This window comes from Phytophthora infestans, genomic scaffold (genome assembly GCF_000142945.1).
Source record: "Phytophthora infestans T30-4 supercont1.6 genomic scaffold, whole genome shotgun sequence".
In the NCBI taxonomy this organism is placed as follows: domain Eukaryota; phylum Oomycota; class Peronosporomycetes; order Peronosporales; family Peronosporaceae; genus Phytophthora; species Phytophthora infestans.
The window spans coordinates 2,532,154-2,601,743 of record NW_003303753.1 but is presented as its reverse complement, the minus strand read 5'-3'; the positions used below and the strand labels follow the sequence as shown (position 1 = coordinate 2,601,743).

Genomic DNA, 69,590 nt, shown 5'->3' with positions numbered 1-69,590 from the left:
GAGAAGAAGTGCAGCACCAGAATCTCCAGCGTACGTTGGGCACGAATACATGATGTGTCTTCTGTAAGCACTGATGGAGATGCCGGCTACCGGAGCAAATCCCAGTTGATTCTTAAACACGTCTTGGTATTCGTCAATACCGAATCGATACGATGTCAACACAAGATCATAGCGTCCTCTTAGTTCATCTGGTCTTCCATTCCATGGAGGAATGAAGAATGATCCCCTGGTTTTGGACGACTGCAGAATCGCAAAGTCCAGCTGAGAACTGCGAGCAACAACTTCAACAACTTCAATACCTTCCTTCAACGCCACAGACACCATGCTTCCCACAGTGTGTTGCTCCGTTAGGTTATGGTCGCATGTGACCGCTAGAGTCGAGCTGAAAAACACACCCATTCCAACATCGTTGCGTTCTCCGTCTTCTTCCACGATCACAAATACTGCCTTTTCGACTTGTTCTTGAGCGTTTGGCTGGATAAAATAACGTGAATCGCTTTCTGCGTGCTTCGGCACTTGCACAATGAGCGCATTCTCTCCATTATTCCCATACGCCGTCACTGGGGACCACGAATGGGGCAGCACCACGCTTCGCTTCGCATCGTACTCCGCCCGGTTCGCAAAGACTGTGAGATCGGACGCAGCAATCCCTGCGAGGTGACTGTCTCTGAGCTGCTCCTTCACCGCATGCCGCAACATATCCACATCTTCGATATCCACGACAACAGCATCAGTCGACGTTACCGCGTTCCCATCTTCGCCTACGAGCTGGAACCATTTCCGCGCCATCCTTCAATCTTACAGGCAACTTCCAGAATGAACTGTCATGAAATAGCCTCAACTGAGGTTTTAGAGGGCTCTTCATACCCCTTAAAAGTAATCGAGAGTACCCTCAGAGACAGCGATGATGTACCATGTAGTTGTACCATGTAGTACAGCCTGTACCATGTAGTACTTCCAAGGGTGTCTAGGGGTACTCCCGTTGCTCTTACATGAGATGGTTGGGCGGATGTTGAGCGGACGACATGCGGACAAGACGAACATTCTCGATGCCCATTCTGGGACAAGACGAACATCATTCTTGCTTTCTTCGGGACTTCCAATCGTCGCTCCAAGCACGGTGATCCAGTTGGACGGACGTCGAATCCTTGGTATTCCGCCACGGATGGCGCTCCCGGTAGGGTTTCCTGCAACTCTGTCGGTGGATTTGTACTCACCATTGGTCTGGGCAATGCGTTAATCAGACGTCCAGCAATCTCTTGCGGACTGCACCCTCCGACTTTGGCCACCGAGGATGTAACATTCGTTGTGACACCGTTTTTTCGTGACTGAGATGTGCCATTAATTTATGAACTCGTCAATTCGCACTACTCGCTCACTACGTCGTTGAACTCATGAGCCAAAAGACCAAAAGAGCAGCCTTGCGCTAGTCCGCTTCTCGCAATGTTGTCCAGAGACTCCCCCACATCATTCAAGCGATCCTTGATGGTTTTCTTGCGGTCCATCTCTTCGCGGAGTGCATTGACCGTATCCAGATGGATACCGACAAGAAATCCATCCTTGAGAAGAAGTGCAGCACCAGAATCTCCAGCGTACGTTGGGCACGAATACATGATGTGTCTTCTGTAAGCACTGATGGAGATGCCGGCTACCGGAGCAAATCCCAGTTGATTCTTAAACACGTCTTGGTATTCGTCAATACCGAATCGATACGATGCCAACACAAGATCATAGCGTCCTCTTAGTTCATCTGGTCTTCCATTCCATGGAGGAATGAAGAATGATCCCCTGGTTTTGGACGACTGCAGAATCGCAAAGTCCAGCTGAGAACTGCGAGCACCAACTTCAACAACTTCAATACCTTCCTTCAACGCCACAGACACCATGCTTCCCACAGTGTGTTGCTCCGTTAGGTTATGGTCGCATGTGACCGCTAGAGTCGAGCTGAAAAACACACCCATTCCAACATCGTTGCGTTCTCCGTCTTCTTCCACGATCACAAATACTGCCTTTTCGACTTGTTCTTGAGCGTTTGGCTGGATAAAATAACGTGAATCGCTTTCTGCGTGCTTCGGCACTTGCACAATGAGCGCATTCTCTCCATTATTCCCATACGCCGTCACTGGGGACCACGAATGGGGCAGCACCACGCTTCGCTTCGCATCGTACTCCGCCCGGTTCGCAAAGACTGTGAGATCGGACGCAGCAATCCCTGCGAGGTGACTGTCTCTGAGCTGCTCCTTCACCGCATGCCGCAACATATCCACATCTTCGATATCCACGACAACAGCATCAGTCGACGTTACCGCGTTCCCATCTTCGCCTACGAGCTGGAACCATTTCCGCGCCATCCTTCAATCTTACAGGCAACTTCCAGAATGAACTGTCATGAAATAGCCTCAACTGAGGTTTTAGAGGACGGTGCGTATCGTCTATGTTTCATCGTCCGCTCTTCATACCCCTTAAAAGTAATCGAGAGTACCCTCAGAGACAGCGATGATGTACCATGTAGTTGTACCATGTAGTACAGCCTGTACCATGTAGTACTTCCAAGGGTGTCTAGGGGTACTCCCGTTGCTCTTACATGAGATGGTTGGGCGGATGTTGAGCGGACGACATGCGGACAAGACGAACATTCTCGATGCCCATTCTGGGACAAGACGAACATCATTCTTGCTTTCTTCGGGACTTCCAATCGTCGCTCCAAGCACGGTGATCCAGTTGGACGGACGTCGAATCCTTGGTATTCCGCCACGGATGGCGCTCCCGGTAGGGTTTCCTGCAACTCTGTCGGTGGATTTGTACTCACCATTGGTCTGGGCAATGCGTTAATCAGACGTCCAGCAATCTCTTGCGGACTGCACCCTCCGACTTTGGCCACCGAGGATGTAACATTCGTTGTGACACCGTTTTTTCGTGACTGAGATGTGCCATTAATTTATGAACTCGTCAATTCGCACTACTCGCTCACTACGTCGTTGAACTCATGAGCCAAAAGACCAAAAGAGCAGCCTTGCGCTAGTCCGCTTCTCGCAATGTTGTCCAGAGACTCCCCCACATCATTCAAGCGATCCTTGATGGTTTTCTTGCGGTCCATCTCTTCGCGGAGTGCATTGATCGTTTCCAGATGGATACCGACAAGAAATCCATCCTTGAGAAGAAGTGCAGCACCAGAATCTCCAGCGTACGTTGGGCACGAATACATGATGTGTCTTCTGTAAGCACTGATGGAGATGCCGGCTACCGGAGCAAATCCCAGTTGATTCTTAAACACGTCTTGGTATTCGTCAATACCGAATCGATACGATGCCAACACAAGATCATAGCGTCCTCTTAGTTCATCTGGTCTTCCATTCCATGGAGGAATGAAGAATGATCCCCTGGTTTTGGACGACTGCAGAATCGCAAAGTCCAGCTGAGAACTGCGAGCACCAACTTCAACAACTTCAATACCTTCCTTCAACGCCACAGACACCATGCTTCCCACAGTGTGTTGCTCCGTTAGGTTATGGTCGCATGTGACCGCTAGAGTCGAGCTGAAAAACACACCCATTCCAACATCGTTGCGTTCTCCGTCTTCTTCCACGATCACAAATACTGCCTTTTCGACTTGTTCTTGAGCGTTTGGCTGGATAAAATAACGTGAATCGCTTTCTGCGTGCTTCGGCACTTGCACAATGAGCGCATTCTCTCCATTATTCCCATACGCCGTCACTGGGGACCACGAATGGGGCAGCACCACGCTTCGCTTCGCATCGTACTCCGCCCGGTTCGCAAAGACTGTGAGATCGGACGCAGCAATCCTTGCGAGGTGACTGTCTCTGAGCTGCTCCTTCACCGCATGCCGCAACATATCCACATCTTCGATATCCACGACAACAGCATCAGTCGACGTTACCGCGTTCCCATCTTCGCCTACGAGCTGGAACCATTTCCGCGCCATCCTTCAATCTTACAGGCAACTTCCAGAATGAACTGTCATGAAATAGCCTCAACTGAGGTTTTAGAGGACGGTGCGTATCGTCTATGTTTCATCGTCCGCTCTTCATACCCCTTAAAAGTAATCGAGAGTACCCTCAGAGACAGCGATGATGTACCATGTAGTTGTACCATGTAGTACAGCCTGTACCATGTAGTACTTCCAAGGGTGTCTAGGGGTACTCCCGTTGCTCTTACATGAGATGATGTTGAGCGGACGACATGCGGACAAGACGAACATTCTCGATGCCCATTCTGGGACAAGACGAACATCATTCTTGCTTTCTTCGGGACTTCCAATCGTCGCTCCAAGCACGGTGATCCAGTTGGACGGACGTCGAATCCTTGGTATTCCGCCACGGATGGCGCTCCCGGTAGGGTTTCCTGCAACTCTGTCGGTGGATTTGTACTCACCATTGGTCTGGGCAATGCGTTAATCAGACGTCCAGCAATCTCTTGCGGACTGCACCCTCCGACTTTGGCCACCGAGGATGTAACATTCGTTGTGACACCGTTTTTTCGTGACTGAGATGTGCCATTAATTTATGAACTCGTCAATTCGCACTACTCGCTCACTACGTCGTTGAACTCATGAGCCAAAAGACCAAAAGAGCAGCCTTGCGCTAGTCCGCTTCTCGCAATGTTGTCCAGAGACTCCCCCACATCATTCAAGCGATCCTTGATGGTTTTCTTGCGGTCCATCTCTTCGCGGAGTGCATTGATCGTATCCAGATGGATACCGACAAGAAATCCATCCTTGAGAAGAAGTGCAGCACCAGAATCTCCAGCGTACGTTGGGCACGAATACATGATGTGTCTTCTGTAAGCACTGATGGAGATGCCGGCTACCGGAGCAAATCCCAGTTGATTCTTAAACACGTCTTGGTATTCGTCAATACCAAATCGATACGATGCCAACACAAGATCATAGCGTCCTCTTAGTTCATCTGTTCTTCCATTCCATGGAGGAATGAAGAATGATCCCCTGGTTTTGGACGACTGCAGAATCGCAAAGTCCAGCTGAGAACTGCGAGCAACAACTTCAACAACTTCAATACCTTCCTTCAACGCCACAGACACCATGCTTCCCACAGTGTGTTGCTCCGTTAGGTTATGGTCGCATGTCACCGCTAGAGTCGAGCTGAAAAACACACCCATTCCAACACCGTTGCGTTCTCCGTCTTCTTCCACGATCACAAATACTGCCTTTTCGACTTGTTCTTGAACGTTTGGCTGGATAAAATAGCGTGAATCGCTTTCTGCGCGCTTCGGCACTTGCACAATGAGCGCATTCTCTCCATTATTCCCATACGCCGTCACCGGGGACCCCGACTGGGGCAGCACCACGCTTCGCTTCGCATCGTACTCCGCCCGGTTCGCAAAGACTGTGAGATCGGACGCAGCAATCCCTGCGAGGTGACTGTCTCTGAGCTGCTCCTTCACCGCATGCCGCAACATATCCACATCTTCGATATCCACGACAACAGCATCAGTCGACGTTACCGCGTTCCCATCTTCGCCTACGAGCTGGAACCATTTCCGCGCCATCCTTCAATCTCAAACGGCAACTTCGAGAATGAACTTCTCATGAAATAACCAATTGAGGCGGAGCGTATCGTCTATGTTTCATCGTCCGCTCTTCATACCCCTAAAAAGGAATCGAGAGTACCCCTACTCACCCTCAGAGACAGCGATGATATACCATGTATTACAGTCCTGTATTAATACCATGTAGTTCGATGATGTACCATGTAGTACTTCTAAGGGTGTCTAGGGGTACTCTCGTTGCTCTTATATAGGATGGTTGGGCGGATGTTGAGCGGACGACGAGCGGACAAGACGAACATCATTCTTGGGGACGGGACTCATACTCGTCACCTGCAGTAGCTACGCGGAACAACCGTGCGCCCAATCAAGCTGTCGCTGCGACAGACGCAGTCACACCGGCGTCAATGACTCCTCTGCTCTCCAGCATCGATCGCATCAGCGCTGCTCTGGAAGCTGCAGTGGCACATCCTCCACCGCCGACCGGTACAGTGCGTGTGTGCCACGCAACGGAAGACGAGTGGAACGCGTTTGCAGACAGCGAGGATCCAATCGTTCGACTCAATTATCTTGAATGGTTTCCTGACACGGAAGAGATTCACATCATCGAGTTTGCCGACGCTCCACACGAAAATAACATTGCAGAGCTAAACGATCAATTTCGTGAGCGGCATGTCAAGCGATGGCTCAAAGGCCACTTGGCCGCCAAGAATTCTCAAGGGCAACAAAGGTGCTCAGATCTCAGTTATGGACCACGCGAAGAAACACCCGGCTCGGTGCTTCCTCCAAACGTTCCAATATTTGCAGACTTTCGGACGATTAAGGTTGAGATTGGAGTTTCTCAGCTATGGGGCATGGCACCTGGAGAGCTCGACCACAAGGCGATTGCGATATGGGCCACGATGCCAGAAGTCGAATATGTGCTATGTGTGTCGTTCGAACCCGACTTTGCGAATGCCGAATGCAAGTTGTATGATGCTCGCGTCCATCCACTCGTGCAGCTGGCTCCACTTCCAATCGCCGCTTCAAGCACGGTGATCCAGTTGGACGGAGGTCGAATCCTTGGTATTCCGCCACGGATGGCGCTCCCGGTAGGGTTTCCTGCAACTCTGTCGGTGGATTTGTACTCTCCATTGGTCCGGGCAATGCGTTAATCAGACGTCCAACAATCTCTTGCGGACTGCACCCTCCGATTTTGGCCACCGAGGATGTAACATTCGTTGAGACACCGTTTTATGTGACTGAGATGTGCCATCAATTTATGAACTCGTCAATTCGCACTACTCGCTCACTACGTCCTTGAACTCATGAGCCAAAAGACCAAAAGAGCAGCCTTGCGCTAGTCGGCTTCTCGCAATGTTGTCCAGAGACTCCCCCACATCATTTAAGCGATCCTTGATGGTTTTCTTGCGGTCCATCTCTTCGCGGAGTGCATTGATCGTATCCAGATGGATACCGACAAGAAATCCATCCTTGAGAAGAAGTGCAGCACCAGAATCTCCAGCGTACGTTGGGCACGAATACATGATGTGTCTTCTGTGAGCACTGATGGAGATGCCGGCTACCGGAGCAAATCCCAGTTGATTCTTGAACATCTTGGTATTCGTCAATACCAAATCGATACGATGCCAACACAAGATCATAGCGTCCTCTTGGTTCATCTGTTCTTCCATTCCATGGAGGAATGAAGAATGATCTGGGTTTGGACGACTGCAGAATCGCAAAGTCCAGCTGAGAACTGCGAGCAACAACTTCAACAACTTCAATACCTTCCTTCAACGCCACAGACACCATGCTTCCCACAGTTTGTTGCTCCGTTAGGTTATGGTCGCATGTCACCGCTAGAGTCAAGTGAAAACACACCCATTCCAACACCGTTGCGTTCTCCGTCTTCTTCCACGATCACAAATACTGCCTTTTCGACTTGTTCTTGAACGTTTGGCTGGATAAAATAACGTGAATCGCTTTCTGCGTGCTTCGTCACTTGCACACTGAGCGCATTCTCTTCATTATTCCCATACGCCGTCACTGGGGACCACGACTGGGGCAGCAGCACGTTTCGCTTCGCATCGTACTCCGCACGGTTCGCAAAGACTGTGAGGTCGACAGCATCGACGTTCGCGAGAGCGCTCGGACACTCTTTCTTCACTGCCTTTCGGAACGTATCCACATCTTCAACATCCACATCAACAGAAGTCGTCGATGTGAGATCCTTGCCGTTCTCGTCCACGAGCAGGAACCATTTCCGCGCCGCCATCCCTTCTACGCCAGGCGCACTCACGAAATATCCTGAACGAGGTGAGGTTGAGTCCGACAACTGGTACATCAAACTGACACAAATTTTACATAGAACTACACAACGCTAAACGAATCCCGTGTGAGAACTGCAGGCGGTATCGTTGTTCAAATCAATCGAGACGGATATACATCATGGCCCATCATGATTCATGGGGCACGGGTTGGCGATGGATGCAATCGACGCGATATTGAGCGGCAATTGACGTATGCGCTTGCTGACAAGCGGATGCCAACGAAGACCAAAGGATTTAAGAAAGAAAGGTGCTCTTGCGGTAATGATCAAGGGAAGTGCTTTCTGTATCAGCCTGCAGACGGGTCTCCATCCGGAGATGCATTTCTGTGTCTGGAAGATGCGACGAAGGGCTTCTTTCACGAGGTTCATCAGTGTAAATGCGTCGAAGGGAATCTATCACTGGACGTTTTCGAGCAAGAGCGGTTGAAGGCTGCTGGTCCCGACGACCTATTCATCTTATATTGCACGAGCCTAGTGACGGTTGACCTATGTTTGCTGCCGAACTCCGCGTTTGTTGATGCCACCTGCTGGGAAGCGTACTACGGCCCATTTGCTACTCGTGCACACTTCATCAAGTGTGTTCCGTTTTACCGTGCATCAACACGAGCTCCGAGGTTCAGCTGGAGTTCGTGGAGGGTGTAGGCCCGGCCTACCGTGCCCGAATCGCGAAGAAGCGTCCATTTACGAGCTTGGAAGATGCTTTTGTGAAGACCAATATTCCTGTCAAGGTTCTTAGACGATTCGATTTCAACACGGATTCGCGTGTGCCCCATCTCGGCCATGGGGTGATACTTCCTTTCGATCAAGAGTACCTGTAATTCTGAATTATGAGTCTGTCAAAAATCTGTTGGAGATATTATTTTGGCATTAATGAAGTATCGCTTGGTGCTTCTGGAATTGCATGCGTAGTCCTATCAGCAATCCTTCGTATGTAGTGTGTGCAGATTTTCATCTCGACATATTTGATTTTACTATGATGTTCCTTAGGTATTTATCCAATCCGAACTTCTTTCGCATCCAAACAAGCAAGTGTCTCCGCATTTCAGATCTCGATATTTCCGCCACTTCTTCATATGCTACGTTTCCCATAGCGAATCCGTAGCTGTTATTATTATAGCAGTCTCGTGAAATTCATTGCTTCTATCAATAAATGACTGTGGGACAAATGCCGTCACCTTCTTGCTTGCGTATTTTTCTTTGAGCTCGATATACTTTGAGCGGCATCGATGCAAGAACGTAGCGAACTCTTGATCTTATACTTTCTGCTCAAGTTCCACATCGACTTCGTCATCGGGAACTTGCTTGCCAAATTTAACAATCATCAGACGACGAGCGATTTCGCCAGCTTCGTCTGTGTAGTTCGGCATATGATTCGAGTTGAGGCGAGTTGGAATATTCCAATCTAGCACTTCAATGGAGCCTTTCCCTTTGACGGGGCACGAAATTGAACCGCGAGTCAGCATTGATAAGAAATATGATCGAAGAAGCGACTTAGCGATGTTATGAGGCATCTCATCGCAGCAAAATGGTCTGCTTCGTGACACAATCACGCAGGCCAAATTTTTCTTGCATTGAGTTACTAAGAAGTCCAATACGATTATGCTGACGGCAAAGACGTGCTAAGCGAAAAATGGTTCAATGGCGGTGTAGGCGGTGAATCAACCACCACCTTTGTGCGATCGATTCATGCGTAGAACGGAGAACGAGATATGTTTTCTCTTGAAAGGAAGTATCACCCCATGGCCAAGATGAGGCTAACGCGAATCCGTGTTGAATTTGAATCGTCTAAGAACCTTGACTGGAATCTTGGTCTTCACAAAAGCATCTTCCAAGCTCGTAAATGGACGCTTCTTCGCGATTCGGGCACGGTAGGGCCGGGCCTACACCCTCCACGAACTCCAGTTGGACCTCGGAGCTCGTGTTGATGCACGGTAACGGAACAGACTTGATGAAGAATGCACGAGCAGCAAATGGACCGTAGTACGCTTCCCAGCAGGTGGCATCAACAAACGCGGAGTTCGGCAGCAAACATAGGTCAGCCGTCACTAGGCTCGTGCAATATAAGATGAATAGGTCGTCGGGACCAGCAGCCTTCAACCGCTCTTGCTCGAAAACGTCCAGTGATAGATTCCCTTCGACGCATTTACACTGATGAACCTCGTGAAAGAAGCCCTTCGTCGCATCTTCCAGACACAGAAATGCATCTTCGGACGCAGACCCGTCTGCAGGCTGATACAGAAAGCACTTCCCTTGATCATTACCGCAAGAACACCTTTCTTCCTTAAATCCTTTGGTCTTCGTTGGCATCCGCTTGTCAGCTAGCGCATACGTCAATTGCCGCTCAATAACGCGTCGATTGCATCCATCGCCAAACCGTGCCCCATGATGTATATCCGTCCACAGCACAGGCTCCTCCTGGGCGAAAGCTTGCGATTTCAACACTCGGAACTTGCAGTTAAAATGCTCCCAAAGTTGCCAAGGTTTTAAGTCTTCCAACCGTTCTGCCGGTGCGTAAGTAGCATGTTTGCTCCATGGAATATCATGCGTTTCCAGCAGCATATAGAGAATGAACGGGCATTGGAGTTGGGTTCCATCGAGTCGGATCAACCCGCACGAGATAACTTGATCAAGCGTTAGATTTCCGAAAAGCGAATTTCCATCGACCCTCCGACGAGAAATCACCGCAAGAAATGCTTGCTTCATACTCTGCATCTGGGCAACAATCGCAGGGTACGCTTGTCGAATTGCAGCCAGCACTTTGTGCATCACCGGAATGAATTCAAAAGCTTGCCCCTGGCTTTGCAGCATCACCTTAAACAATTCTTCCAATGCTCTGCCATGCCCGCCCATGTCATCCACCAATAGCTGCGTCAAAGCTTCATTGCCATTGTTGAATGCATCAAATACGTCTCTTCCATCGATCTTCGGGCGCTCCAATGATGTCGTCTGCAGCATCTCTCTCCATTGTGGCGAAGCGGCCAGAAATTCATCCACTGGCTGGGAAATAGTCGCCGCGCAGATCACAATCAGCCAGCACTTGGAGGCATTGACGAGGTCACACAGCGACGCAAACGCCGTATAAAACTCGGAACGCTTGCTTCCTGGTTCATGCGGAAGCTTTTGCAAGCTATCGACACAGAGAATCACGCACATTTGGCTCGGATCCGTTCCAGTGATTGCTGACAATTTTGACAATACTTGTGCAGGGACAACATGATTCGCATGATCCAACATAAATTCGTCCCAGACGAACGAATCCTGCAGTTGGTACAGCATTCGAGTTCCAATTGCCTGGCCCGGATCAATGAAATTACCTGGCTTGGTTGTTCCATTTTCAAAGGTAATCTTGAAATTGTAGGCATTCCGCAAAAGCTGCTTCATCGCTGGATCTCCTTGCGTCTCATCGTGAAAGATTTGCTGCTGCAAGATTTTCGGAAATTCGTCAAGCAATCTCGACTTTCCAGTTCCGGGGCCATCTAAGCACACGAATAGCGGATGAGTTCGCTTGTCCGTCTTCCCATCTCTCCACGCTTCATAATGACAGCCTATGGCGGATGCTAGGTTGCCGAGATCCAATGAATTCTGGAAATCCCAATTCGCACCAGTCGTTGCGACCAACGACTTTGGCTCCTTCCACAAGAACGACTGCTGCGATAACGCTGGCACCACCGCCGCTTCAGTCGGAACCACAACCAGCACGTGGATTTGCCCTTCGTTCGGCTGAAACTTCTCTCCAAAGTATCGGTCGTTCTTGATCCATAACGATGGATCCATCTTATCGAAGCCTTGAGGGTTTCCATGTTCATCGAGCGTCACAGCCGCAGCGCCATCACTATTCAGCCACGCGCCGCCTTTCTTGGCCAAGAACAGCTGAAGCTTGCTGTTGGGGTGGCCAAACTGTGGGTGGTCTCGGATCATGTTCCGTAAGTCATCAACCGTGTCGCTCTCATCAACCCGCACAGAGAACGCGCTTCCTGCCGCTCCAGCCAACGCACAGAAAAGCTTCACCATCTTTCCTTTTGTTTTGTGACTGAAGAAATCATCTGTCACCTCACTTTCAGGGTTTTATTTGGAATGATGGCAAAAATAACCTCAACTGAGGTTGAAATCTCGGTTCGAAAACCGGTTTCAAGTAGGCTCCAAAAAAGTATCGGTATCGATCGATAGTACTGTAACAATTCGGACTTAAGGGACTGAAGTGTGTCTTCGTCTTTCGGGACGACTATCGATACTTCAGCATGGCTCCAAAATGATACCGGTATCGATCAAGAGTACCCGTCTTACTCAATGATGAGTCTTGACAATATTTTAGCATTAATGAAGTATCGCTTGGTGCTTCTGGCATTGCATTCGTAGTCCTTACAGCAATCCTTCGTATGTTTATTTCCACAATGCGTGCAGATTTTCATTTCGACATATCTGATTTTACTATGAGCGCGCTCGATCTCTTGCGGCTTTAACTGTTCCTTAGGTAGTTTATCCAATCCGAACTTCTCTTCCATCCATACGAGCAAGTGTCTCCGCATTTCAGATCTTGATATTTCTGCCCCTTCTTCATATGCTACGTTTCCCATAGCAAATCCGTAGCTGTTGTTAGCAGTCTCACGAAACTCATTGCTTCTATCAATGAATGACTGTGGAGCAAATGCTGTCACCTTCTTGCTTGCGTATTTGTCTTTGAATTCGATATACTTTGAGCGGCATCGATGCAAGAACGTTGCGAACTCTTGATCTTTGATTTTCTGCTCAAGTTCCACATCTACTTCGTCATCAGGGACTTGCTTGCCAAATTTAACAATCATCAGACGACGAACGATTTCGCCAGCTTCGTCTTTGTAGTTCGGCATATGATTCGAGTTGATTAGAGTTGGAATATTCCAATCTAGCACTTCAATTGAGCCTTTCCCTTTGACGGGGCACGAAATCGAACCGCGAGTCATCATTGATAAGAAATCTGATCGTGGAAGCGTCTTAGTGATGTTATGAGGCATGTCGTCGCAGCAAACGATTTGCTTCGTGGCGAAATCACTCAGGCCAAATTTTTCTTGCATTGAGTTACTTAGAAGTCCAATCTGATCTTGACCAAATGCAAATTTTATGAGATTGGCCAAAAGACTTTTACCTGATCCTCCCTGTCCATGAATCATTAGCATGAAGTCAAACTTGTCATCCAAAACTGTTAGACATCGACCAATGAGGAAGTAAATGAACTCGCGGTCCTCTTCTTCCGTGAATTGAAAAGAAAAGTACTTATCAAATAGCGGGGTCTCAGCGATTTCGATTTTCTGATTGATGTATTTACGAACCTGAATTCCCTTTGGGACATCTGTTGCATTAATAAATTTAGCGGTTGATAAATCATAAACGCCGTTGCTGAAACCAATATAGTTACCGGTATGATCTAATGCCATGAATGCAAACCCTGGATGGACCGTATATTTAATGAAATGGAGCAATTCGTCAGATTCTTTCTTCGACGACAATTGATATGAATCGTCATGTGCCAAGATATCGTTTAGAAATAGCTTTGGATCACTATACTTGTAGGTGTAATAATAATCCGTCTGGCGTTCATATATTGCCCCTGAGCCATATGAGCGTCTGTATTTATCGCCAACGATTTTGATTAGCTTCAACTTTAGCCGCTGAGCCTCAGTAAGTTTGCGTTCTGCTTGGGGTTTAACTGTTTCCTTAGCTATAGCAGTGAGGGATTTAATGTCTTCTGGTGCGAACGCATCCTCATCAACTGAGATCTCATTTTTTCCACGTCCAAACCAGCGAATCGCTTTTTTTTCTTTAGGAGCATGAGTACATTTCCACCAAGCACATTGCTTTTTTCATTGAAGATTAGAAGCATCGTATCGTCTGATTCGTGAATCCGGTCGCAAACAGAGCAATACGATGAACCAGTACGTTTGACATATACGAAGTTGCCTTTGGGAGCCCGTCCATAAACATCAAATTTGAATGGATCGTAATCGGGGATCTTGCTGATCTTCTGAATCGCTTTGTCAATGAACTCACTACTCGACTCGGCGAAGATTTCTTGCGGCTTATCAGCTGACTTGATTTCCAAATCATTGGTCAAATCGTGATCAGTGTATGCCATATCAGCAGCAGTATCCAACAAAAATGGCGTGTTGAAAGTAGAGTTGAATGGTTTGATTACTTGATTTACATTCCCTCGTTTGTTTCCTCCTGGAAGTGAAAGCGATCCATTGCTGCGATATGGCTGAAGATCAATACACGATTTTAAAAACTCGATGTAAGAGTCTCCAACATCGCTGATTTGTGTGAAAGACTCCCTCAGCATGTATTTGACAATGGCCTTACACTCTGCAACAGTAAATCCGATGTTGGTAACAATATGCGTGGATAATTTGACGCCACCGTCCGTTTTACGCGATCGATTCGTCACAAGAAAGTCAAGGTCGTCTTCGTAGATAGCAAAATTGCAATCGATATATTCAAGTGCGTGCTTAAACGCGACCATATAATCAGTAGCCATTTGAAGAACCAATTCATCAGTCGTCATCTCATATGCATTGAATTCCGCATCAGTGAGCTTTTGATCGCAATCGATAAAGAACTTAATTTTGCGATTGCCAATGAATACTTCATGACACTCATGCTTCAACTGCTCATGAGCAAATTTAACAAATGCAGATCTATCAACATGGTTGTATAGCCAAACGAAGCGACGATTCTTTCCTTTACCATCAACGACCTGCAACACATGCGCATCCTTCACATCATAGAGATATTCTTTAGTTTCTCCATATAGTGAGTAGCTTACATTACCAACGCCACTAGCGTGCTTCTTGATCCAATGTTCGTATTGGCGCCCGCGATGGACATAGTTGTATTCATAATCAAGATTTCGATCAAGAACTGGCTCAACGACCGCTTCAGCAACTGAATGCACAACTGGCTTGACAACTGGTATGACTGCTTCAACAATGTCTCAACAGCTGGTTCGGCGATGGCTTCAACAACTGAATCTGGTTCTACAATCGGCTTGACGACTATTTCAGGAACTGATTCTACAACGGGCTTAACAACCGCAGTGAATTTACTCACGTGACCGCGATGGTTCCAGCAGCAAGGTGTAGCCTTGTAGCATTTATGGGTACAGTTTTCGACAGAGCACATTTCCAATATTTAATATTCGATGCGTTAATATTTCTTATATTCTAATAAACAAACATCAGAATAGAAAATTTTCTCAGACCTGAAGATTGTTCTCGAAAAAAAAACTATTCGAGTTTCACGATCTAATCTCTACTCGGGCTTTCTCGGCCCGCTTGCGCGCTCTATACGCTTCTTGATATTGAGAAATCTTGTCTTTGTTTCTTTCATTGTATTCTTTCTGCTTGGCCAACTTAGCGTCTCGGTTCTTCCGATAGTAGCGTTTTTGTGCTTCAAGCATCGGCTCTCTATGGATTTGATAGTCGCTTGAGTAAGTCATTTCTTATATACAATGCTATATTCTAATATACAAACATCGGAATAGAAATTTCTTATGTCCCTTGAGCGTGACAAATTGCGTCCCTTTGATTGAATCATTAACCAGTTGATTGGAAACGTATGATTTCGTTAAAGCGTCGTATAATATCTTTGTCCCCAGGAAAAAAGATTGTCGTCCCTGGGTAAATTTATTACGTTTCGTTATACGAGAAGCAACCGCAACGCCGATTCCCCCGCGTTTCGTGTTGTAACTGTTTGTCCCAACAAAAAGTGAAGTTGTAGCTCCACTATTAGAAAAAAGTGATAGATGATGATGAATCATTGACTGAGATATTTCTATAGACAAGTATAATTTTGTAGGGTCATAGGTCCAAAGAATATAAAAGTACTATAAGACTAACGAGAAGATCTCTAACCTGCATAATTAATAAACCTTTTGTCCCAGCAACATCCAGGTCCAATGAAATTTTACCAGGGCCATATCGATATCGATGCCGATTGATACTCTCGGTATGCAAATTAACAAAGTAACATCTAGTGGATGCCACTATTGATTGATGTTTCTTATAGATTGATTGATCAAAGTTTCTTGTAGTCAAAGATTTAGGGCCATATCGATGATTGAAGGGTCATATCGATATCGATTAATAAAACTTACCGCTAATGATGGTGTTGTGTGCAGTTTTTGAGCAAGCAAAGTAACATCTAGTGGATGCCACTATTTGATGATGTTTCTTGTAGATTAACTATGTCTTATAAAGTCCATAGCGATATTGATCTATCAACATTTCGCGTTTGTGAGCTAACTCGCGCTAGTAGTTTGTATTATTAAATTTATTTCATAGAGGTATCGGTCTATAGGTATAGGCTACAATCACAGTAAATTTTGGAAAGTACCGAGGCAAACAAATTGCTGAGATCTGGGAAGTTGATCAACAATACGCGAAGTGGCTGTACCCACAAGACATTTTGATTGGCGAGTACCCCGAAATCAAGAAGTTCCTCGATGAGAAGCTTCGTGGATCTGACCTTTCATTTGTGATGACATGGGGAAAATACCGCGCCAAAAGTATCAAGTGGATTTTTGAAAACGATAGGAGTTACATTGCCTGGCTAATGAAGAATGAGTTCGTTAATTCGAACTGCCCAAGGTTGAAGAAGGAGTTAGATCAACTAATGCAAGACGAGTGAATTTAGATTGCAAACGAAACATTGGACATATGTGTATTTGCAATTGTTATCGTGTTCTTGTCATGTTCTCATCATGTTGTCATTACGTTTTCCTTACGATGTTGCTATGTATTTTTGTGCCAGTACGTGCTACAAGGCTGTGGCATCACGAACCCACACATTTTCGACTTGTCTGTGTCTGATGAATCCGTCCCTTTGATTGAATCGATAGCGATTTGATTAGAAACATATGATTCCGTTGAAGAAATGCATAATATCTTTGTCCCCAGGAAAACAGATTGTAGTCCCTGGCAAAATTATATCGATTCATTACACCAGAAGCGATCATAATGCGAATTCATAGTGATTTAGCATATTTCAGTTTGTCCCAGGAAAAAGTGAAGTTGTAGTCTCCACTATTAGAAAAAAGTGATAGATGATGATGGATCATTGACTGAGATATCTCTTTAGACAAGTATAACTTTGTAGGGTCATAGGTCCAAAGAATATAAAAGTACGATAAGACTAACGAGAAGATCTCTAACCTGCATAATTAATAAACCTTATGTCCCAGCAACATCCAGGTCCAAGCTGGGACAATGAATTTTACTAGGGCCATAATAATTTTGATGTCTATCAATCGTTTCGGTATCGAAATCAATATAGCAACATCGCGGCATTTGCTCGATGTTTCTTATAGATTGATCGTTTGAACACTGATTCGTTGATGTTTCTTATAGATTGACTCATTGATGTTTCTTATAGATTTAATGATTGATTTTTACCGGGGCCATAACGATTTTAACACCGAATCGTCTCGGTGTCGATATCAATAGAGCAACATCGCTGATGCCATACCGGTATTTTGTGTTTGGTCGGTATATACTGATATTAATTGCTTAGAATCAGAAGTGGTTGGTTCGTATTCTAGGGTGGTTCTTAACGATTTGGCCATTAAACAGGGTGCTTTATTTATTGTGTCGTTTCCTTGTGACGCATGAGCCAACACATAAAGTTTCAGAGGGATGCCACAAATAGGTGTTCCTCAGTATCAGAAAACGCTGTTTCTATTGGTTGTGATACCAATGACGTTGATTGCATCATCGTTTTGAAGAGGTTATCATATTTGTTAAGAGGCATCTGGCTGGAGCGCTCCAGAGGACCACACCACAAGAAATCTGATCCACATCTCACCGCTCTGGTCCGCAGTCTGCGGAATCGAGCACGATTTTCTCATTCATGCACTGATCATGGCGCCCACACGCAAGAATCAGCAGCGAGTCAAGAAGAGCACGTCCAAGAAGAGCGCGCGAAAGGCTCGAGTGAAGACCCGAGCGGGAAAATGCACCCATTGGATTGAAAGCGAGGATAGAACTTGCCGAAATCCACTCAATCCAGCCAACAAGAAGTACTGCACTGCTCACTTGGACGAATTGGCTCGACGCGTGACGATGAAGCTCTCGCCGCTTGAAGCCACCGCGCTGACTCTATTTCGCAAGTACGATCTAACCGAAGCCATCTATGATGAGACCAGTCGCCTCGTTGAATCGGTTCTACATGATGCTGCGGTAAGTCGTCACCCATCAACTGCGGAAGTCAATGCGTGGGAGGCAAGCCAGGCATTCCGACCAGTGATGGACAAGCTGACTAAGTCGATGGAGAAATTGAACACGCATAAGTATTGAAGAGATGTAATCGTTTGAATGAGATAATCTGGTTTTGCGGAAAGAACATGCGCGATCGTCCTCTTAACGTACACCAGCGGACAAGTGTGTCATTTATGTGTGCTTCGTCCGCTCTGCCTGTGCATAAAACAGCATCGAGCGGACCTCTAGACCTCTGAGAACGAATAGAGGGGAGGTGTGACGTACTATATAGTACGTCACACTAGTACAGTACCTTGCTCGACTTTGGGCAAATTTGGTACATATATAGAAGTTATGGAGGAAGAGATTTGCGTACCGGAATTAACGTGTTTTCTGCAACCGTGTAAAAAGTACCCATTTGAAACCGCCGCTTTGCTCACAATACAGTCGTGCACCTCGTTTTCGGCCCCGGTATGGCTTAATAACCTGCACAATATAATGATTGCGCACCATGCATTGCGCAAATGAGTTGCCCATCTCCTTTGGACCAAATAACCTCAATGGTATTCCTCCTCGGGGAGGGATGAAACGCCGCACTTCCGCCACGATGCATCAGCTCAATCACTTCACCATACTTCAGCTCATTATAAATTTTGTCGCAAAACGCCATGGCACGTCGCCCGTCCGCCTATTCTACGTTGAATCAAGGGATTATAAAAAGTCTCAAGGACCACTACCGTGCTAAGAAGCAGGAGGCCGAGCTGGACATGTTTTATAAGGGCGAGAAGTATACCCCCGTCAATATTTATACAGCGATGAAGTGGTGCTCACAAGGTTGGCAAGACGTATCGACAACGACCATACGAAACTGTTGAAATCACACTGGTATTGTGTCAAAGATGGATTTAAGATTTGTACTTAATTTAAGGAAATACAGAGTAGTACGTTTGGATTCCATCTGTTCCTCTATAAATATTCGCAGCTCGTAGACTCTATATGGTCCACCCCGCGTGCACGACTGTATTTTAAGCAATAGCGCGCTTTAACTGGGACACAGTTTTGATGACAAACTGGTTAATTTTGCTGGTGCTGCAGACTTTTTACGGGCAAAAAATTGATCGGTTGCAAAAATACCGTTAATTCCGGTTTGCCATGTAAAGCGCTGCAATGATCGCTTTGAAAGCGAACGGTCTAGTAATTATTTAAAAAATGCTAATAGCTAGCGCAGAATTTTTCTACCCAGTTTTAAATACTAGAAGTGGAGGTTAATTTGTGACAAAAAAAAATGGGGCTAGAGGTAAAAGACTTATGCTGTTCTAGCTCCGACGAAGGCTGCTTCGTCGGCACGTACATGTTTCATTCGCAGCACTAAAACCCCAACTGTCCCGAGCACTATCGTCACTAAGCTGCTCTCTTCTGTTGCCGAAGATCCTGTTTGAATCCTTCACTCCTAGTTCCCAGCAAAAACAGCATCAGTCAACTTGTCTAAAAAACGAGCGTGCTAACTTCTGATACCAAAGAGGCACTTTGTTATGGTCATCTGCATCTATTTTTGCATCAAAAATGGCAATTCGGATTCTACTTGTCCTTCAGGTAACTGGACTCGTCAGCTGGCCATAACGCTCCCCAATGTGCCTTCCGCGACGCACGATACACCTCACGAACTGCTTTACCTCTGGTTACACTACGACGCTCATGCTTTCCCTACAAAATTATTACAAAACCTCGTTAGAAACTCAATTTCAGCAGTACAAACTGAGCTACAGGTAATGCACCATACCTCCGGAGTGCACAGGTCAAGATGCACGTGGCGGGTAGCAAGCAGTGGGTCTAGAAGCAAGCGTGCAATCGGTTTCTTCTTCTTCGCGGCGGCATCTTCCTCACTTCCTTTGCGTGTCTTCTGCATGATCATGTACGAGAACTTGGAGCCCTTCTGCCCATGCCAGCGCTTAGTAGTCACTTCACGAGGGCGATTCACTACAGGCGAGCGCTGCACAAAGTGACACCACGTGTTTCCACCTACTGGACACTGTCAACAGCACAAGCAATACGTTTTAAACACCAACAAGGACACATATCCAGCTGCTTCACCTTCCTACCTCATCATGATGCGGGCACGGGGCCACAATGCGCACACCTTCCTTGCCATTTGCATCCTTAGCAACCAAGTCCAGCACAAACTGACGCGCGGATCGCACGTGATGCGACCCCCACGGACTACCACGATCTACAATCACCAGACACCCGTCCTCGCTCAGCAGCTCCCATAGTGCTGAGGTAGTCGCGACACGCTCGAAGTCGTTCGTGATATCTGAAAACACGTAGCTCACTACTACGAGGTCGTATTTGTTGCCAGCATCGATGTCTCTGGACAAGTCGGTGATATTGCGACGCATACTCAAGCCTGGAAATCCCTCGAGCACGACCTCAGCCGCGTCCACCATAGACTGGCTGGGCTCCACCACGCGATATTTATCCAGTGATTGGTCATAGAAATCTTTGGCCACCCAAGATGCCGTACCGGGTCCTGAACCGAAGTCCAGCACGGACTTAGGCTTGAAGTCGGGTAGTCGTTTCTGCAGCTCAGTGAATACAGCGTGTGTGCAGGCGTAAGTGGCCTCCATCTCGTAGGCCAGGAAGGCCAGCGTTTCGGCCGGTCCGTAGGCAAAGGGCGGGATCTGCTGGCTGCGGTCCATGGTCCAGCCCAGAGGTGTCTTGCTCATGTCAAGTGGCACCTGTCGCGTATTCCGGCGGTCACCTACGTGCTTCTGGCGTAGCATCTCGAGCTGCGAGTGCGTGCGGCTACGTACGACGGATGCAAGACGCTCCAACAGCTCCGTTGGCATCTCCACGCGCCGCGCTAGGCCGTTTCGCGAGAGCTCAGCAATGTCCGCCAAAATGGAAGGAGTTCGCGGGTCTGCAGACGAATTATCGGCCGCTTTGGCGCTAGTTTTGGATCTACGCAAGCGTCGTGCGCGACGGCTAGCGGCTGGTGAAGAGAAACTGGCTGAAAGTATTGGAGCAGCGGCGGCCGGCGCGAGGCGAGCGCTCAGCTTCCGCAGCATCGTCAGTCGCGACAACATGGATGCGAATCGATGGTGGCGTTTGGCCCAGTCAAAATAATTGGTACTTTTTGGTACCGGTACCGTAAAAAACTCAACTGGGTTATTTTGTTGTTAAGAACGGTTAAGAACAGCCCTTTTAGGGCCTTTGCTAAAAACTTGAAGTACTTGAGTACTTTAAATAAATGGGTTTTTCAAATTGATTTTTAAACTTCAAACATTCTGTTTGCTGTAAGCTCGGGTATAACTACAAATAATGATCTACTGGCATTCTGGTAGGGTTGTCTTAACCCTTCTAGCCCGATATTCTGTATTATACAGAATAAGCAGTTTTGCAGTAATAAATATTTGACAAAGCTGGCTACGAACCGATTCTTCGCATAAAGTGATTAGTAAGGGTGAAAGTCAGCTTAGAATTCGGTGACGGGTAAATAAACGGGGATTCGTCGAATGTAAGAGAAATACGAATATAAACAAGAGAGTGACTATATTGACCGACTGAGTTAACCTTCCCCTACAAATTTTTGACGCGCTCCCATTTGTACGATGTATACAGTGTGTACCATGTATACCATTCAGCCTGACAGCCACTAAATTTCGAACAGCGTAACGATCGTAAAGCTGCAGGAGGGGGAAATGGATCTCCGCGTCCGAGCCGTCCAGAAGAGGCCGCTAACTGGGGCTGTCGCGCGCGAGATCGACGAGAGCGACAGCAGCGATTCTGAGCCGCCCCGAGAAGACTCCCAGGACGACGTCTGGCTTCCAACACCCGCTGCGAGCGGTGCTGGTTCGGGTGATGGAGAGTCTTCCGAGGCTTTCAGTGTGTCGGATGTAACCGATTTAACCAGCAGCACTAGCGAGGGTGGTCCCCCCACACGCGTGGTGGCATTACCACCCAACACGGTGGAGTTCGCCTCGTGGGAGGCCTTCGACGAGTACCTGGCTGCGTATGAGGCCCAAACGTTTCAAGTATGCGAGATTCATTCAAGATTTAATGAACGGATGTCTGCCCCCGCTGTCCCACTAATTTTGTGCTATCTGTCTTGTAGATATTCAGGGCGCGCTCTTATACCAGCGTGGCAGAGCGTGTGGTGTAGCGGGATCAGCAAAATCTGCGAGATTGCCAGATCCAACTTACCAACTGCGCCCAGACACCGACTAACGGAGGGGGTCCCCCGATGATCCGTGTTCTGCTGAACTTTCCTCACCTTGTGTACCCGTCGGTAGGGCGGGATCTGCCCTCTCGGTAACTTCCGAAGAGTTCAAGTGGTGAAGCTTGAGTGTCTTGGCGAGACGTGGGGATGGGGTGGAGCAGCAGTGGAAAATCTTCACTCTGCGTCCGTGGATGGTTCCGTATCCTAAGCGAATATTCGAGCTTATGGATCCGGGGCCTAGATCGTGGATCTAGCCGTAGGGTTGCCTTGCGGGTGTGTTCCCTTGCCTTTGTGTTGTCCTTTAAGTCGTACTTGCCGCCTCCTGTGACGGGATCTTGAGAGTTGAGAACCTCTAGGGTGTAACCGACCAAGTAGTAAATTCGGTTAACCTGTCGGATCTGCACGAGTAAAGGAAAAGCTCACTAGGTTGTAGGATCTGGCCAATGTATTATCCAGTTATCACTACCAACACTAGATTCGCAATTCCCAACCTTCTCGGAGCTCGTACGGCCAATGTAGTTCCGGTTCTTGAGGGCAGGAAGGCACTTGCGTGATACTGTGCAAATTGAGGACTGTATTGATATTTAAGCCTATACCTGCCTGGGTTTCTACCTTCTATGTCTTTCATCTGCTAAATCCCTTACCAGGCTCGGCTGCATGTCCCTTCTTCCCTTGACCCATCATCCCAGCTGTGTTATCTTCAGATCCACCGGATATATGACGTAATCATCATGGTCACCCTATTATGGGTACACTCATCCGGATCCAGGTCGCTTGGATCCACCTCACCGTAATGGTACACTCGCCGTGGATCCGAGCTCTCCAATCATCCAACATCATCTCGCAACCGTCTGTGATCTCCGTTGTCCCACGAAAGTTCGAGATCCACTGTATCCCTCATCCCTATACCCTGGATCCAGGTCCCTCCAGGCGGGATCCTCCCTCCTTGGATACGAACTCAGGAGTATGGGATCCGGGGTACCTCGCGGTGGATCTTGACTCTTCATTAGCCGTGGCTACTAGATCCACCGTCAGAGGGCACCGACCATCCTTCCTTCATAGGATCCACACTCGATCCACTCTTGTATAGTATATCCCATATCCATCTTAGTGAATCCAGGTAAGGGTGGATCCGAGGTAAGTCTTGGTGGATCTTGCCTTCTCGTACATCGCTCATATCAGATCCATCGTCATTCCATACGGGGTGCTGCTCGCCATGGCTAATCCACCACAGGCAACTTGCACCCGTGCCAAACAACCCAAATCCTCTATAATCACTTGAAATTGTCACTGATTCGGGATAGTGACCCCGCGTCAGGACCATTCTCTTATTTCTGAGAAAGCACTTCACCACAAGCGCAATGCCAGGATTGACAAGTCACAGTCAAAAGCAGCTAAAATACCAGCATCGTGGGAACAGTATTCGAGGACGTTCGTTTGTACGCACTCAGGGGAGTACAAGTCTGTAGCTACGAAGCGGCCACGCCAAGAGACTCGAGCACAGGGCTGCAAGGCGCAGGTACATATATGTCGGCCTGGTCGGGACTGGTCGGGTCCAGTCGGGGTTAATCGGGTAGTTCACTGACTGACAGTGGTTATATATGCTCTACAGATTAATGTCTGCGTCCAGGTAGTTGATACAAAGAATACGACGTTTGCTGTGCGGGATCACTCGTTGTCGACTAGAGCACAATCATCGTCTGACAAGCCTAGCTTTCTCTTCACATCCATCGAAACGCATTATCCTCGACGAGTCAACGCTAACTACAGTTGATCTACTTCGAAAAAAGGTGTCAAGAAGTCTGGTATCATCAGCCACCTAATGAAGCACACCGACAGTAACCCCACCCCAAAAGATGTGCAAAACCTCGTCCAGAAACTGAAGGCTTGCGAACAACGCGATGGGCCTTCAAGCACTGACAAGCGGCTTAAGAAGTGGATGAAGCAATTCGGTGATGTGCCAGGGAACGTTGGTCGGGTTTTCTTGGACGACGTTGGTGGCAAGGTAGAGTGAATGCTTTTATCAGGTCTAATGTCAATTCATGAAGTTAACATTTGTTGTTTTGTGTGCTATTGGATACGCAGAAAGTTGCGACTTGCATCACATTGCAAACAAAGCACATGCGAACACTATTCGACCATTTCCTGAAGTTCTGATGATTGACGCAACGCACGGGACGAACCGGTCTAAGTATAAAGTTTTTTCATTCATGGCACACGATACGTTCGGCAAGGGCCAGTTTGTGCAGCACGCGCTGCTTCAAAATGAGCGCTATGAAACCCTGTTGACAGCGACAGAGGAATTCAAAGCGAACAATCCTGCGTGGTCAAGACTTCAATGTGTGCTGGTGGATAAGGATTTCACAGAACTGTCCGTACTTGAAAAGGCATTTCCTGGGGTGACAGTCTTACTTTGCCAATTTCACGTGCTGAAGTACCTACGGGAAGAGATTGCTTCAGCTGACTATGGCTTTTCGAGGTCTCAGAAAGAGCAACTTGGCGGTGTTGTGAGCTTACTTGTCTACGCAAAAACGGAAGCAGAGTACGACAAACGCCTCCAGTACATGGTGCATCTTGCGTCGATTGGTTATGCCGGTCCAGTTGCGAATGATCGATCTGGTATCGTAGTCGGTGTGGAGTCGGGCTCAGTCGGTGTGGAGTCGGGCTCAGTCGGTGTAGAAGTCACAGATCATGAACTGGAAGATATTTCTTCTCGCATTGATAAACATCCTTTTGTGAAGTACTTTCGAAAGAATTGGGACAGCTGTCGTGAGCTCTGGTGTGCACATAGGCGCCAGAATACCGTCACACTCGGCAATAATACCAACAATCGCCTAGAAGCCTCTTGGAAGCATCTTAAAGAGTGGGTGGATTCGTTTATGGGGGTGTATGAGTGCATCGCTTCGACCATGTACTATCAAACGTTACAAGAGCGATTGTTCATTGCAGAAGTATACAAGAATGTGACCGTCCAGCATCCTGATTACGACAGCGAGATGACACTGGTGGCGAATATTGTCAGTGAGCATGCTTGTGAACTTATATTCGGGCAGTATTCGTATGCTATTGGATCTGCGTCGTACACGTTTTATGAGGGGTGCCCAGACGTGTATTTTATCAAGAGTATATCTACAGCTGATGACGCGCTGGACGAGATGAACGCCGAGTATTCAGTTACTAAGCGCGAATGGAAGTACTCCTGTCTATTCATGTGCACGAGATTGCTACCCTGTCGACACGTTTTCTACCTCCGAAAGGCTCTTGGTCAGGCGACAGTCATCCCCACACTACTGTTAAACAGGCGGTGGCTGTTGTCTACTGTGCGTGCGGCGATTGAAAATTCAAGTGTCGTCTCTGACACAGCGGAGCCAAAGTCTTTTGAGGTAAAAAATGTGATATCCTCACAGGCGAGACCGTGGGACTCGAGCCGCAAATATCGTGAAGCACTGCAATTTGCATCCCAAATTTGTGACACCATGGCGGGACTCGGCATGACGCAGTATAAAGAAGCGATGCAGTATCTTCAAAGTGTGACTGGGCGGTTCAAGAGAGGCAAATTCGAGGATCCCGGTGTGCCAATTTTACCACCAGCTGAATCTGAGCGTCACGGTTCGACTAGCAGCTCGCGCGATGATGCGCTGTCGCCGCCACTACTTACTGGTCACGATCCGACTGCACGGCCGACTCACCACGTGTCGACAGAACTGCTTACTCGTCATGCGGATACAGTAAATGTGAGTCATGTATCCCCAACTGTCTCTGAGTCTGACCATGCCACAAGCTGCAACTCCGTCGAAACAACACAGGTTGCAGATTTATCGGTCCAGTCGGTCTCGATCGGAGGCCAATCGGGCTCAATCGGGGGCATATCAGGTCCAGTCGAGGAAGAATCGGGTCCAGTCGGGGAAGAATTGGATACAGTCGGGAAAGAATTGGATACAGTCGGGGACGTTGAATTAAGCACACTACCACCAGCAGCGGAGGACACGCCATTTGTGATAGCGAGTCCTCCAAGATCGCGAGGACGACCAAGACAGACAGCCAGATCAAAGAAGGCAGCTCGTAAAAAAACTGTCATTGTAGCTCAAGAAGACTCAGAGCTGTACGCTTCGAATTTAAGCTTGGCGTCCGTGGATGCAGCGCTGTCTTCGGATGCAACATACATATCGTCAGCTGCAGCTGTGAACAAGTTCAAAATGGTGGAGTATGGCTTCAAGTTCAAGACACCTACAGCACGAACAATATCGAGCTTGCCACCCACAATCGCTTTGATACCAGCAGAGTCGATCACGCGGATATTGCGCCCTGAACAAATTGCCATTTGCAGGAAAAAGGTTTCGGCTCTGCAGTCGAAGCACAAAGGCCTAGCAGAAAGTGCCGTGGCGCTGGATATTTCAGGCTTTGGTGCGTACTCAACGAGTACAATTGGGATCATGAATAGGTGGCACATGGCAATAAAGGTGGTAAAACAGGTCGAGAAGGCTGTGAAGTGGGTCGAAATCATTGACTTCACACTCCCAATGCCTGCTGCGTTTCAAGTGGTGCTACAGACGGATATGCTGTCAAAGATGCAGTCAATCCCGCTTTTGTCTGCAAAGGTACGTCGACGAAATCATGCCATCACTACAACACTTTCTAACTAAACGTTATGTTTGACAAACAGGCAGAAATTCTAGATCTCGTCGAAAAAAACAGCTAAGCGACGATACCATGAATATCGTCATGTCCAAGCTGTTCGGAGAACGAAATGATGTCGTCATTGTGGATCCAGGTGTTATCGGTTCCATTGATAATGAAGATAGTCCTGTCAATACCAGAGCCTTCGCTACAATTTTCGCGGGCAAGACGAACGAGAAAATTCTGATCCCTATATGCTGCAGCAACACGCATTGGTGCTGCGTAATGGTGAGCTTAAATCTGAATGATGTGTGCATCTATGACCCAATGAGCTCGAGCTATGTCGTTAGAGTCCGAGCGGTCGCAGAAAAGCTGGCAATGCAACTGCCAAACTACGCACCAAGGAAATACCGAGTACACCACTACATGGGCGATCTAGGGGTACAAGTAGATTCATACAATTGTGGTATGTATGTTCTGCTAGCGTTTGAGGTATTCGCTGGTGCCCAAGGTCTGTGCATGCTGAGTAGGAAGGAGTTACAGTATCTGCGCTACAGATACATATATATGTGTCTATAGCTAACCCTTTCAACAAGTTGATATTGATTCTGCACTTACCAGTCCCACTGAGCTCTACTGAATAAAGTTTCTCATGCTCATGACATGATGCCGGTCGTACTTGCACGCTCAAACCACAAAGTCTTCACATCCGGATATACGTATACGGACGCTTGATTGCTCAACTGACTTAATCTGTGTCGGGCATGGTCGGGCATTGATCGGGTGCTGTCGGGCACCATTAGCCTGTCTCTTCCACACCAGTCGGGTTGAATAGCAAGTGCCTTTATTGGTGGCGTTTGGCCCAGTCAAAATAATTGGTACTTTTTGGTACCGGTACCGTAAAAAACTCAACTGGGTTATTTTGTTGTTAAGAACGGTTAAGAACAGCCCTTTTAGGGCCTTTGCTAAAAACTTGAAGTATTAATACTTGAGTACTTTAAATAAATGGGTTTTTCAAATTGATTTTTAAACTTCAAACATTCTGTTTGCTGTAAGCTCGGGTATAACTACAAATAATGATCTACTGGCATTCTGGTAGGGTTGTCTTAACCCTTCTAGCCCGATATTCTGTATTATACAGAATAAGCAGTTTTGCAGTAATAAATATTTGACAAAGCTGGCTACGAACCGATTCTTCGCATAAAGTGATTAGTAAGGGTGAAAGTCAGCTTAGAATTCGGTGACGGGTAAATAAACGGGGATTCGTCGAATGTAAGAGAAATACGAATATAAACAAACCAAAGGTTTGAAAATACTGCTGTAAGCCGACGCTGACAATTTTGGCCACTACTTTCTTGCTCTCATTTTCGAAAGATGAACGGCCCAGGCGAGATAATGTTCAAGCAGTTTTGGCGCGAGCTTTCTAAGGAAGGTTGGAGGCCACGTCAGCCGGTCGGACTTGCCAAGCACCACCGCTACGTGAGGCCTGGGGTCAAGGGTCGTCTAGATGAAGCGAGACGCGGGGAGGACTTCTTTGAAGGTAAGCGTGAGCTGTATTAACAGTCCGGGTGTTACGCTAATGTCTGCATGATCTAACAGGCGAAGAAGAACTAATGGTGTATGGTTGACGCTCTGGGTGCCTTCAGCTGTCGTTTTATGGTGATGCAAGACATGCCTGTATTCTCAAAGGCAGACCAGCGTGTAACGCTGACGCAGGACTTCAGTCTCCGATGTCTTTTCCTACAGAGTTGGCACCCCATGCTGACGCACCAGGACCAGCTACGACAGTGCAGCCATGTCCGTGTTCCAGTCCGGTGAATACGAATGAGCAGCCATCTACATTACACCAGCGTTCAGTCGAGCCTGAGCCCCCGTCTTTGGGAGAAGGTTGCCTAAGCCTTGTCGTGTCTCCGACTCCTATTCTGGCCTCTACAGAGCAAGAAGCTGTCACTGCCTCTTATGTTCCGGAGAGTACAGAGTAAGAGGAACGTAAATGTCGGAGCGACAGGGAGCTGGAAGGGGCCAAAAGCGTAAGCACGGCTCTCGATGTACCGTCAGGTCCTGCGAATCCTGATATATTTCATAGCGATAACTTCATGAAGGGGCTATGGTCGGAAAAGCTGTTCGGTGATACAGATCTGGACGATGTGAACCTGATGGAAAATCTAACGACACTGATTCCGAGTCTGATACCGACGACGGAGACATCATGGCTGATAATGAGCTAGATACTCTCGTCGTAGCAGACGTACAAGATGTCGACGATGTGGCACTGAATAAAGGTGATCCGGACACCGGTATATTTGACTTGACGTCCGATGAACTGCGGGGTTTTGCGGAGTCAGGCTGGACAGTTTACGATGAAGAACGTAGTGGTAAGTTAAAGTATACATAATAAAATCAATTTTGGAGTGCTAATTCTGTATAATACGTTATAATACTTTCTCAGGTAATTTGCAATTAGACGCAGCGACAGATGGATCTTGGGGGCCGACCTGCTCGGCTGTTGCATACGCGAACTCCCAACTCGACATGTTCTTCTATTTCTTGCCAAGGAGCTGTGGGTTCGAATTGCCAAAGACACTAACCGGTACCGACAGCAGACTATTAGTGCTGTCGCGGCTTCCCGTCGAGCTAAAATACTCGCACGTCAGGCTGAAGACCCAAGAGTGAGTGTTTCGAGCTTAGAAGAATACGAAGAACGACTGAACAAGCTCAAGCAAATTCAGCCATATGAAATTGTGCACGTGGTAGCCCTACTGATTGCACGAGCCATCCTTTTCGCGATGGTCTTGCCAAACACTGGTCGACTGATGAAAATGGAGATATTCCTCGGGGATCATTTTGGAGATTCATTCGAGGCTATCATGCAGCTCTTGCACTTTAACAATAACGGAGACGAAGAAGCGCGTCGGGATAAGGCTTGGAAGATCAGGCCGCTCTTACATACAGTGGAGGAGACATTTCGGCGAGGCTATCGCCTCGGAAAGGTGATTTCCTTTGACGAAGGCATGATGTCAAACCGTATTAAATTTAATTCGATGCGAGTGTTGATGCCGGACAAGCCCGGCAAATACGGAACCAAGCTATACGTGACGTGTTGCGCCGAGACCGCATACTAGCTGGGTGCTACAGAATAACTAACATGCGCTTGTGGTATTCTGTATTCTACTGATTTAGAGTGGAGATTTACTGTGGAGCAGACAAGAATAAGAAGCAGAAAGAGAAAACGAATCATGACACTTTGGGACTTGGGCCTCTGGCCGTCATGAGCAACATATCCAAAACGCTCGCCGGTCAGCTGGAAAACGACACATCGCCACGAACAGCTTCTACTCATCCGTATCACTGAGTCTGAAGCTACTGGGGTTGTATCACGTCGGTACTGCACGGGTAGACCGGTTAGGCGGGTGTCCGCTTCAGTTCACGCAGAGGACGAGACCGAAGAAATTGCCACGAGGTTCCTTACCGCATAGCACAAGCGCGTGACCATCCTCAGCTTATTGCACTGAGCTGGCTGGATTCAAAACCGGTGAACATGCTGGCGACAGGGTGCAATACAAACCTGACAAGCGTTAATCGCACGGAAAATGATGGCAGCCGCAGTACAGTACCTTGCCCACAGCTGGTCGTGGACTGCAGCCTCGGCATGGGAGGCGTAGACGTCCACGATCAACTCAGGCCGCAGCGTTACAGTATTCAGAAGTACATTGCACTACGGAAATACTACAGACAGATATTTATATGCATTGTAGACATGGCATTAGTGAATCAATGCATCGTTCAATGTATTACGCTCAAGAATAAAGGTTTTGCTCCGCCAACCCACGCCGATTATTTGCGCCGGTTGCACAACCAGTTGCTGGCGCTGCAAACAATCAAGTGTGATACCCACCTGAATGCCGAAGACCTGGTGACTGTACCGATTCAACACCAGAAACACAAGTTGGTGAACACAGCTGACTTCTATTCTTCGAGCAAGCAAACCAAGCGGCGACAGTACCTTTGTAAAAAGTGTTCGGCGTTCTCGGCCACGAAAAAGAAGTCTTTCGAAATCAGCTATTACTGCGAGGACTGCAGCGAAATCTTTGGCGGTCGGGTGCCGCTTATCCGACGCAAGGATGAAGGGAACAAAAGTACATGCTACGAGGTGGGGCACGAAAATCTGGAACAGTGGTAGGAGTATTCCACCTGAGCTAACGAAAAAGATCCGATTCCGCGAGAGGAGATGTAAGTAAAATTAAACGCATGATGCGACGCACTTGTATGATTTCGTTGGCACGTTATCGTCGCCTCTGCTGAAAAAAATCGCCTAGTTCCTCCTCACTAATCGTTAGTTGAGAACTGGGCGATTTTCCCCCTTCGTGCTCATTTCGTAATGAATGGCTCTAGTTTATCGCTCGACTACAACAGAATCGACAGGTATTTTAGACATGCAGATTTTGCTTCTATTTTTACACGAAACCAGCCAATAGAAGATTGATACCCTCGCAGATGTGAGAGGCGTTACTGCAACCACAATACGACAAGACGACAGGAAATAATGCGCCTAAAGCGACCACAAAAACATATGGTCTCTGGTAATTTATAATAAATGACGTGGCCACGTCGTCGCCGTCATCAATAGCAGTGTAAATAACGCCACAACATCCTATATTTAGAGTTATTGAAACAGCATTAAATGCGTGTGCACCACACCTGGGTGTGTTTCTTACACTACACTGTGTGGAACACATTTTTTCACACTTAGCAAATATTACAAGGATCCAACATCGCAGCAAGGATGGACGGAAGGTCGCTCGCTCGGGAGCTGGTGCGCGCTCGCATCTACGTGCTCATGGACATGAAGAACACGCTTGAAAAGATCGGCGCAAGCCTCGAGAAGATACTAATAGCTCAGATGGAGTTACTGTCACGCATTGAGGTGAGCGAGGAGAGCATCTACGTGCTGGCGTCTGAGATTGCCAATTCTGGTGCGAGTCAAGACGGGCACCTATCCTTCGGAGCTTTGCTAGAAATGGCAGTCAACAGATTGAATGGGTAGTATGGTAGTATGCTAGCGGTTTTTGTATTAACGGATAACACAGCTACATCTACCTACTTCAGTTGCTTGAGCAGTTTCTCATTAATAGACTTCGTATTATCCACAGTGCGACGAGCCATACGGCTCTTGCTCGATTTACAGAGTATTATCCACAGCATTCGGAGACGCATAGCTTCCACATCACTCTTGGAAACGTTTCTGCATTGCCAGCGAAGATTCGCGGTCACATAGCTGTAAGCTTGGGCCACAACAAACACGCCACAGCTTGAGTAGTCGGGTTGCTGTGGAACTTCAATCCACTCAATAGGGTCAATGCATAATTTTGCCGCAGGTGCCGATGCCTTACTCCATCTCGCCACAAAACCACAAAGCCCTTCCATAACTGAGTTACCATCGCCGTCCTTAACACCGTTCCAAACCACCTCCATGTCCCCATGATAACCTTCGTCAATCAGGGGCTCATACAGGTAGGGATGCACATGTAATGTGTCCTTGGCTTCAACGTAACGTAGCGTAGTTATTATGATACCCCAGTGGCTTTGGTTCAGGTTGACAGGTTGAATCATGAACTTGGTAGAAGTAATACGCGTGTTTGGTGTCTTTGGCCATCCAACAGCTGCCGTCAATGATGACAGGACGTAGCAATCCCGCATCGTGCTTCCAATGAATTCCAAACAGAAGTCAATTGGGCTATCATTCAGCCATCCTCTACAGAGTCCACCAACAACGTTTTCGAAGGCGATGCAGGCCTTACCCGACCGTGTCGTGTATTTCAGAACTCAGTCGACTGGATGAAAACTTTGAAATCACCTCGTTTGCCATGGTGCAGTGTCGCTCCTTTACAGCATCAACTGATATCCCACTCGTTTCAGTCTCCACAGCAAATAGATCCACATCGGAGTATACCTTCCGCCAGTTTTTCTCCAACCATTTCCGATCTTCGAACCATGCTTGTACCTTGGCCTTTACCGCGTATAATGTAATTGCAGCTTCCACGTATTGTCTAGTACAAATCACAGCTCACAGTTATAGCAAACAACCACAATATGGCACATAAGGTCAAACTAACTTTTGCTGCGTCAGGCGCAAGTACTGCAGTACGTACCAGGCTTGGCCGCGTCCTGCGCACGACTCATGGGTCTTCAGTGGCGTCAGCGTCGGGTGTGGAGCTCGTGTTCCTGGCGTAGCCGCGCGTTCTTCTCGCTCCCGCGCAATTTCTGAAATGGGAGGCTTAGAATGATCGTATTTAAAACGAATCGAACTTAAAAGAACAGATACGTACCTAAGACGGAAGCGTTTTTTTTTGGATTTTAGCTTCACAGGTAATTTATGAATTTGGGTAACGCAACCATAAAGTCTTTAAAACGACCATAAATGTCTCAATTTACGGTTGCGGTAATCACTCCGCGCAGATGTTGGATACATTGGTGATATAATGTCCACTTTCGTCGCTGTTTTGTGTTTGGCTTGCCCAGTCCTTAGACATAGCTAGCGGAGGGGGTTAAAATAGCATAACTCTCGCAGGTTTGAAAATATACTTTAATCAAGATATTTACTTTTTCTGTATAATATAGAATAAAACCTCGGGCTAGAAGGGTTGATAATTGTAAGAATTTGCTTTTAAGCTGAGACTGGTGTTTGAAACCAATCAAGAAAAGCGCGCGAAAATTCACAAAGTCTGGACGCGCCAAGCACATAAAGCAATTTCTGGCTCGCTGTCGATTGGAAATTTTCAAACAGATGACCCTATAATAAAGAATACTCTTCACAATGCGGTTAGTAGCTTAGATCCAGCTCCTAGCCAGCCTCCGCTCACTCTAAGAATTTTGCACCCAGACACCCACCACAATACCCGTGAGCGTCCTCAAAGGCGAGAGTCAGTCCTTGAGACGCAAGCTGCGAGCCGCCAATCGCAACATCGAACGCCTTACGGCTAGCATTGATCGTAGAGATCGCGATATTGCCAACCTTATTACGACACATCGCACCGAGAAGATGTTTCTTCCGATCAACCTTGAGGCGCGCATGACCGATCTCATGCGGCTTCACTGAGATGTCGATGGTTAGATAAACGGACAGGAGAACCGGGTGACGACGCCCGTTTTAACGGCCTCATGATTACATTGTTCTGTATCTGATCGAATTGTTAAAGCAGGACGAAATGGTCCACGACATCGGCTTCCGTTACTGCCGTTCCAAGTGGGTAGTCACTACCCCCCCCCCCCAAGAGGTTGCGGATATCCTAACTGAACGTGTGGAAGAGACAAATATGGTCACGCAGTTGGCGAAATTGTACACTGAGATTGTGACGGGGTCACACAGCACCTTGCGCTAGAGGAAGTTGGCTTCCGAGAGCTTACTAACTCTCAGTGAACGGCAGTTCACAGGTCCCCTTTTACCGAAATGGAGCGAAGTGACCAATTAAAGGTAGATTGTAAACTAAGTATATTGATAGGTAGGCTAAGCTTGAGTTAAATACAAACTATAAGTCACCTATAGAAAAGCAATGTCATCAGCCAATGGTTGGCCTCGGACGACCTTGGTACCTTATACCAAATATCCCGAAGTGTGACGTGTCACATTTCATGTAGCTAGGGGTACACTTAGGGATACGTACCCCGTTACATCCTCCCCCACTTTGGTTCGGTTTTCCACCAATCAGAATGAAGAAGTGTACGTCACAAACTTTCATTCTCAAAGCCGAAAAACATCGACTTGGCCGCGCGAGCGCTGCGGAGGCTCACTTCACAGCTAGAGCCTTGAACAGCAGTCTCTGCGCTCCTCTTCTTGGTCTCCCCATCGACCGTTGTCATGCTTCGTGGCACTGCGAAGAGCGGTGCGAAGACGCACTTCAAGGCTGCTGACGAAAAGGCGCAAGCCAAGACCACTAAGCCTCACGGCAAAGGCTCGGCACTCCAGGAGGCCACTCAGGTGCGCTCTACGGGAGGGCACTGCCCAGTGCCCAGCGAGCACAGGACGACAGCGTGCAGTCGTTTGCTAGTGATCACGGGGATCACAGTCCCAGGACGTCAGTGCGCTCTGAGAGCCCGGCCGCCAAGGCTAAGGGCACTCCCAAAACTGGCGACGACGAGGAGGAGAAACCTCGCAAACATATCTCGCTTGCCGATGGTCTTGCGCGTATTAAGGCCACTAAAGCCGAAGGCGCCAAGCTTTCTACGGCTTCGAAGTCTCCACTCCGCAAGGAGAAGGAGACTGGGTACTCCCATCGGGATTTCTTTGATTTCTCGAATGAAGAGGACGAGAAGGAGGAGGAAGAGGGTGCTATTTCTGAGCCCTGGGAGATCACTAATGACCTCGACCAGCAGCAGGAGGACTTCTAAGCTGCCCAGCGTGCGCGTGGGGGTTCGGTGGTGGCACCCGTCAGCCCCGAGGAGAGCTCTGGGGCTGACCTTTTCTTGGAGATTCTCGTCGCTCCTCGTGGCCTTGTTGGCGACCACACCCCTAGGGGCGCTTACGAACGCACCCTGGTCCAGAAGTAGCATTTGTTTGTCGACAACTTGGAGGCGGCTCGGTGTGTGCTTCTCGTGCCGCACCGTATCCCCTTAAGGACTTCACGACCTGTCGTAAGAAGCCCGAGAACCGGCGTGGTATCTATCCTCTTTGGGGTTACCCCTGGGTTCTTCCCAAGAACTATCCCAATTGGAGTTCTTGTGAGGACATGTTCTGGGCTCGGGTGGAGTCTCTCAAGTACTCGCCCTCGGAGTTACGGGAGCTCCATGAAGATCAGCAATGCTGTCCCGCATCCTGGACTAGCGTGATCTTCGTGTTCGGTTTACCCGCATGGTTAGCAAGCGCATGCTGCCAATGGACATTCTGAAGCGCGCGGCTTCTAGCGCTCACGATGAGCGCGGGTACGGAGTGTCGTCAGCGTCCGAGCCCCGTTCGGACAAGAAGCCCCGAGCTACTTATGAAGCTGCCACCGCTTCTATTCCCAGATTGCGACAGCCTTCGGGCAGTCAGCATGGAGCCGTTTAATCGGCTCCCACGAGCTCTCGGAGTGGGCATAACCCCTTCATTTCACGAGGAGCTGTCGCTTACCGCGCCACCGCCGCTCCTGAAGAATCTGCTCCACGTGGTAGTGGCCTTCTTCATTCCGGTCAAGCAGGGGTGGAGGTGCCCTCGTAGTACGAGTACTCGGCGCCTCCCGAACGCTACTCTCGTCCGAGTGCTTTTCCTGCGGGTCCGACACAGGGCCCTGAGGTTGACCGCCTTCGTCAACGCGTCCTCGTGCTTGAGATTGCACTTGACATTAGGACTGGCGGGGATGCTGCAGCCCAGGCCGGGAATCATGGCGTGCTCGCTCGTCTTGCGGGCCGCCTGGACCTGCTGGAGCGTGAGGTCGCGAGCCTGCATCTGCCGGTGGACCGACGAGCCTCTCCGTCCGATCTGGACGAGGCCTTTCGCATGATTCAACGTATTGAGGCTCTGCTGTCACGTCCGGAGCCGCCTTCGGCGCACTCCTAGTCGTACGCGTATGGTGCGTACCCGGCGTAGTCAACGTACTGGGCGTATGGCTCCGGGGTCCGTTCGTACGGAGCCTCTCCTGCGTACGGTCTTGACCGCAGCTTTTGCGTTTAGACCGAGGCTTGGGTGCCTGCCCCGACGCCTTCGTCGACGTCTGTGGCCGACCCTCGCTTCGAGGAGCTGGGCCAAGGTGGGTCTGCGAATTAGCAGCCTCCCTGCGGATCAAAGTACCGCTTAAGACGTCCAACATAGAACGTCGGGTGCGTCGTCATTGACTTAGGCAGGTCGATGATGTACGACGCACCATGCCTGGCCAGGACTGCGAATGGTCCAATGAAGCGGTGCTTCAGCTTGTTGCTGCCGACAGAGCTGATAGTGTATAGCGGTAGGCTCCTCATGTCTAATAGCACTAAGCCCCCCTCCCCTAAATACACTTAAGTTTCCTCTTCCATGTTTGTCAGAGTACTCCTTTTGTCTGTCCTGAGGCGCTGCCATGGCATCGCGGACCCTGCTGATAACGCTCAGCTTGGTATCCATAAAGGATTCCACTTGTTTCCGCAGCGAAACTGGCCTCACATCCGAGACCTGGGAAGAAAGGGCTTTCCGAGCCTCTCCCCCACTTAGAATAGAGGAGTCAGTGTCTCCTCGAAGAGTGATAGGCACTCTGGGGTGACGGAAGCCGTTCAAGTAGAACGGCGTGAACCCCGTGGACGCGTGAACCGCGTTGTTGAGCGCAAACTCAACAACTGGAAGCTGCGTCGACCACGTACGTGGTGCTTCCGCGCACACACTGCGCAGAGTGTCCTCGAGCACTCGATTGACGCGCTCTGTCTGGCCGTCTGTCTGCTAAGGGTCTGCAGTGGACATCTGCAGACGAGTTCCCAATAAAGGAAACAGCGTTGCCCAAAACGCAGCCGTGAACCGCGGGTCTCGGTCCGAGACAATCGTCTCCGGAGACTGAGATAGCGGAACACGCCATCGATGAACGGCCTTGCGGTTTGTTCGCCAGTAACGGTAACGGGAACTGGAGCAAGATGGTACATCTTGCTCAGCCGACACACGACCACACAAATCCCGGTGTTGCCGTGTCCGTCGGCGGGAAATCCAAAGATGAAGTTAAGACTCATAGACTTCCAGCAGTTAGCCGGAACGGGCAGGCTCTGTAGTGGAGCCGAAGCTTACCCGGTGGGTTTGACCCACTGACATGTTTCACGTGCCTTCACGTATCGGGCGACCCACTTGTACATGTGGGTCCACCAGAAGGCCTGCGAGACCGATAGGAAGTCTTCTCGCGGCCCAAGTGGCCGTTGGAGGGCGCGTCGTGCGCCTCCGCGAGGATGTCGAGCTTCAGATCCTCGGCGTTGGGTACGACCACCCGTGGAGGTTCATCGGGCTCCACCCGGTAATAGAGGAGGCCATCCTTCAACTCATATCGGTGGAGCCGGGAGCGCTGTCGTGATGAAAGCCAGTCGGACTTCGCGCTCGTTACTGCCGTGAGGAACTTGACGATAGGCGCGCCAGCCTCATCGTCCAGATACGCCATGCGTATCCGTTCATATAGATCCGTTGTCACCCGTGTGATGTGGTCCAACTCGTAGTCTGGACGCCGAGAGAGGGCGTTCTCAAGCACGTTGAGCGTGCCCGGCTTGTACTCGACGCGGAAGCTGTACTCCGTGAAGAAGGACAGTCACCTCGCCATCCGTTGGGCGAGGGGAGGCGAATTTGTCGTCGTCCTCAAGAATGCGTGGTCTGTGTAGATCACGAAGGGCCGTGAGCCCAGAAGGTGAACCCGAAACTTCACAAGGGCATACTTCATTGCTAGGAGCTCCTTGCCGTGGACAGGGTAGTTCCGTTTGGCGGCTTTGAGCTGCCTGGATTGGAGCGAAATTACTCGTACATGTCCAGCTGTGTCGGTCTGCAGCAGTGCACACCCGATGGCATAGTCGGAGGTATCGCAGACGACGCTAAACGGCTTCGTCTCGTCCGTCAGGGCCAGGATAGGGGTCTCTTGGAGACTGGCCTTGATGCTGTCAAATGCATCCTGATGCTCTTTCTCCCAGCGCCAGTCGGCGTCCTTCGAAAGGACGTCCGACATGGGCTTAGCGAAGCCCGCGTACCCTGCGCTGTACTTGTGAAGGTAACTGGTCAAGTTCAACCGCTTTCAAAGATCCTTCTGGGATCAGGGCGTTGACCATGCTGCTATGGCCTATACCTTGTCTGGGTCAGCCCAAACGCTCACGTTGCTTACGAAGCAACCGAGAACCTTAAGCTCTGGTGACGCGAAGACGCACTTGTCGATGTTGACGTAGAGCTTGTTCGCTCGCATCACGTCAAGCACTCGACGGAGGTGTCCCAGGTGCACCTACATAGTCGTCTTGCCTCCCTCAGCACGGCTATGAACGAAGGCGTCGTCGAAGTACGTCTGTACGAAGGTTCGAAAAGGGCGGAACAATTGCGTCACCAGGCGATTGAACGTCGCCGGGGGTTTAGACAGGCCCTGCGGCATGACGAGCCACTCCCAAAGCATACCGCTTGGAGTGCTCACCGCGGTGAGCGGTATGTCGTTCTTACGCATCAGGATTTGGTAGTATCCGTCTACCAAATCCAGCGCACTGTACAAGACGCTTCCGGCCAAGTTGCTTAACAACACATCCTTTCATACGATTGGTGTTTGGGCCGGCACCGTCGCGTTGTTCAGCTTGTTATAAGCATGGACTAGACGCCACTTTCCGTTCGGCTTCCGAACGCAGAAAGTTGGCGTCGAGTGCGGTGACTTCGACTCCCGCACCATGCTCTACCTTCGCTTTCGCTGCGAAGAAGGCATCAATGACCTCGCACTGTTCGCGCGGAAGAGGCCATTGCCTCATGACACAGTACTTTGTGTCAGTCACGAGATCAATCTTATGCCGTACGCATCGATCTGGTGGGAGTTGGGTCGGTGGGTGTTTGTTCACCACGTCCGCATACTCCGTCACCAAAGGATACACCAGATCCTTGGGGTTCTTAAGGATCTCGAAACCCAAGCGCGTCTAACGCTGCTTGTTCAAGTCTTCCAGGACGCCCCCGTCCAAGACAGAGGAGGCGTCCAGCTCCTCCCGAGTGGTCGCAGGTCTTATGAGTACCATCTTGGCAACCTTTCCAGCCTTGAGGTTGGCCAGGAAAGACTCGACCGTCATTTCCTCGAGGTTCAGTATCTCTGCAGCCTCCGGCAACGGTTCCAAGTTGTGACGGGGCTCTGTCACACGGTTGCCATCGTGAGCGCATGGTGGTCAATCAGATCCCAAGACTATCGTTGATGGCTGTGACGGCCTCGATGCCGCCACGCCCATCAATCATAGTTTAGTTTATCTGCTTCCTGTCACAACAGTGTGTGCTTAGTAACGGGTTGTCTTCAGCCCGCTACACAAGTAAACACCAGATGCCTTGACGGGTAAGCCGGTCTCGCCATCGAAGATGTGATAACACTCTCCCGCCGGCGTTGTCGGAGGAGCCCGGGCCCTGGACGCCGAGTTGCTTGAAGCGACGTCGATCTGAACAAAGTTCAGATCCGACATTCGGCGGTGGCGGCGTCGTCGTCGACGGCGACCGTGACGTGGAACTTTGTTACCCACGTCTGGGGATGTCGGAGCGCCGACATTCGAGGCACTCGAGGCCTCGTGTGGTACTGTGTTAACCACACAGGAAGCGTGTCCGACGCCTTCCTCTTCAGTTAAGGTCTGGGCGACCGCGTGTGGCAGACACAGGTAGCGTATCCGACGTCTTCCGCTTCAGTTAAGGACTGGGCGACCGTGTGTGGCACTATGTTACCCACACAGGAAGCGTATCCGACGTCTTCCACTTCAGTTAAGGTCTGGTAACCGTGTGTGGAACTCTGTTACCCACCTTGAACACGCTATTGCCAGCGTTCGTGACAGCTGCAGCTGCAGCTGTCTGCGGAACTATGCTACCCGCTTGTGGACCTAAGCTACCCACTTGGCCAGCACCTCTTCTGGGCGCTGCCACCATCATACTACAGCTGCAGCTGTCTGCGGAACTATGTTACCCGCTTGTGGACCTAAGCTACCCTCTTGGCCAGCACCTCTTCTGGGCCCTGCCACCATCAAAGCATCCTCGGAGTCGTCAAAAACGTCGACGACTCCCAAGCATCTGCCGGATGCTTTGGTACCCTGGCAGCCCTCGCGGGCGCCCCGGGTCCTGACAGAGGTGGGAACATGACTCACCAATGCTCTGTCCGGCTTCGCAGGGCGGCTGGCACCGATTACCTTGCCTCGCCAGTCGATCCAGGGCTCGTGTTTCTCGAGCCAGGGCATGCCCACGATCATATCGTACGTATCCATATCGAGAACAGTAAGCTGTTCGAGGCTGTCAAAGCCTTCAAATTGACGACCAGATCCACTTGGACGTTGGGGACAGTGACGACCTTCCCGTCGGCCAGTTGCACTGACACCGTCCCGTTGCCCTTGCTTTCTCTCAAAGCATTGAACAACCTGTTGCTATTACGAGCAACCGTCTGGCGGCGTGCGAAATTCTTCGACGCCCCAGAATCGATCAAGATTCTAAAGGGGTGATCGTATCCCCGTACACATTCGTGTACTACGAGCAACCCACCGCTGCTCTTCGCCGATTCGAAAGTGCGAAGACTCTCAGGGGCTAAGTTTCCGTGGTACGCGCCACCCGCGCACCCTACACGAATACTTAGTTCTTCCCCAGTAGGGCGCCCCGCCCCTACTGACCTCCGGCGTTACCCTGTCCCCGGGATCCTCGCTACTGCCAGCGACCCTTCAGGACGGGCTTGGTGAAAGTCTGCCTGCGGAGTCCTCTGCGGGGAAGTCGCGCTTGAAGTGGCTCGGCTTCCCGCAGCCGAAGCAGCGAACGTCGCGCTGCTCGGCAAACCCGAGCTCCAAGGGAACTGGTCTGTTGGGGTTTGCTCGACCGAGATTCGACAAGGAATTCCCAGGCCATGCTGAGGCCGGCGTGCGCGCCTGGCTTTAATCGCCTCTTCGAGGGTGCTCGACTGCACTCGGAACAGCTGAGTACGCGCTGGGCCCACTCGAAGGCCGTCCATGAACACAGTCATCTTGACGTGTTCGTTGAGTGGGGTTCCCACTAGGGACGCCGTGAGCTCCTGTATCTCTTGGACGTACTCGTGCAGCTTGCGCTTCCCTTTCTTGCATGAGAGGAAGCGTGAACGCTGGCGATACTCGTAGCTCGCCGGGAGGAACGCGGCTCAGAGCTGTTCGCACAGCTGAGCAGGATGTGAAACATCCAGGGGATGCTGCATCCCGCGTGTACACCTAACTCTTAGCACGACCGCTAAGGTTGGAGAGTGCAAAAGCAACACAAAGTTGCTCGGTCGAGATCAGAGCCGCATCCATCGCGAGCCCTACTTCTCGGACCCAGAAGTGAAGGTTCTCACCTTCCTTCCCTTCATACGGCTTAGCCTTCAGCCGTGTTAGCTTAGGTGTGGCGGATTTAACTCCGCCGCCGGAGCCTGCAGCGCTCCCGCACATGTGCGATGAGCCCCTGCTCGTAAACGTCAAACGCATTGACGCGCTTGAGCTGCTCGGCCGGTGTTGACTCCACCAGGCTATGCAGGACCTCTGTAACGGGGTACAATCCAGTGTGTCCCATGTTACATAAAGAGTGACCCGTCACTCTTGTGGACACCTGGTACACGGTAACAGGTGCTCTCGGATCCAGTCAGTGCATGACTACCTAGCTCCACTATAGGTATCCCTAGTTTGTATGAGACCCAAGCTTATCTTACTTATAAATACATCAGCCTTACATCTACCCTCTAACTAGCAAACCGTCCCCTTTGAGGCCGGCAACACGTGGACTGGCGCTCACTCGGGTAGTTAATACCCCTAAGCACTTCCTCTGTGCAAGGTGCTGTGTGACCCCGTCACACTTGGTAGCACTCGTAGTCAATCCTACACATTCGCGGGTAGATTGAGCTACCCGAATCCTCTGCGCTCAGCGTTTGAGCCACGATGGACCGAAGTAAGCTAACTCGCTTAAACGACTCACAGTACGGGTCTGTTCGAAAGATGGGAGGCATCGTTGGACAAGATGTCCTTCGCAGCTTGGCGGCGACGACGCCTGTCGAGCAATACGAACGCGTGACTGCGTTTGAGATCTACAAGCGTGGTCTCATCGCTCATGTCCGCGGGAGCTTGGAGGCCACGATGGCCGCTCCCCAGGCAACCAGGCCTAAGCCGGTGTGGCTGAAGGTCCCCGCGTTTGAGGGGAAGGAAGGGGAGAACCTTCACTTCTGGGTCCGGGTGGCTGAGATCGCCATAAAGGCTGGTCTCATCTCGAACGAGCCACTTCGGGTGGCTTGTGCCCTGTCCAACCTTTGTGAATGTGCCAAACACTGGGCATACACCAGGGAGACGACATCACCTGGATGTTTTGCATCCTGTTCTCAGCTGTGTGGGCAGCTTCGATCCGCGTTTCTATCGGTGAACAACGGGTTTCGCCAGCGCTCACGCTTTCTCGCGTGTAAGCAAGATAAACATGAGCTGCAGGAGTACGCGCAAGAGATGCGCACGTTGGTGGTATCTCTGGCAGGGAATCCTCTGCCTGAAGACGTCAAGACAACAGTCTTCATGGACGACCTGAAGGTCGGTTCTGCTCGCACCCAGCTATTCCGGGTGCAAGCGACAACTATGGAGGAGGCGATTCAAATCGCCCTCCAAGAAGAGTACAGCCACAAGCAGGCTGGTACTCCTCGGGAAGAGGAACATCGCCACGATGAGAATGACGTTCCTCGGGAGGCGGAGCATCGCAGCAATGACGCTGTTGCTCCTGCTGCCACGCAGCCCGTTGATACCGGTGCGTACAGCGAGCCCGAGCCCATGGACTTAAGCTCAGCCGAGAGCTTAGTCCGCTGCTATGGATGCGGCGGACATGGACACTACCAGCGTGTGTGTCCCTCGCTAGTCCTCGGGAAGAAGACGGCCCGTTGGTCCCAAGTCCGGTAGCGCAGGCCACGGCCGGGTGGACGAAGCCTCTCCGGCCACCTGTAGAGACAGTATGACCTACTGAAGAGCGCTAAGCCTTCGTGACGGGTGTGCAGGTTGTGCGCACCACGGGACTTAGCCCAGAGAGACGTGGTTCTCTCAAACCGGTGAAGGGCAGTGATGGGCTGCTGGTAGTACACTCGGTGTACGGGGATACGGTACCCCTTGAACGTTTGATGAGTTCTGGGGCGTTGATACGCCACCGGAACGTCGCTTGGCATAGCGACATCCGACTGCACACTATGTCAGAGTGGCGGTCGTGGGCTGGTCCTTGGTGGACTAGCCTTTGGTACGATGAAGGAAGTACCAATGGTCCTCGACGGACCTGAGCGTTTGGGTTCGATGAACTCGCGCACTCGGTGTCGCTTGCAGTTCTCGCCATGAACAGCATGGCTGTGCCGAACATAAGGCACAGCCCGGACTTTGGTGTGGCAAGGCTGAGAAGGGCCTACCAGTCCAGGTCTATGACGGAGCATTGGTGAGTCATGTTCCCACCTCCGTCATGACTTAGGCGTCTGATACAGACCACCAGGACGCAGAAGCGTTTCAGAGCTGTCAACGCGCTGACAGCTGTGCGTACAGCAAGACCATGCTCCACTGCGGCAATGCTACGAGCATGAGTCTTTTGCCCGGCGTGTGGACCTGCTACACCACCAGCGTCCAATGCCGAAGGCCGTCGCGCCGTACGGGCTTCGACAGTGGTTATGCATATAAGCGCTAACCAGGTGGATAACTTAGGACCACACGGTCGCCCATACCTTAACGGAAGAGGAAGGCGCTGAATGCGCTTCCTGTGTGGCTAACACGGACCCACACACTCTCGCCCATACCTTAACTGCAGAGGAAGGCGCTGAATGCGCTTCCTGTGTGGTTAACACAGTACCACACGAGGTCTCGAGTGCCTCTGATGTCCTCAACGAGACATCACGAATTGGGTAACAAAGTGCCACGTCCCGTTCACCGCCACAAGTCGGGCCGGAACCTTGTTCTGGCCGACGTCGCTTAAAGCGACATGGAGTCCAGGGCCCGAACACCTCTGACTCGGTCGGTGGACACCAACTATGTCCGGTGTGTGTGCGGGTCTGCCGCGCCAGCTGATCCCGATACCGAAGGTTGTCGCACCGAATGTGCTTCGACAGTGGCGGTGCCGAAGGGCAGTCACCAGGTGGGTAACATAGGTCCACACTGCGGATAACAAATTCCGCAAGCAGCTTCGCTGCTTGCGAAGACCGACAATTGGTTCTCCAAGCGTGGTTAACAGAGTTCCACGTAAGGTCACTCAGAGCATAGCTGATAAGGAAGTCGCTGCATGCGCTTCCGGTGTTGGTAACAGCGTTCCACACAGCCAAGGTGGGTAAAAGAGCTCCACACCCAAGGCGGGTAACATAGTTCCGCACACAGAGCCATTGGCTCGAGACGCGAGGTTGTCTTGGCCTCGCCGGACGTGAGCAACTCAATTGACGTCAAGTCGTGCAGACCCAAACTGCTGACGCGAAGGCTGGATGCCTTCGGTCGACACGGCCGACGCCGTCGTCCATACCGACCCAGTGCACAAGGCGGAGAGCCGTCGCGCCTGCCAGTGGCTATTAGAAGCCACGAGAGACTCAATGGTCTCAAGTGTAGGCTCGGAAAGACCTTTCCTCCCTCGTCTTGAGGTAAGACCAAGTTCCTTACGGAACCAGGCGTCGATGCACATCGACAGCAGGCTGAAGGCGAGCCGTCGGGCTAGAATTGCGGTAGCTCTAGCCGAACAAGACATAGTGGCGAAGAAAGCCACTGGCGCAAGGTGCCTCGGAATCGCTGAGCGAATCAGCAGTGTTGGGGTAGCAAGCAACCGCACACGAAGGCGAGGCGCGGACCTAGTGCAATCACCGCACTGGCCCCTTGGTCATGAACGACCTGTCGAGTAGGATGAACGGAACGTCTCACCCGCCGACAAAGCGGTTGCGGTACGTGATGTACGCAACGCGCCGGGTATAATGGGCCGTAAGGCCATAACCCAAGTGTGGTGCACGAGTGCACACACAACTGACCAGGTGGTGGTCGAGGCAATGCACGTAGTCGTAGCTGGTGCCGCGCCGAGCATGACACCGTGGTGATGGCGGCTTGCCTCACCATGGTTTGGTACCCGTGAGTTCTCGGTGTCAATGCCAGACACCAACGCCGCAGTGGCATGGTGGTGAGATATGCCCCACCACGGTCGAGTACCATCAAGGTACATGGTGTCTGTGACAGACACTGGTATAGGTGCAAAGGATATGCACCATACCACGACCCGATGCGCTCTGGATGCTGTGAGTCAACGCACGTACCGTGCATCGGCACTGGCTGCTGTCGAGCAGCCTGCCAGGAGTTCCACGTAATGAAATCGTCGTGCATGACACACATGAAGTGCACGGAGCACTTATGGTACGTGTCGTACACAGCGTACCTCGTGTACGGGTCCATGGACCTGTACACTGTGCTTGCACATGCGTCGTGCATGATGCGAGCACAGGCCATGAATTTGTTCAGGCGACAGCACAGCAGAAGCTGTTGCCGCCAAACATGGCAACCTTGTGGTGGGCGTACCGCACGAAAGGTTAGTACCATACGATACATAGTGTCGATGGGAGACACCTACACCACGGTTGTGTACCGTCACGGCACACGGTGTCGATGAAGGACACCTACAAGCCGTTGGTATAGTGACCAAGACGCGAAAAGAGCGTGGCAGAAGCCCCGGCCGCAAGGATGGATCCTTGCTGGAGCCAAAGGCATGACCCGAGGTGAGCTGAGAGCTCTCTCTAGTGCTGGGGAAGGTGTTGCCCTTCTCGGTGTCGTCCCTCGCGGGAGACACCATGCCCCGGACGCGTTCGCCAGGACTGTCGTGTCCTCTGATGCGAGCTGTGGGTGAATGCCACACGTTCGGATGCTATTGCACCCTGTGCCAAAGCACTGTACGCACGCTAGCGCAGGATCTAAGGCAGCTCTGAGTGTAAGCTTTGCGGCCAACACAGTTGTGAGCATAGGGATGCAAATCCCAGTGAGATTTAGAAGCACAAGTCACTGTGGGTGTGACTGAGAGCCGCGCCAGTCTCATGGCTGCTCACTGTGAGAATTTATTTTTAGGTGTTTTAATTCTCTCACTTCTGATTGGAGAATCAGTTGTGATTGGAGAATCAGGTGATTTTCAGTTAAGTGGGGGGGGGGGGTAACGGGGTACAATCCAGTGTGCCCCATGTTACATAAAGAGTGACCCGTCACTCTTGTGGACACCTGGTACACGGTACCAGGTGCTCTCGGAGCCAGTCAGTGCATGATTACCTAGCTCCACTATAGGTAACCCCTAGTTTGTATGAGACCCAAGCTTATCTTACTTATAAATGCATCAGTCTTAAATCTACTCTTCTAAGTAGCAAACCGTCCCCTTTGAGGCCGGGAACACGTGGACTAGCGTTCACTCGGGTAGTTAATACATTTAAGCACTTCCTCTGTGCAAGGTGCTGTGTGACCCCGTCACAACCTCCATCCCGAAGATACCAGCCATCTTCCGAACCGACTCAAACTGGGGTCACACAGCACCTTGCGCTAGAGGAAGTTGGCTTCCGAGAGTTTACTAACTCTCAGTGAACGGCAGTTCACAGGTCCCCGTTTACCGAAATGGAGCGTAGTGACCAATTTAAAGTAAATTGTAAACTAAGTATATTTATAGGTAGACTAAACTTGAGCTAAATATACAAACTAGAAGTCACCTAAAGAAAAGCAATGTCATCAGCCAATGGTTGGCCTCGGACGACCTTGGTACCTTATACCAAATATCCCGAAGTGTGACGTGTCAAATTTCATGTAGCTAGGGGTACACTTGGGGATACGTACCCGCTACACCACCCAGCCGAATAGATTCTGGGAAGAATGACGGAGGAAGCTTAGGATCGAGCAGTTTGCGCTGCTGTTGCCTCCAGCATAACCACATCGTAGTCAGGATGCTCGCGTAGAACATGTTGCATGAAGTTTGTGTAGCCATTCCGGTACGTTTGCTTTTGCACCGTACTCCAACGGCAGCGGATATATTCAAGGATCACCTCGTCGCGTTGGTCCTAACAGGGGCTATCGTAGAAGGCCTCTACTTGGGCATTAGAGTATGTTAGGCTGATGGACGGGTTACACGAACCATGGCTGAATCGGAAATCAGTGTGTCGAAATGTGTTCTAGAAAGGAGAAGTGGGAGGTATGTTGGAGATGGACAGAGTGCTCGACAAAAATCAGATCTTTTGAAAAACTTGTAAGATAACTTTTTACAGTACCCAAAATAAATAATACATTAAGAAATCAGGAAATAAATTATGACATTCAGTGATTTTTGTGGCTGAAATAAATAATTTCCTATTGCTTAAAAGGTTAAGTAAATACCGGTAATGCTTTTGACAATGCTTACAGTTATGTGGAAGAGTCTTCGAAAATGAAGCGAAGCTGCTCACAGTGAGCAGCAAACGAAATCGGGCAACACTGGCGTGGCGCGGGTCGTGCGGTGCGGTGCCCCAAACGGCATGGGACATAAGGTGGACCTTGGTTCTTCGAGTTCCCATTTGCGCGACCACCCAAATGACCTTTCAGCAGAAAAGCTGCTGGGAGTCAAGTTGCTGTGCACGTACAGGACGCGCTACATGTATTACATGTATCAAGTTTGCAATGATCCTGATAGCAACAGCGCCGCCGCAAAGATGGAGTTTGAGCGGCAAGGAGTCGCATGCAAGGTGGCCGCGGTGCGAATTCAAGTGGCGATACAAATGCTATCACTACGCCGAGTCAAAAAGAACCTACCGCACACGAAGTTCATGTTCATGATGAGCTTCTTGATGAAGCTTCATACCGGTACATGTACTTTAAAGTAAACTGTACAGTACTTTACAGTGACTGAGTCAGTCCACCCCGCCCGGTGCTTTCTGCACGCCAAGCCCTTCTCTTGCATTTCGGAGCTCGTCGTCACCTAGATAATGGTGCCTTATAAATGTACTGTAACCAGCAAAAAGGCATTTGTCAAGCATGGCACCATTACGACGTAATTTTATCTGAAGGACAATGCCACCTCTATTATTATCTGTAGAACAAGAGCATGCCCAACGCGGCAGCGACCGCCATCGGCAATGCGCGTACGGATCAGCGGATCCCGCGCGCGAAATCCTATGTAACGGGCCTATAGTGTCCGTTACTAGCTTACACGTAATAATGAGGAAGTGTGCAAGCTCCGCGATAGTGAAACCAAATGCTTAGTCTGAAGGAAAATCAACTCTGTTTTTATTTAGGTCCAGGGCAGCTTGCCCTGACCACTCAAATACACGTCAAACCCTCATTGGCTGATAATGGGTCTGGCTCCCCATATATCAACCAATAGGATGACGGCAGTTCAGCACACGCTAGCCGTGTGCTGCTGCACCTACTTTTGTAATATAAAAATCTACCTACTTATGTAATGGCGTGGCCCACTACATCATCCCCCCCTCTTAAAGTTGCACTTACGCAACATACGCGACGGGCGGGGAACAAATCAATCAAAAGGGAAACGAGAAGAAAATCGTGGCCAACAGGAACGAACGAGGCGGGGACGAGACAGATCCTGCGCCACGCAGGAGAAGTACAACACGACTTGCACAGCAGACAACAGGAGCGGACGATGGAACAGCAACAGCAGCAGATTCCAGCGACGGCGACATCGCTGACGAGCGCGACGACCGCGGCACGCGGCACCCGCGTGATGGACGAGGCACTGAGACCCTGGCCCTTGTATGACATCTCCGGAGCGCAAGATCCGGAGTCTCTGGACGAGATGAAGGACCTCTTCCGGCGTTTTCGTGCGCTGCGCCAGAAGCCGGTGGACGGCGTCGACCACAGTGCGCTGCAGGAGTCGTGGTGCGCCTTCATCCGGCGCTGGAACCGGACGCAGGCGCAGGAAGAGAATCTCGTCGACTGGATCGCATACCGGGAAGAAATCATCGGGGGCCTTTCCTTGGGCGAGCTGCGCGTACGAATCTGCGACAGCGCTTGGAACGCCGACGACCGCATCTGCTACGTGCGAGTTGCTGAAGGCTGCAGGAGGTGTGTGTCGTCTCGCCCGACTACGGACGAGTGGAGAGCCCATGTCGCCGAGCATCCGCTCAGTGATCGCGAGAACGCCTGGATCCAGCGTTACCGTCGCTCGCTGTCCGAAAAGGCCAGCGCCGCTAGTCGCGCCGGCTCGCGCCGACACTCATCTCGACGAAGCGCATCTCCGCCGCTCCGTTGGCTTTACGAGAAATCGGGTCGTCGTTCTCGGTCGCGCTCGCGCGATCGCCAGCAGCGTCGTTCTCGATCACGTTCGCGTGGTCGTGCAAACTGGAGATCTCGTTCTCGGCCGCCGCGTGATTATTCACGGCGCTCTCCGGCGCAGGAAGCCTGGAGTCGTACTCTTGGATCACATCCGGGACATCGCGAAGGAGATTCGCGCGGGGCTCCCACGTATCTTGGTCCGCCGGAAGGCCAAGCCATCGTACCCTATAGCGGCGCGCGGCGGGAGCCGTGCGACTGGTGGACACATGGCGCTGCCCCGACCGACGGGGCGGGTCTTTATGATCGACAATCTTCTCGACTATCCAGCGGATCTCGCCAGCTGAGTCGACAATCGGCGGGGGACCGTCCCGCTGATACGACTGACGTTCTGGTTGGGAGCCGCGAGGAAGATCTCGCGGGGAGCTTCTGGACGGCGTATCAGGAGGCGGAGGAGGCCCAGAACGCGGCTGCAAAGGCCGTGAGGACTGCGACTGAGACTCGTCAGTCGAATCGGGAACTCTTGGCGCGCGTGAGGCTTCTTGAGCGCGCGGTACATGGTAGTCTGCAGAGCGGAACGGTGGAGCAGGCGCCTGGTGTGAATGGCGCGATGGCTCGGCGCGCGCGTCGGGCGGGGCGGCCGCTATATGCGCCGGCGGCTCAGGAGACTGAGTCGAAGAAGGAATCGTAGCGGGCAGGTATTGCTTGAGTCGTCCGACGTAAAACGTCGGATGTAGTCGCAGCGACGTGGGGATATCCAGTGTGTAAGCCTCGCCAATAACCTTAGTCACCGTAAATGGCCCAATAAAGCGCGGTGCGAGTTTACTCGCGCCGAGGTTGGTGACGGCAGAGTCTCTGATTCCTGAAGTCGACAGGAGCACTCGATCTCCTGTCGCGAACTTTACTGTGTGTTTGCGGCCGCGCTTGTCCGCGTTTTCCTTCTGCTTGTCGACCGCCGTCTGCAGTGCGTCGCGGACGTATCGGGTGACTGCTTGGCGCTGGAGGAGGAAGTCTGAGACAGCGGTGTTATCAGCCGGATATGCCGGTTGCTTTGGCGCGTAGTTCGCTGATGGAGACACCGCGTTAGCGGTGCCAGGACTGATCCGGGCACGATTCGTCCACGAGGCGAGAGGGGAAACTGCGTCGCGGGGAGTCGTCAGGGCCTTCCTGGCCTGGGCGTGTGTCACTGCGTTAACAGTCGCTGAAGATGAGGCTGCACTCGAGGAGGAGTCGGCAACCGGTATGGAAACCGGTTGAGGGTCCATTACCGGTGTTGGCGCAGAAGGCTTGTCGGCAACCGGTATGGTAACCGGTTGTGGGTTCGAAACCGGAGTTGTCACAAAGTGGTTGTCGCCTCTTTCACCCCCACCCAGAGTGGAGCCACACGGCGCTGTGGGACGGCCCACGGCGAGGAGAGCTGGAACGCGAGGGTGCCGAGCGTTGTTGACGAAGAAAGGAGTCAAGCCAGTCGACGCGTGAACCGCGTTGTTCAGCGCGAACTCAGCAAGCGGAAGGAACGAGCTCCAGCTCGTAAACGACGTCGCATAGCTGCGAAGTACGTCCTCAAGGACGCGATTAACTCGCTCGGTTTGGCCATCCGTCTCCGGATGAGCGGCCGTCGACATCAGCAGCTTTGTCCCTGATAGCTCGAAGAGCTTCGTCCAGAAAGCAGACGTGAACCGCGGATCGCGGTCCGAAACAATGGACTCGGGCATGCCATGATGACGGAAGACTGCATCCACGAAGTGCACCGCGGTATCGGCCGCGGTGATCGTATCCGGAACCGGGATGAGGTGAGCCATCTTGCTGAACCTGTCGACGAATACCAGGACACCGGAGCGCCCGGCGGAGTCGGGTGGGAGGCCAAAGACGAAGTCCATCGTCACCGAGCGCCATGCCTCGGTGGCCACTGGTAAGGGACGCAGGGGAGCCTGCGATGACGCGGACGGTTTCACGCGTTGGCAGATCTCGCAGGTCCTCACCCACTTGCGCACCCACTTATACATGTGGGGCCAGTAAAAGTCGCGCGACACTGCGGCGAATGTCTTCTCACGGCCCAAGTGAGCGCCAAGGGGGATATCGTGGAACTCGTGGATGATCCGCGAGCGCAAGTCAGGATCGTTGGGAGCCACTACACGCGAAGCATCGAAGCGATCGATGCTGTACGTTAACAGCCCGTCTTCAATCCGATACCTATCGATCTGATGGCGTGTGGAGCGGGACAAAGAACTCAGTGTCTTTTCACTGGGCGAGCGAAGATGTTCCAGAATACTCGAATAGACCGGATCGAATTCATACGCAGTCCGGATTTCGTCGCGGAGTGGGGTTTCTGAAGACACGCTCGTCAGGTTCAATCCCGACGCCAAGCACATAGCACAGTTGTCTTCGTCGTCTTCATCATGCAGCGGTTGTCGACCCAGCGAATCGCGTGGGTCGTAATCTGGACGACGAGACAGAGCATCTGCAAGGATGTTGTTCTTGCCGGGTTTGTAGTGAACCACGAAATTATACTCGGAGAAGAACGACAACCAGCTAGCCATTCGCTGGGAAAGATGAGGGCTCTTCATCGCTGTCCTCAGCGATGCGTGATCGGTATACACTGCGAAGGTTTGCTCGCCGAGTAAGTACACTCTGAATTTAATCAGAGTGTAGCGCATCGCGAGAAGCTCCTTGTCGTGGACAGGATAGTTGCGCTCCGCTGGCTTCATCTGTCGAGACTGATAGCTGACGACCCGTTCACGTCCTTCGTCGTCAAACTGCATCAGCGCACAGCCGATGGCAAAGTCGCTCGCGTCGCAAACGACGTGATATGGTTTCGAGTCGTCGGGAAGAGCTAGGATCGGCGCCTCAGCAAGGCTCTTCTTCACTGAGTCGAAGGCGGCTTGGTGCGCGGGTGACCAGACCCATGTGGCATCTTTCTTCAGGAGTGATGAGGGGGGCTGGATCAATCCGGCGTAATTCTTCGTGTACTTGTGGAGATAATTTGCTAGCCCCAACCACTGACGCAACTCAGTGGGGTTCTTTGGTGACGGCCATGCGCAGATAGAGGACACCTTCTCCGGGTCGGCGCGAACGCCGTCCTTGCCCACGAAGCAGCCCAGCACCGGAATCTCCGGCGCGCAGAAGATACACTTCTTCAGGTTCGCGTACAACTTGTTCTCGCGCATCACTTGGAAGACCTGTTTTAAGTGCCTCAAGTGGACTTCTATCGCGCTGAGACCACCCTCAGCGCGGCTGTGCACGAAGATGTCGTCGAAGTAGCTCGGTGCGAAGTCTCGAAGCGGGCGCAGCACATGGGAGACCATGCGATTGAACGTGGCGGGAGCATCCTTCAAGCCTTGTGGCATCACAAGCCACTCCCAGAGCTTACCGCTGGGGGTGCTGACCGCTGTCAGGGGGATGTCGCTCGGTCTCATCAAGATCTGATAGAATCCATCGGTCAAGTCGATGGCGCTAAAGACGACATTGCCCGCCATGGTGTCGAGCATCATGTCCTTCCGGGGAATTGGGGTTTGCGCGGGGATGGTCGCATCATTCAACTTGTTAAAGGCATGAACGATGCGCCATCCGCCTGTGGCCTTCTTCACACAGAACGTTGGGCTCGAATGTGGAGAGACACTCTCACGCACGTGACCCGCTTTACGGCGATTCTCGAAGAAGTCGTCGATGGCCTTGACTTGGTCTCGCGGCAGAGGCCACTGCCGCGTCACACAGTACTTCGAACCGGGCGCGAGAACGATCTCGTGGCGGCCGCCTCGATCGGCAGGCAGTTCGGCTGGAATCTTATCGGGGAAGACGTCCGCGTATTCGCGGACGGTCTCGTACACTGGATTACCAGACTCGCGCAAGGACTCCCAGGACTGCGCTGCGAATCGCTCCTCGCGAGCGGACTTCAGTTCGGCGCTCTTGGGACGGGTGGATCCGTCGTCATCACTGACGGTGTTCCCTTCGAGTGGCGTAGACGAAGTGTCTGTGATCAGGCAGACCTGCTCAACCTCACCAACCTTGAGACCACGAAGGAAGTTCTTCCAGGAGAGACCTGGAAGCCGGGTGATCGATTGAGCGTCGCGAGGTGGACACACAAGATCGACGGTGCGCTGACGGTCCATGCCGTCGTCCACGTGCTCAATGACACAGACCGACTCCGTCTGTGAGATGCCGCTCGGTGCAGTTTCACGTCGTGGCTTCAAATGACGGCGCTTCGACTTCTTTGCCCGGCGCCTCGAGTGTGTACTCGAGGAGGAAGAAACGCTCTCGCTGGACGATGTATCACCCCGCTCTAGGCACTGAAGCTCACTCTCGACTGTGCCGGTCACACGCGGGGGCCACTGCTTGACCGCGTGGTCGTTCGGCGGGAGCTCCAACTGCTCGACCACCGGCTCGGGTGACGGGAGCCTCGACTGCTCGACCGCCGTGTTGCATTGCGGGAACCCATGCTCGACCGCCATATTGTGCTGCGGGAACTCATGCTCGACCGCTGTGGTGCGCCGCGGGAACCCATGCTCGACCGCAGTTGTGCGCTGCGGGAACCCATGCTCGACCGCTTGCTCGTATTGCGGGAGCCCCTGCTCGACCGCCATCGTGTTCTTGCCCTCGCCTCGCGGCGAGGAGCCTTCGTGCAACAGCACTGCGCAAGCCGTGCAACAGCACTGCGCAAGCCGTGCAGAGAGGGCCATCGCTCACTCTGTGTCCAGCCTGCGTCGTGGACGACCGGTCCACGACGGTGACGTGGGGCCAGTCCTTCTGGGCAACCAGGAGGTGGGTGAACACCTCGCTCACGTCGAAACCGCTGCGGTGTTTAACCGAGCGGGCCAACCAGTCAATCTCTGGTTGATACCGTGACAACCACGGGATGCCTAGGATGCAATCGAATGCGTAGTTCATCTCAATCACGAGGAAGTCGTCATTGCTGCGAAAGCCGTCGAAAGTGTACGGCAACGTAATCTCGCGCCGCGCGACGTGGCGCGGCTTTCCGTCAGCAAGCTTGACTACAACCTGTCCGCGACCGTTGCGGACAGCGATTTCGCTGGGTAGCGTCGACAAACACGACTCACGGAAGAAGTTGTTTGTCGCTCCTGAGTCCACAAGCGCGCGTAGTGGACGTCGGGCGCCGGCGACATGGAGGCTGATGATGATCAGTCTTGAGTCGCCCGACGCTGTGGTGGCATTGAAGTGTGCGTGTAGCACACGAGGGCTAGAAGGTTGGGGGACCCGGACCTCCATTCCAGCCAGTAGGGCGCCCCGCACCTACTGGCCCTGACCGTTTTTTGGCTGATCGGTAGGAGAGGCATCGACAGTATGCGTGAGCACTGGCGCGGGTGCGCGGCACTCAGCCGCGCGATGTCCAACCTTCCGACAGTGGAAGCAAGTGAGGGATCGACTGGGACGACCACCATTCGCGCGAGGGACTGCACGACGGCGGTTGTTCGACGCGTCAATCGCGTCGATCTCCATCGGCTCCGGAGCTGACTCTTGAGCTTCCGCGGACATTGCCCGCGCGTACGACGCCGCCACCACGTAGTCTTCACGAAGTGCGAGAGCAAATGCCTCCTCGAGTGAGGAGGGTTCCGCTCGAGTCAGACAGTATCGCGTCATGCCTTCACGCATGCCGAACACGAAGACGTGGACTTGAGATGCCATGTCAATCGGATTGGTGACGATGCAGGACGCGAGGTGGCGTGTCTTCTGGACGTAGTCGCGCATGGTCATCTTGCCTTGTCGCAGAGCGAAGAGCTCTGCGCGCACTCGGGACTCGTCTTGTGGAGGCTCGAAGGCGAGACGAAGATCACTCTGGAGGGCATCCAGGGTGGAGAACGCATCGTTGTTTACGACCAGTTTGCCGAGTGCCCACTCCTTGGCTTTCCCGGCCAGTCGGGAAAGTAAGAAGTTAACTTTCGCTCCTTGCGCCTCGATCATCCTCGAGGCGATAGCGATGTCGACTTCGCGAAACCAGCGATTCAACGGAAGGCGATTCGCTCCTTCACCGGAGTAGGTTGACGTTTCCAACTTGACGATGTCATTCCTCGAGGAACGCGAGGGAGTTGTCGCTCGCCGATTCGCGTCGGCGAGCTCGCGTTCCATGAACTCTTGAGCTGCTTGACGTTGTTGATCGGGAGTCGCTGAGCTCAGCAGCGACGCGACAACAGCCTCACCGGACACCGCCGCAAGGCGGTGAAAGGCTTTCCACTCGACACGAGTGAGATGAGGGAAAGCAGCATGCTCCAGGGTTGACCCTGAAGCTTCAGACGTCTGGCCTTGGCTCATTGTGAACTTGGTCATGGGAAGGACTACTAAGTGCTACCAGGTGTAACGGGCCTATAGTAGCTTACACGTAATAATGAGGAAGCGTGCAAGTTCCGCGATAGTGAAACCAAATGCTTAGTCTGAAGGAAAATCAACTCTGTTTTTATTTAGGTCCAGGGCAGCTTGCCCTGACCACTCAAATACACGTCAAACCCTCATTGGCTGATAATGGGTCTGGCTCCCCATATATCAACCAATAGGATGACGGCAGTTCAGCAAACGCTAGCCGTGTGCTGCTGCACCTACTTTTGTAATATAAATCTACCTACTTATGAAATGGCGTGGCCCACTACATCCTATGAGCGCGGCGTCACCACAGTGTGGCATACATATACTGTGGTCCACAGCGTTGTCGGGCTTCTGACATCGCTCCTGCTGTCCGTGAAACCAGTTGCCACCAGGCGCTCTGCAATACGCCAAGAGCCGGGCTCCGATACGATTCGTATTACGAAGTCACCTCATCTCGAACAGGATCAAGCAAGACGAACTGCCGTCTTGTGCAGTTGTTGCCCCGCTACTTCAAATTACTTCAGAGTCCCGGCCACAAGGCGGTGATGACACGAAGGACTTCGACGTTGAAGCTACATCCGCCACGGCCACCAGGCGGATGCAATATCGGAATCAAAACTCCATCAGGGCTCACTCCTCGCCGAGACTCGCACTAATGAAACGCGCCCTTTGGTGTACGGTGCCGCGGTTTCGTAAAGCCATCGCTATTTTGGCTCTACTCTAGGTCGGCGCACATGCACTTCTGAAGTGTAAGGCCGAGCCCAGGGCGCGCCACCCGTGGCGCTCTCCACAATTGGAGTCCACTTGAGAATCAAATTTCAAGTCCGACTGGCCATGGGTTCGGCATTTTCGAATTGACACGGCAGTAAGGCGAGAAGGTCCACGCGAAAAGTACTTGTAAAGAGTATTGACCATTATACACTTTCGATAGCGCATGAACTGCAATACCGGTACACTGTACACTGCAAACTCTGAAATTCCACTTGCAGGTACGCAACATGTACTGTACTAGTGTACTGTACTACATGGTACATGTACTACATGTACAGTACATGTACATGGTACATCATCGGTCTCTAAGGGTGTCTAGGGGTACTCTCGTTGCTCTTATATGGTTGGGCGGATGTTGAGCGGACGACGAGGGGACAAGACGAACATTCCCCATGCCCATTCTGGTACAAGACGACAAAGAAACATGAGCGTTGCTTTCTTTGGGGACGGGGACTCATACTCGTCACCTGCAGTAGCTACGCGGAACAACCGTGCCCCCAATCAAGCTGTCGCTGCGACAGACGCAGTCACACCGGCGTCAATGACTCCTCTGCTCTCCAGCATCGATCGCATCAACGCTGCTCTGGAAGCTGCAGTGGCACATCCTCCACCGCCGACCGGTACAGTGCGTGTGTGCCACGCAACGGAAGACGAGTGGAACGCGTTTGCAGACTGCGAGGATCCAATCGCTCGACTCAATTATCTTGAACGGTTTCCTGACACGGAAAAGATTCACATCATCGAGTTTGCCGACGCTCCACACGAAGATTGACGCGCCTTGGCTAGCAGAGGGCCGCGACGAATCTTGGGTTTTGTGGTTGGCTTGGTCTTCTTGAGGAAAAAAGGAAAGTGACTATATATATGTGGGTGAGCGGGAGGCGCTTCGTCTAGTTTAAATTTTCGAACTACAGCATTCAGATTTTCAAACCTGGCTGTGGTGGATCTTCTCGTCTTCTTATTCTTGCAAGGCGCCACAGGCTTCATCCACGTAGGCAGGCAGTTATGTCATACTCCCCCCATGAACCTGTTCGGTTAGCAAGGGAATATACGGCGGACGCTGACTTGTTGTGTCGTGGCTCCTTTGTCTATAGTGACCGTGCCGTTGTCATGTACCTGCTTGATAGTGTACGGGCCTTGAGCAACAGCTCGTGTCTTCGCCCGAAACGCCTTGGGGACACGCAGCATTACGTGGTCTCCAGCACTGTAGAAGTGCTCGCTTCGCTTGGAATTTTCGCGATCATTATCTTGTAGGATCGCATCAAACCTTCTCTTCGACATGTAGCTCCAGTTGGCTTGGTACAGCTGGCGAGAAATCATATCTTGTCCGAAGATCAGCTGTCCAGGTGAGGCATTGAGAATGCTATGGTAACTAGCACACACAGCAAACGCTGCATAGTACAGATACTTCTTCCAGTCCACTGTCTCGTAGCATCTGACGATATTCATCAGCTCCATGTGAACACGCCCCCAAATCGCGTTGGCTTTGGGGTTCTTGACGGTAATTGGCTTCGCTTCGATACCGTAACTCCTCAGCAACTCTTGGAACTCTTCGCCAGTGAACTCAGGTCCGGTATCATGGATCACCTGTCGAGGTCGAGGGTAGCGACAAAGCCATTCTCGGTCGAAGCTTTCGGCTGTTGTGCGGGACTCCTTGTCTGGTTGAACGCCGACTTCAAGCCATCGCGTGGCGTGATCGATCATCGTGATGCCGTATCCACCTCCATCGTAAGGCCCAATTAAATCCACGTGAACCAGATCCCAAGGGTTAACAGTCTTGAGTGATCTTGAGGGCAAAAGGCCATAGTCCTGCTTGCCACCGTGTACTTTTGCACGCTTGCAGACGAGATATTTGTTGAGCTGCGCTGCAATGAACGTTTCCATGCCGGGCCAGTATAGAACTTGGCGCATGGTCTTGAACTGCCGTTCGGACCCCGGATGTGCTAGGTTCTGGTGGTACCAGTCGACGAGATCTTCTCGAAGCGACTCGGGGATAATTACTCGGCCGTGATACGCCACCAGGGTACATCCTAGAAGTGACATAAGCTTATAGTCCGGGTTGTCGTCACCTGCGAGGCACGCAGGCTTGATCTTCTGGATCATTTCGTCTTTGACTTGTTGCTCACGGATGACAGGTCCGTGCATCACACATGCGGGTTCTTCTTCAACTGCGTAGACTTCTTCCTCTATTGACGGCTGTTGCTGGGACTCAAACCGCATTCGAAAGAAAGCGTCCGCTCCGATGTTCTTCGCGCCTTTGATATAATGCAGCGTGAGACGATACTCGGAGAGCGGAAGTTTCCAACGTTTCACTCGCAGGTTGTTCTCAGTCGGGTAAATGAGGTTCTTGTGGTCAGTGTGTACGACCACTTCGAACCCCAGCAGCATGGTACGGTACTCGCGGAGTAGAGACACAATCGAAAGAAGCTCTAGCTCCGTCGTCGTGTAGTTGACTTGATACTTGTCCAGGGCACGAGAATAGCAAGCCAAAATCGAGTTCTGCTGCATGATAATACCTCCAAGCTGTTTCCCACTGGCGTCGGCATACACGTGAAAAGGGCGGCTGAAATCTGGAAATGCGAGGAGAACAGCTTCAGCAAAGGCCTTCTTGATCGCGTTGAACGCGTCCGTGTCGCTTTGTAGCCATGTGAACGGCGTTTTGTTGCTCGTGAGCCGGTTGAGCGGAGCACATAGGGCAGCCTTATTAGGCACCATGTCCTTGTAGTAGTTGATCATTCCGAGGAATCTACGAAGTTCCTTTCTGTTCTTGGGAGCTGCAATCTGCTGGATTGCTTGAATATTTTTTGCTTGCGGTTGAATACCTTAAGCCGTCAGCGTAAAGCCAAGGTAGTTAACGGAGTCGCGCAAGATGTGGCACTTCTTGCCGTTAAGTGTGATGTGGAATTGGTCCAGACGATCGAACACCACACGTAAGTGTTCCAGGTGCTCATCTTCAGTGCTGGAGAATACGAGGATGTCGTCGAGGTACACGACAACAAACGGCAGGTCTCCGAAGATCTTCTCCATGCACGCCTGATACTCATCAGGATCAGTAGCGGTGCCCATGGGTAGCCTCTTGTATTGAAACTTGCCCCAGGGGAGACAAAAAGCGGTATACGGGCGACTCTGTCGGGCGAGCCGGCGCGCGTAGTAGCCCATGTTGGCTTCGAACGAAGAGAGGAATTTAGCTCCAGCGAGCCGCAGCAGGATCTCGCGGATTTTAGGCACGTAGTACGGGCTTCTACGTAGGTACTTGTTGAGAACTCTGTAATCAATAAGCAGACGTAACGTCCCGTTTTCCCTAACCAGGAAAAATGCTGGTGAAGCCATTTCCGAGCCGTAGATCTTTTCGAGAACATCTTGATTCACGAGTCGTTGAATCTCAGCCTTCGCCTTGTCTTCTATGCTACGCGGAATCGCGTACGGTTTTGCATGTACTGGTTTGAAGTCAGGTGATAGAGGTAGCACATAGTCGTCGAAGCGCATTCGTCCGAGGTGTCCGTCGTACAGATGTGCGTAGTCTTGCAGCAGTTTCAGGTAGCGAGCTGCTACTTCTCCTGACAGGGTGTCGGGCATCAGGTCTGTTGGGCTGACGGCCGTGTCTACCGTCTCCTTGCATTCGTCAGGAAACTCGTTGTCCGTCGTCACTGTCGATGCTGGTGCTTCACTGGGAGGGCCCGTATTGAGCGTGGCAGCGTAGCCGTCCCATTGGACAATTTTATCCTTGAAATTGAGCACTAAGCCCAGTGCTTCCATGAGATCTCGTCCAATGACCATTGGGTCAGAGCTGTGACCGAGGATCTCAAATCGGTGGGTAATCTTGGTCGTCGGGTTCAGGTGCGGAAACTTAAACTGCAGCACAGCGGTACCATCGCTCTTGACTTGACCGCCCACCGTTTGGAACGTTGTCTTGGACTCGACTTGTCTGCGGCCATGTGACGACAATACTTTCATCGTGTCGGCGTTGATCACACTTTTGGAGGCTCCGCTGTCGAGTAGCGCATGAATCTTTTTGCTCTCCTTGCGCAGTTGTACCTCGATGCGTAGAGGAGCTTTGGGGGCGACGGGCTTTGGATCCACCAGTCCGATGAACTTGTATTCGTCCTCGTCGCTAGACTCGCTGTCACTGTGGCGGTCTTTGTACACTCTTGGGTACTTCTTCGGCTTTGCCTTCTTCTTTGCAGCAGCGCGTTTATGCTCATCCTGTTGTTGTTTCTTGAGCGCAAAACAGTCAGCTGTGTGACGAGGTCTGATGGTGCGTGCACCACTTGTTCGGGTTCTTGGGCGCCGAGGCCGAAGACGCGTGGTTGCTCTTGTCTTTGTTACCTTTGTGACGATCCGACTTCTCGGGCTTGTTGAAACGCGAAGGGCGCAATAATTTGCTGAAACTATTGCTTTCTTTCTCCTTGCAACCAGCCTTTTCTCGCATCTCTATCCGCTCAAAATACTGGATCAGCTCACTCATTTGTTCGTGAGCGACGCCAGATGCTGCGAGCTTGTCTTGCCATGCGTGCGGCATAGCTCGCTTGAAGAACCGGCACTGTTGAACCTCAGAAATGACTTCCGCGTTGGTCGGCAGTTCCGCAAACATGCGTACCAGCTCCTTGAGCCGTCTGTAGAGCTGCTGGACGCTCTTGTTAGAGCGCTTCACCAGGCTCCATAGTTCTTCGTCGAACGTCTCGCTGTAGTTGGCCGGGACTAACAGCCTTCCAATGCTCTCGTAGAACTCGGTGAAGGATAAGCCGTTCTGGACCGCCTGTCTGGCGTTGTCTTCGACGTCGCACTTCAACTCGCCGTCCAGGAAAAGAAGAAGTTGCATCGCGGCTTGCTCGACTGTCCAACCTTTCCGTTGAGCGAGGCTCTTGAAGCGCATGCTCTATCGCAGCCAGTCCTTAGCGTTGCCCCCGTAGAACTTGGGGATGTGGATCTTGGCCGTGTCGGCTGGAGCGTGCTCGGTTGTGGGGCTTGTGACGATCGTGTAGGTGACGTAGTCGTCCTCGTCGTGTTGCTTGCGCCCCATGTCTGAAGGTCCTTGATTCGCCTTGCAGATTTGATATATCAAAATGACGCGCCTTGGCTAGCAGAGGGTCGCGACGAATCTTGGGTTTTGTGGTTGACTTGGTCTTCTTGAGGAAAAAAGGAAAGTGACTATATATATGTGGGTGAGCGGGAGGCGCCTCGTCTAGTTTAAATATTCGAACTACAGCATTCAGATTTTCAAACCTGGCTGTGGTGGATCTTCTCGTCTTCTTATTCTTGCAAGGCGCCACAGGCTTCATCCACGTAGGCAGGCAGTTATGTCAAGATTACGTTGTAGAGCTAAACGATCAATTTCGTGAGCGGCATATCAAGCGATGGCTCAAAGTCCACTTGGCCGCCAAGAATTCTCAAGGGCGACGATGGTGTCCAGATCTCAGTTATGGACCACGCGAAGAAACACCCGGCTCGGTGCTTCCTCCAAACGTTCCAATATTTGCAGACTTTCGGACGATTGAGGTTGAGATTGGAGTTTCTCAGCAGTGGGGCATGGCACCTGGAGAGCTCGACCATAAGGCGATTGCCATATGGGCCGCGATGCCAGGAGTCGAATATGTGCTATGTGTGTCATTCGATCCCGACTTTGCGAATGCCGAATACAAGCTGTATGATGCTCGCGTCCATCCACTTGTGCAGCTGGCTCCACTTCCAATCGTCGCTCCAAGCACGGTGATCCAGTTGGACGGACGTCGAATCCTTGGTATTCCGCCACGGATGGCGCTCCCGGTAGGGTTTCCTGCAACTCTGTCGGTGGATTTGTACTCTCCATTGGCCTGGGCAACGCGTTAATCAGACGTCCAGCAAACTCTTGCGCAGCAACTACCGAGTGATCTGAATTTTATATTTAAAAAAAATAATCATGAATTCATGGTGGCAGACCGGTTTTATATATACCGGTATGAACCGGATTCTATTGTGACATTGCACGGTGACTCTAAGAGTGAATACTGCGTGAGTATTTGTTTTAATACTCACAGAGTTTTATAAAAAAATACCACGAGAAGTGCCGTCGTGTACTTGTTTGTCACATCTCGTGAATTTGTGGGTATGTGAGTACAGTACTGCACCCCGTTTTCGCGAGGGCGGACCATTTAGGATTTGCAAATAATTTAGATTTAAGCATAAAACAATAGTTCATTTGGATTTAGGATCATCACATCCGGAAGTTTATCAAAGGTCCAAGGGCGCGAAAATGGGGTGCAGTACTGTATTTTAAAATGGCCTTTTTAGCCACCATATATTTTGCTTTTTATATGAAGGGGCCTGTTGTTTGTCGCCTTCAACAAAATGTAGAAGTGGACTTCTTTATCTTATGTACTAGCAATATGCATGACTACTGAAAGGTCGTCCGTTCTGCAACCACCAGCTGAAGTGCGTCCGTTGTAATCTTCAACGTGTTGCACTTGTACTAAAGCAAGTGCCGTCGTCTCGTGAATTTGTGGGTATGTGAGTATTATAAAATGACCTCTTTTAGCCACTCCATATATTTTGCTTTTTGGTGAACCCTGCTCACAAATATTTACTAATGTTATAAAGTTACTATAGGACATGTTCTAATTGAAAGCTTTGTAAGCATTTTGCAATCACTCTCACTTTCATCTAAAATCTATCTCCTATTGATATTAGATGAGCCAAACCTTGTCTCGGTCATTGTTTCGTGTGAGACAAAGCTTTCACGGATATACTCGACACATTTAACATGAATACAAGTCATATGATCCACTCGCTAATGTGACTTCAGCTGGAACGCTCCAGAGTGTGACATAAAAAAAATTATGATCTTGAGCGACGATTATGTATAGTATAAAATATAACTTTAGTAATATGACAATGTGCAGCTTTATCAAAAAGAACGGAGAACAGTGTTTGCTAGCTCGCAACAAGGATCGCTGCGGCAAGCATCCAATTATCATGGATCGGAAAAGTATTGTCGCGGAGTGGAATATCGTAGAAGAAATGTCACCACAAGCCAATACCCAGTCGTCGCTGAGGCTGTTAGCGCCATCGGTGATCGAACCCGTCGAGGCCTCGAATGTAAAAGTAAGTGAAGTTTCAAATGTAGATGAGTCGATTGTCGAACCGATGATCGTGGATAGCGCGGTATATAAGGAGGAATATAATTCAGATTCGGGCAATGCGTTAATCAGACGCCCAGTAATCTCTGCGCAGCAACTACCGTCTGATTTTAGTTTTAATATTTATTTAAAAATAAATAATCATGAATTCATGAGATGCGTGGAAGACCGGTTCTATACCGGTATGAACCGGATTCTATTGTGACATTGCACGGTGACTCTACGAGTGAATACTGCGTGAGTATTTGTTTTAATACTCACAGATTTTCATAATAAAAAAAACATACCACGAGCTCGTGATCTTGTGGGTACCGGTATGTCAGTACATGTATATACAATGGCCTTTTTTGTCACTCCAAATGTTGCTTTTTATGAAGCCCCCGCCCTAGTTCATATGTATTTGTGGTTTAATACTCACAAACATATTCACAAATATTTACTAATGATTTTATGTGCGCCTTGCGACGCTCTTACAGATATTCAGCTTCTTTTCTACAAACCTCGCATCAACGAGCATCAAATTTGAGATATTGATCGTATCTTTTGACGTTTGCTTCATTTCATATCGCTCCTTGATATACGCTTTCAGGGCTTTATTCAATTGAGAAACACTGATAGAAGCACCTTCTTCGTATGTACATTTCTCGGAGATGAATTGGTAGGTGTAGTTGGTAGCCATACGAAGAAGGTTGCGGTTTTCAATGAATGAGACTGGACAGAACGACTCAACTCCTTTGATCTTATATTTGAAATAAAACTTTAAATAGGCTGATCGACAGCGGTGTAGAAAGACGCCAAATTCCTGATCTTTGATATCATTCTCAAAAATTGTGTTCTCCCTTTCTTCAGGAATGATATTCATAAAGTTAGCGACCATGAAACGACGAACCACTTCCCCTGACTCATCCTTGTAGTTTGGTAGCTTGTTGTCATTAAGAATAGCTCCAATATTCCAATCAAGCACAATGACTAAACGCTGTTTTCCTTTGACCGGACATGAAATGGATTCAGGAGTAGCCATACTCAAGAAATCAGCCTTTGGTAAAGTCTTAGCAAGATTATCCATATCATCACAGCATAATACTTGTTTTTGAGAATATTCTTTTAATCCCCAAATTGCTCTTGATGATAGTTAGATAAAATACCAACCGGATCAGAAGCAAATGACTACTTAAGAAGATTCATCAATAACGATTTACCTGATCCACCTTCACCATAAAGCAATACCATGAAATCAAATTTGTCATTCAGTCTACATTAGGCGACCAATCATGAAATCGATAACTTCAATAGTCTCGTCGTCAAATTGGAGCTTGAGATATTGATCAAGTAGCGGAGCATAGTCATTATTGAGCTCAAACTCTGAGTCAATGTATGTTCGAACCTGAATATTCTCTACAATATCAGTAGTCAAAACAAACGTCGCATTAGATAGACCATTGCGGAATCCAATGTAGTTGTAGTCAAGCTAAATGAGCTCAAAGTCAGGATTGATGATATTCTTTGTGAAATACAGCAATTGCTGAAGATCTTTCGACTTGCACATATGTTCATCAGCAAACACTACATTCAGAAACACAGTTTCACGAGCATACATGTAGTAATATGGAAGCAAATTCTCATAGATTGCTCCAGATTGAAATTCACGCTTATACTTGTCTTTGACGTTCTCAATCAGCTTCTCCTTAAGAATATCTAATGGTCTTCTCTTTTCCTTATCTTCATTCTTTTCTTTGACTTCTTGTGGTTCATACTCCGCTTTCCATTCCTTGTATCCATCTGGATCGGTTTCCAACAATAAATTTAATTTGGGATTGGGGTAATACTTGGATGTTTCCCAATCATTGAACACTTTCAACGCAGCGGCTTGATCAAATCGATCTGCCATTGTATTGAGAATGGACAAATATGTCTTCCGCGTTAAGCCAAGATCGATGTGTTGCTTGCGATATAGCACACCAGCCAAGTTCCAAGTATTATAGTTATCACAGTACTCATCATGCAGCATACTTTGTTTAGACGCTGATCATATAGTCCATTTGACACACAATATTCTACAAGACTAAGTTTCTCATAAAGCCCTAAGAAGGCTTCTTTGTCCTCATCTGATTTGAAGTAGATACGCTTACGCGAGGTTACTTTGCCATCTTTTCGATTTTCAAGTTGGATTGGTGAGATATAACCCTGACTGAATAATACTTGTGGATCTGCATTCTTAATGCTTTGATGATCGATTTGCATTTCCTTCGCAAGTGAGCGCCAAGCATCGGTTACTTCAGAAAACTTCAGAATGTCTTTATTCCCGTATTCAAGTCCATAAGTGTCCCAAGTGATGCCCTTAGCCTCTGCATCAGTTCTAGTCGTGGCTTTTGGCTTGACGTCCGGTTTCTCCTTACGCTTTTTCATTTTGCGTTCAAACTGATCAATTACCATAGAATCACGCTTGAGCGTGCTTTCAATATCTTTGCCTTTAGCATTTTTTTGTATCAACCTCAACGAACTTTCGCAAGACATCGATTTGTTGCTGATCGAGAACAAGGTTCTCAGCTTCTGCAATTTCGTCAAGATAATTTACACAAACGATAAGATATTGCGACTCGGTCGGTTTAATGACCTCACTAGCTGTCGAGGTCACTTCATTCTCAGAATCGTCCGAATTCTATAATTATTCCGAATCTAAATTATATTCCTCCTTATACATGTATACCACGCTATCCACGATCATCGGTTCGACAATCGACTCATCTACATTTGAAACTTCACTTACTTTTACATTCGAGGCCTCGACGGGTTCGATCACCGATGGCGCTAACAGCCTCAGCGACGACTGGGTATTGGCTTGTGGTGACATTTCTTCTACGATATTACACTCCGCGACAATACTTTTCCGATCCATAATAATTGGATGCTTGCCGCAGCGATCCTTGTTGCGAGCTAGCAAACACTGTTCTCCGTTCTTTTTGATAAAGCTGCACATTGTCATATTACTAAAGTTATATTTTATACTATACATAATCGTCGCTCAAGATCATAATTTTTTTTATGTCACACTCTGGAGCGTTCCAGCTGAAGTCACATTAGCGAGTGGATCATATGACTTGTATTCATGTTAAATGTGTCGAGTATGTCCGTGAAAGCTTTGTCTCACACGAAACAATGACCGAGACAAGGTTTGGCTCATCTAATATCAATAGGAGATAGATTTTAGATGAAAGTGAGAGTGATTGCAAAATGCTTACAAAGCTTTCAATTAGAACATGTCCTATAGTAACTTTATAACATTAGTAAATATTTGTGAGCAGGGTTCACCAAAAAGCAAAATATATGGAGTGGCTAAAAGAGGTCATTTTATAATACTCACATACCCACAAATTCACGAGACGACGGCACTTGCTTTAGTACAAGTGCAACACGTTGAAGATTACAACGGACGCACTTCAGCTGGTGGTTGCAGAACGGACGACCTTTCAGTAGTCATGCATATTGCTAGTACATAAGATAAAGAAGTCCACTTCTACATTTTGTTGAAGGCGAGGCCCCTTCATATAAAAAGCAAAATATATGGTGGCTAAAAAGGCCATTTTAAAATACAGTACTGCACCCCATTTTCGCGCCCTTGGACCTTTGATAAACTTCCGGATGTGATGATCCTAAATCCAAATGAACTATTGTTTTATGCTTAAATCTAAATTATTTGCAAATCCTAAATGGTCCGCCCTCGCGAAAACGGGGTGCAGTACTGTACTCACATACCCAGTACACGACGGCACTTCTCGTGGTATTTTTTTATAAAACTCTGTGAGTATTAAAACAAATACTCACGCAGTATTCACTTTTAGAGTCACCGTGCAATGTCACAATAGAATCCGGCTCATACCGGTATATATAAAACCGGTCTGCCACCATGAATTCATGATTATTTTTTTTAAATATAAAATTCAGATCACTCGGTAGTTGCTGCGCAAGAGTTTGCTGGACGTCTGATTAACGCATTGCCCAGGCCAATGGAGAGTACAAATCCACCGACAGAGTTGCAGGAAACCCTACCGGGAGCGCCATCCGTGGCGGAATACCAAGGATTCGACGTCCGTCCAACTGGATCACCGTGTTTCGAGCGACGATTGGAAGTGGAGCCAGCTGCACAAGTGGATGGACGCGAGCATCATACAGCTTGTATTCGGCATTCGCAAAGTCGGGATCGAATGACACACATAGCACATATTCGACTCCTGGCATCGCGGCCCATATGGCAATCGCCTTGTGGTCGAGCTCTCCAGGTGCCATGCCCCACTGCTGAGAAACTCCAATCTCAACCTCAATCGTCCGAAAGTCTGCAAATATTGGAACGTTTGGAGGAAGCACCGAGCCGGGTGTTTCTTCGCGTGGTCCATAACTGAGATCTGAGCACCATTGTCGCCCTTGAGAATTCTTGGCGGCCAAGTGGCCTTTGAGCCATCGCTTGACATGCCGCTCACGAAATTGATCGTTTAGCTCTCCAACGTAATCTTTGTGCGGAGCGTCGGCAAACTCGATGATGTGAATCTCTTTCGTGTCAGGAAACCCTTCAAGATAATTGAGTCGAGCGATTGGATCCTCGCTGTCTGCAAACGCGTTCCACTCGTCTTCCGTTGCGTGGCACACACGCACTGTACCGGTCGGCGGTGGAGGATGTGCCACTGCAGCTTCCAGAGCAGCGCTGATGCGATCGATGCTGGAAAGCAGAGGAGTCATTGACGCCGGTGTGACTGCGTCTGTCGCAGCGACAGCTTGATTGGGCGCACGGTTGTTCCGCGTAGCTACTGCAGGTGACGAGTATGAGTCCCGTCCCCAAAGAAAGCAACGCTCATGTTTCTTTGTCGTCTTGTCCCCAGAATGGGCATCGAGAATGTTCGTCCTGTCCGCTCGTCGTCCGCTCAACCATCCCATATAAGAGCAACGGGAGTACCCCTACACACCCTTGGAAGTGCTACATGGTACAGGCTGTACTACATCATCGCTGTCTCTGAGGGTGTCTAGGGGTACTCTCGATTACTTTTTAGGGGTATGAAGAGCGGACGATGAAACATAAACGATACGCTATGCGTTATTTCATGAGAGTTCATTCTCGAAGTTGCCGTGTGAAATGGCGCGGAAATGTAGGCGAAGATGGGAACGCGGTGACGTCGACTGATGCTGTTGTCGTGGATATCGAAGATGTTGTTGCGTTGCGGCATGCGGTGAAGGAGAAGTTCACAGACAGTCACCTCGCAGGGATTGCTGCGTCCGATCTCACAGTCTTTGCGAACCGGGCGGAGTACGATGCGAAGCGAAGCGTGCTGCTGCCCCAGTCGGGGTCCCCAGTGACGGCGTATGGGAATAATGAAGAGAATGCGCTCATTGTGCAAGTGCCGACGCAGCGTCAAGCGGTGGTGCCAGCGTTATCGCAGCAGTCGTTCTTTTGGAAGGAGCCAAAGTCGTTGGTCGCAACGACTGGTGCGAATTGGGATTTCCAGAATTCATTGGATCTTGGCAACCTAGCATCTGCTATCGGTCGTCATTATGAAGCTTGGAGAGATGGGAAGACGGACAAGCGAAGTCATCCGCTATTCGTGTGCTTAGATGGCCCCGGAACTGGAAAGTCGAGATTGCTTGACGAATTTCCGAAAATCTTGCAGCAGCAAATCTTTTGCGAT

At 50.3% G+C, this 69,590-nt stretch overlaps 14 protein-coding genes and 1 pseudogene across 14 annotated transcripts in view; 5 read left to right on the top strand and 10 right to left on the bottom strand.

Annotated features, from left to right (window-relative positions):
• The window catches only part of PITG_04756 (uncharacterized protein), a gene marked incomplete at both ends in the record, with an annotated part of 1,107 nt that extends 216 nt beyond the window's left edge, over positions 1 to 891 (bottom strand). Inside the window, one exon of the mRNA XM_002905436.1 lies at positions 1 to 891. This exon is cut by the window's left edge and continues 216 nt beyond it. Coding sequence (XP_002905482.1) covers positions 1 to 789 — 789 coding nt within the window.
• Positions 892 to 1,317: 426 nt separating this feature from the next.
• Positions 1,318 to 2,641, bottom strand: PITG_04755 (uncharacterized protein; the record flags this gene model as incomplete). Its single annotated transcript, XM_002905435.1, has 1 exon — positions 1,318 to 2,641. One exon carries the CDS (start codon positions 2,349 to 2,351, stop codon positions 1,368 to 1,370), a length of 984 nt encoding a protein of 327 aa, XP_002905481.1.
• A 318-nt stretch (positions 2,642 to 2,959) lies between these two features.
• Positions 2,960 to 3,943, bottom strand: PITG_04754 (uncharacterized protein; the record flags this gene model as incomplete). Its single annotated transcript, XM_002905434.1, has 1 exon — positions 2,960 to 3,943. One exon carries the CDS (start codon positions 3,941 to 3,943, stop codon positions 2,960 to 2,962), a length of 984 nt encoding a protein of 327 aa, XP_002905480.1.
• A 599-nt stretch (positions 3,944 to 4,542) lies between these two features.
• PITG_04753 (uncharacterized protein) lies at positions 4,543 to 5,526 on the bottom strand (the record flags this gene model as incomplete). The annotated part of the gene is made up of 1 exon (XM_002905433.1): positions 4,543 to 5,526. The coding sequence occupies one exon, from the start codon at positions 5,524 to 5,526 to the stop codon at positions 4,543 to 4,545; it is 984 nt and encodes a 327-aa protein (XP_002905479.1).
• Positions 5,527 to 5,930: 404 nt separating this feature from the next.
• On the top strand, positions 5,931 to 6,677 carry PITG_04752 (uncharacterized protein; the record flags this gene model as incomplete). Its single annotated transcript, XM_002905432.1, has 1 exon — positions 5,931 to 6,677. One exon carries the CDS (start codon positions 5,931 to 5,933, stop codon positions 6,675 to 6,677), a length of 747 nt encoding a protein of 248 aa, XP_002905478.1.
• A 616-nt stretch (positions 6,678 to 7,293) lies between these two features.
• PITG_04751 (CRN domain-containing protein-containing protein) lies at positions 7,294 to 7,849 on the bottom strand (the record flags this gene model as incomplete). The annotated part of the gene is made up of 1 exon (XM_002905431.1): positions 7,294 to 7,849. One exon carries the CDS (start codon positions 7,847 to 7,849, stop codon positions 7,346 to 7,348), a length of 504 nt encoding a protein of 167 aa, XP_002905477.1.
• A 272-nt stretch (positions 7,850 to 8,121) lies between these two features.
• PITG_04750 (uncharacterized protein) lies at positions 8,122 to 9,297 on the bottom strand (the record flags this gene model as incomplete). Its single annotated transcript, XM_002905430.1, has 3 exons — positions 8,122 to 8,164; positions 8,426 to 8,646; positions 9,094 to 9,297. The coding sequence occupies 3 exons, from the start codon at positions 9,295 to 9,297 to the stop codon at positions 8,122 to 8,124; spliced, it is 468 nt and encodes a 155-aa protein (XP_002905476.1).
• Positions 9,298 to 9,619: 322 nt separating this feature from the next.
• On the bottom strand, positions 9,620 to 11,845 carry PITG_04749 (Crinkler (CRN) family protein; the record flags this gene model as incomplete). Its single annotated transcript, XM_002905429.1, has 1 exon — positions 9,620 to 11,845. The coding sequence occupies one exon, from the start codon at positions 11,843 to 11,845 to the stop codon at positions 9,620 to 9,622; it is 2,226 nt and encodes a 741-aa protein (XP_002905475.1).
• Positions 11,846 to 17,713: 5,868 nt separating this feature from the next.
• On the top strand, positions 17,714 to 18,195 carry PITG_04748 (uncharacterized protein; the record flags this gene model as incomplete). The annotated part of the gene is made up of 1 exon (XM_002905428.1): positions 17,714 to 18,195. One exon carries the CDS (start codon positions 17,722 to 17,724, stop codon positions 18,154 to 18,156), a length of 435 nt encoding a protein of 144 aa, XP_002905474.1.
• A 1,440-nt stretch (positions 18,196 to 19,635) lies between these two features.
• On the bottom strand, positions 19,636 to 21,140 carry PITG_04747 (uncharacterized protein; the record flags this gene model as incomplete). Its single annotated transcript, XM_002905427.1, has 3 exons — positions 19,636 to 19,761; positions 19,838 to 20,086; positions 20,157 to 21,140. 3 exons carry the CDS (start codon positions 21,138 to 21,140, stop codon positions 19,636 to 19,638), a joined length of 1,359 nt encoding a protein of 452 aa, XP_002905473.1.
• Positions 21,141 to 24,315: 3,175 nt separating this feature from the next.
• On the top strand, positions 24,316 to 26,916 carry PITG_22747 (uncharacterized protein; the record flags this gene model as incomplete). Its single annotated transcript, XM_002905426.1, has 1 exon — positions 24,316 to 26,916. One exon carries the CDS (start codon positions 24,316 to 24,318, stop codon positions 26,914 to 26,916), a length of 2,601 nt encoding a protein of 866 aa, XP_002905472.1.
• Positions 26,917 to 28,264: 1,348 nt separating this feature from the next.
• Positions 28,265 to 31,070, top strand: PITG_04746 (uncharacterized protein; the record flags this gene model as incomplete). The annotated part of the gene is made up of 7 exons (XM_002905425.1): positions 28,265 to 28,430; positions 28,637 to 28,868; positions 28,977 to 29,017; positions 29,134 to 29,265; positions 29,502 to 29,559; positions 30,071 to 30,186; positions 30,646 to 31,070. 7 exons carry the CDS (start codon positions 28,265 to 28,267, stop codon positions 31,068 to 31,070), a joined length of 1,170 nt encoding a protein of 389 aa, XP_002905471.1.
• A 33,296-nt stretch (positions 31,071 to 64,366) lies between these two features.
• Positions 64,367 to 65,148, bottom strand: PITG_04745 (uncharacterized protein; the record flags this gene model as incomplete). The annotated part of the gene is made up of 2 exons (XM_002905424.1): positions 64,367 to 65,039; positions 65,090 to 65,148. The coding sequence occupies 2 exons, from the start codon at positions 65,146 to 65,148 to the stop codon at positions 64,367 to 64,369; spliced, it is 732 nt and encodes a 243-aa protein (XP_002905470.1).
• Positions 65,149 to 65,170: 22 nt separating this feature from the next.
• On the bottom strand, positions 65,171 to 68,724 carry PITG_04744 (uncharacterized protein; the record flags this gene model as incomplete). The annotated part of the gene is made up of 7 exons (XM_002905423.1): positions 65,171 to 65,313; positions 65,566 to 65,697; positions 66,315 to 66,336; positions 66,686 to 66,887; positions 67,355 to 67,382; positions 67,520 to 67,568; positions 67,966 to 68,724. The coding sequence occupies 7 exons, from the start codon at positions 68,647 to 68,649 to the stop codon at positions 65,171 to 65,173; spliced, it is 1,260 nt and encodes a 419-aa protein (XP_002905469.1).
• Positions 68,725 to 69,347: 623 nt separating this feature from the next.
• Positions 69,348 to 69,590, top strand: part of PITG_04743 — a pseudogene marked incomplete at both ends in the record, with an annotated part of 1,773 nt that continues 1,530 nt past the window's right edge.